The 72,089-nt window shown below is 43.5% G+C and overlaps 2 protein-coding genes across 9 annotated transcripts in view; one reads left to right on the top strand and one right to left on the bottom strand.

The window, feature by feature from the left end:
- The window catches only part of DAAM2 (dishevelled associated activator of morphogenesis 2), a 224,822-nt gene extending 219,450 nt beyond the window's left edge, over positions 1-5,372 (top strand). For all 7 annotated transcript variants that reach the window (XM_082214804.1, XM_082214805.1, XM_082214799.1 and 4 more), the window contains one exon: positions 1-5,372. This exon is cut by the window's left edge and continues 210 nt beyond it. In XM_082214804.1, coding sequence (XP_082070930.1) covers positions 1-9 — 9 coding nt within the window. In that variant the 3' untranslated portion in view covers positions 10-5,372.
- A 10,415-nt stretch (positions 5,373-15,787) lies between these two features.
- Positions 15,788-48,337, bottom strand: MOCS1 (molybdenum cofactor synthesis 1). 2 transcript variants are annotated; one of them, XM_082214836.1, is made up of 11 exons: positions 48,057-48,337; positions 36,397-36,529; positions 34,799-34,966; positions 32,900-33,064; positions 28,664-28,725; positions 28,266-28,377; positions 27,850-27,965; positions 25,489-25,599; positions 24,498-24,618; positions 23,395-23,442; positions 15,788-17,583 (listed from the first exon to the last, which is right to left on the bottom strand). In XM_082214836.1, exons 1-11 carry the CDS (start codon positions 48,222-48,224, stop codon positions 16,703-16,705), a joined length of 2,085 nt encoding a protein of 694 aa, XP_082070962.1. In that variant the 5' UTR covers positions 48,225-48,337; the 3' UTR covers positions 15,788-16,702. The 2 variants fall into 2 exon arrangements, with proteins under 2 accessions (XP_082070962.1, XP_082070963.1); XM_082214837.1 differs by having other exon boundaries at positions 17,449-17,583; positions 23,380-23,442; positions 48,057-48,336.
- Between the last annotated feature and the right edge of the window lie 23,752 nt (positions 48,338-72,089).

The raw sequence follows: 72,089 nt of genomic DNA, 5'->3' as shown, positions 1-72,089 counted from the left end.
AATTATTAGAGGAGGAGGAGGAAGCACAAAGGAAAGGAAAGGACAAAACAAAGACTTATTGCCGCAACAAAGAGTCAAACAAGATGGCGGAGGCTGGCCAATATCCTTCCCCGGGAGACTTGTCTATCTGGTGGCTTTGTTTACTGTTTCCAGGATGAACGGGCCTTCCCATCTTGCTCTCTTCCATAGCCATATAATCTGGAATGGTTATAAAAGTGCCTCTCTACAGCCCAAGGGATTTGTCACCAAGACGTTGCTGTTTGGTAGACGAGTTTGCTTCTTGACATTTCCCCTCACAAGTTCAGCCAGGTCCCAGTGGCGGAACACAAACCATTGGGCCTTCTGTGCCGATTAGTTATGGGGAGAGAGACTATGGTTTACTCTGTGCCAAAGTGTACACTTTAATAAAAGTTCTCCATCTATCTGAGAAAATTAACAAGACATTTTCAGTTTGGTTTGCTGAACCCTCCTGCCCATCCTTCAGGCATCTGTTGTGGAGTGGTTCTACAGCGTTGCAGCTCCGCTCTTCCCTTGGATTTACAAAAGGCCTTTGGTTGAAGCCTGAATGATGTTTTTCGATCTAGAGAAATGTTACTTAGTGGCCTATATCATATAAAGCAAAGCAAGTGATGCTGCGTCAGCGGAAGTAGATGGGACTGCTCAGCCGAAGAAGACAGACAGACTGTTTGTGACACTCCTTGTTTTTTTCAGGAATCATGGATATTGAATCTTCAGGGATGTGCCCAGCCATGAGAAAGAATGAGGGAAGGATGAACCACACTCGGAAGAGCGACCGCAATGGGTTTCGAGCCAGTTCAGTTGTCATTGCTGAGCAATGTGGTAGGGAAAGGGTGGCAAATAAGAATGTTCACAGGTGTAAATCTACATCATTTTGTTAGCACAATAAAAATGGTTATTGGGACTGGCAGAGGTAGGATATTTTTTTTTCTTTTTTAAACCCAGACAAATGGAGTTTGTCTGGTGGTTGGAAATGGGAATCCTTTTTTGTGTCTGCAGCCATAACTCTACTGGGATGAACTGGAGCTTACACTTTAACAGGCTGGCCTTCTCGGAAGCCCCAGGACTCCCAGAAAGGGCTGCACGATTTTAATAGTAGTAGTAATAATAATAGCACGCTGCATCGGTAAATAGCTGGGGTGTTCGAGGACTTTTCCATCTGGAAGGGAGTGTTGGTAGACTCAAAGGTGGCTTACCCCAGTGGACTTTGATAAGAGCTCCAGAGAGCACAGGTAATTAATCCGAAAATAATTAGTTGTTCCACAGTGGAAACTATCTAACATGCACAGCCGGAACAGCGAGAGGGAGCATACTAATATCTTCCTGTTTCATTGTACCTATATGGCTGTATGGCAATAGAAGCATATAGTGTTAGAGTCCTTATTTATCATAAAGAGGTGAACAGACTGTTGCCTTCCTTCAAGTGAGCATAGGAAAAAGAGGCGAGAAAGATCTGGGTGCTAAGTGTAGTGACAGATGGTCGTGCCCATTTCTGGAAATGAACATGTCATCTGTGAGTGAGAAGTCCTTGGGACTCTGAGGAATCCCAAAGAGGCTCAAATCGTCACTTTACAGAGCAATCCTATGACCTCTTTGTGGGTGGGAGAAGCTGTGGCAGAACCACCACATCTGGCACGGCAGGCTCACTGCAGCCGGGGTGGAAAGTGTGGGGCAGCTTTCCTCCCTGCCTTTTGACCTTCCCCACTTCCAAACTGCAAACCTCTCCCATAACGCCCTCCTCTTGTCCCCACTACCAGTGGGGAGCCATTATGCAATTTCTGTGGCCACACAGTAGACCTCCGTCTCTGCCAATCCGTGGGCCTCAGCCACCCTCCCAAGCAGCATAGGATTGCTCCCCCCTTATCACCTGCTTTTTGTTTGTATCAAAGTGTTATTTAATTTCAAGCTTAACCTTGAGTTTGTAGAGCAGACGACATCTGCATCTTGAGCACTGCCTGATCAGTATTCTATGCAAAGCACGTTAGAAAATTGTAGAGGGAGGTTGTTGGTCAGAACATCAGGAACACTAAATCAGGTATCTAGGAACATGCAGGGGAGAGAGAGAGAGAGAGAGAGAGAGAGAGAGAGAAGACAGAAGCTGCCTTATTTTAATGTAGTGGAGTCTGAGCCTCCCATTTCTGAATTTCTCTGTTCATGACATTCCAGAATCCAGCACTTCTGCTTTGACACAGACCGTGAAGAGCCGGTTACCTTGCAAGGGCTGGATGCAATGTGCTCTCTCCTTTACTCCTCCTCCCTGTTTTGAAGGGCCTCTTTTTTTGAAACAAACCCACTGCAAATAGACCCAAGCACTTTTTAAAAAAGTTCTTTCTAAAAGCTTTTCTTGTGGGGTGGGGGAATTTTACAAACTCATACTTTGGGAGGGGGGTATTCTCCCCACCTCCAAAGATGATGAACTAGACACTTTTACAAGAAAATGTAATTGCTATCTCAAGCTTCTTGCTGAGCTCTGTAGTGGAGATGTAGTACTGTGATAATATGTATTGTGGACACAATGCGAGACTGAAACAATATGTGCCATAAAGGTAAAGGTACCCCTGACCATTAGGTCCAGTTGCGGACGACTCTGGGGTTGTGCGCTCATCTCGCTCTATAGGCCAAGGGAGCCGGCGTACAGCTTCCGGGTCATGTGGCCAGCATGACTAAGCTGCTTCTGGCAAACCAGAGCAGCGCACAGAAACGCCGTTTATGTGCCATAGGGGGAGACAAATGAATTTAGTATGCAGAAAAGCCCGAGATAACATTTCCCCCACAGAATATAAACATTTGTTTTCTTTCAGCACCGTCTTTCCCCTTTTGCTTAGTTTCTAAAGACTTAAGGCCTGCAGAGGGATTAATTACAAAGGATAGATCCTAGTTCACCAGCTTAGATTCATCTGTGACCCTCTTCCTGAATGTGAAAAAGAGAATAATCTGATCTATGTTTCTGTTAATGTGGTTTAGTCTTATGCTGATGCCATTACCATAACCCCCATTCTTTCTGGTTATGAATCGGAGGAGGGCCAGGCTGGAGCCTGCTGGTGGCTCTCCCTGTCAGTGTCCCATTTCAGAGGGGCACCCCCTCCATTTTGGGTGGCAAGGAAGCTTACCTGGTGACAAGCAGCAGCAGGTGGCATGCAGCAATCACTTAAAAATGAATAAAATAAAAGCAAAAGCATTAGATCTGAATCAGCTTAAATCCAAAGCATTTTTCCCTCTGAAAAATAAGTTGCAAACTCTTTAGTCGGGCTGCAGGACCAGTGCTCAGGGATGATGATAGTTGTAGTCCAACAGCACCTGGAGACTATAACTCCCTTTAGACTGTAATTCCCAGCAGCTACAGCCAGTGCTGGCTGCGTCTCCTGCATGTTGTAATATAAAACAATGGGGAGGCACCAGTTTGGGGAAGTCTGATCAAGAGAATGCTTGAAAACACAAAATCCCGGAGTGTTTTAATGACTGCAGCCGGACTTCGTATCTTCGCAAATCTAGCTCTTCAACTTTTCCTAATACTTATGCATCATCACTATTGTGGTTGACAACAAATAGAAAATTTACAACAACATACCTTCTGCTGTGGACTTTGGTTGCAAAGTGTGTCAGTGATGTTAGGACTGGGCTATGTGTTCCTAACCCAGGTGGGCGTGCTAATCCAAATCCATCGCCAGTTAACAGCGATGGCAATACAGTAACAGTTCAGGTTTAGAAGTCTCCTCTGTTGGTTAGATCCAAATGGTTCATCTCCTTCCAGCCAATGGAGCATTTCCCAGGGAAAAAGCATTCCAAGTTTTGCAAGGGGTAATGAAAACCAAAGTTTGAGTCCGCTCATCCCAGAAACTGGGGGGGGGGGGACATGGCAAGGGCTTAATGAGATATTTCTCATTTGGAAGACATGTTTGCAGGTCTTTTAGAAGTATTACGTCTAACAAAGTGAAGGAGAGCAAAGCACTTGTCCTACAGAAGAGCTGTGGTTCTCCATGCCCACCTCAACTTCTTTGGGCAGACCTTTTTCTTTCTGCCACCCCCCACCCCAAGTTATAGCCCAGTAGTCATTGAAATAGGTTTATATCTTATAAGTTTCCATGAAGGGAAAGGAGATCAGTTGTACAGTTCTGTTATGTACATGATGTATGCAGTTCTGTTTTTTTTAATGTTCTAATAATTAAAAAAAATACAATTTTAGGAATGTTTTTAGGGGAACCCTGTAAATGCCACACCTCTATTTATTTTGCCTTATTTTAGTTTGCTATTTTTGTGTATACACCGCATTGCAGCCATGACTATTGAGACTGCACCAGTATATTCGGAGCAAGCAGAGTTCCATACTTGACACTGCTCAGGCAGGATAGGTCAGTAGGCTGGGCTTCCATTGAAGGAAAGATTTAATGCTCAGGAAGCCCTCCCTGCACCACACACACACATTGATGTGTTGCAGAAGGATGAGGAACATGTGGCCTTCCAGTCTTAGCCAGCATGGCCAGTGGTCAGGGACAAAGGGACTTGTGGTCCAATAACAGTTGGAGGACCACAGGTTCCCCATCCCAACAACAAACAACCTTTTTGGGCAACCATAACACAAATCAAAGTATATGCCATTGCTGGCCCAGCACACACAGAGACAGTTTTTCAGTGCCCTTGTGTGTGTTTTCATCACAAAGCTGAGCTGTAGAATGGGCAGCAGTGTTAAACAAGAGAAGCAGGTGCCTCCAGGTGTATCTGCACCTGGTCTTTGCATCTGGTCCCCCCTCCCCAGTAGAATGAAGATGTGCACCTTCTGTTTTCCTTATCTTCTATGCAACAATGTCACTGGCTCAAGGGCTAGTTCCATGAACACAGCCAGCTACATCAAGGGCGAGGGAGCTGTGACCATCCAGATGTTGTTAGACTACAATTACCATTATCCTTGACCCCTGGGCCATGCTGGCTGGGGCTTATGGAAGTCCAACATCATCTGGAGGGCTACTTGTTCCCCACTACTGAAATATGTTATTCTGGCTTGACTAATCAAGACCAGTAATATAGGCTAGGTTGCCACCACAATTCTAGCTCAGATTTTTCATGTATAAAGGGAGGAATTCTACCATTTTAAGAGGTAACTAATCTGCCTTACACCATCTTGTATATGAACCTGGCAAGTGTCCCTGCCCAAGAACTGCTAAGAAAACCTGTGCGTGTGCGTGTGCTTGCATGTTTTCATCTTGCTCCTCTAATGCTTTGGTGTCTCCTCATTTGTTGGTCAATTTAAGATTATAAATGAAATTAAATGTACAAAACCTGTAGCATCCTTTTTATCTGCACCTTTTTATAAGAATATAATGTAATACTAAAAAAAAATTAAAGATATATTGCCCCTATTTTATTCCACTGAGTTATTTTGTTCGGTGAGCCAAACAAATTTAAGCAATAAACTCTATTAATGTTCACTAAAACAAGCATTATTTTATTCTTCATTTCACAGCAACACCTTAAGATTGGATTAATTCAGTCTCTACCTGTGCTAAAGTCTACATCATCAATGCAGCAAGTAGGATAGTGCTATAATTAACAACAACAACAACAACAACAATAATAATTGTGCACATCTCATCTGGCTGGGCAGCTTGTGTAAAAACATAATAAAACATTAAACACCTCACGCCAAAAGAATTACATATGAAAAAGTATGACACGAACCATCGAAGAATGCTGTTTCGCAACTTCAACACTAATTGTATCATCATCCTCATTAATTTCTATTTCACATTTTATAATACAGCTTACAAAATTGAATGCCATGCATGTTGATTTCGACTCACAGAGTGGAACACTCCCTTGCTTTCCTCCTTTAAGTTCTCCAACTAGCTCTGGGGGATCCCCAATCTTGCAGAGCAGATTCTGGGGGCATGTGAAGGACATAAGGAATGAGGGGAAAATGAGAGGCCCACGGTGTCCGTTCTGTTGTTAGATCAGTAATAAATCAGCAAATATTGCTGATTTATTACTGATTTCACCCAAAAGCTATACAAACCAAATGAAATCAAAGCACCACTCAAACCAGCCCCACCACAAATCCACCTGGAAAATCATGTCAACACAACTTTGTTGTTTAGTCGTGTCTGACTCTTCGTGACCCCATGGACCAGAGTCAACACAACTACATCACAACTAATCATAAAAGGCTTGCTCTGTTTTCCATAGTTTGAAGAGTTTCTCCTCCTGCCCCCTGTGCTTCATATGTCTTGAACAGCCACATTTATACACAAAGCAAGTAAGACCACTGCAGTTAATGACCATGTCCACGGGCAAGTAGAACATTTTTCTTCTAAAGCACTTCCCAACCGACAAGCTACTGGGCAAAGCCAACAGCTGCCAGTGTAGAAAAGAGTTTTCTTGACAGTAAGAAAAGGATGTCAGTAGGTATTTGTTCAAGATGCAATGGCTGGCTGCTGCTTGATGACAGTTGAGGGAGGAGCCTTAGGTCTCAGGTTCTTTCAGACAACCTATGAATGTCCGACCATTTCTCTCTGCCCTCACCCATTCTCTTCACTATTGTCATGTTCTACAATACCACAACTGGCTCTGGAAACCACTCAGAAAGTTCACAAAATGTCTACTCAAAGAATGTCCCTAGCAAGCTGGAACAGCATCTAATTCCTTATGGATTTTCCAGCTCCTTAACAATCATATCTTGAGTCTGGAGCAACATATCCTGGTCTCGTTCCTGCCCTTCAGCAGAAACAAAAATGAAACTTCTCAATAAGCACCAGCTCACCACAAGTACTGCTCTCCAAATGGAGCAGTCTGGGGTTTCAACCACAGCTGACTGCATTCCCCTTGGCAAGTCCAATCATTTATTGCCAACTGCCAAGTCTGGGTAGTGGGAGTCAGACAAAGCACGTCCCAGCATTGCTATGGGGTGAAAAGGAGAAACTCCAAACCGGCAATCTTAATCTCATTCATAAACAAGCTTATTTCTGGGTGCGGATGCTGCCAACTCCTATCTGTTCTCCATTAATCTCCCCCCCCCCCATCCTGCAAGAGAAAAGGGATGGGAGTATAGCAGGAGAAGCTGGGGAATTGAATCTGGCACAGAAACCATTTGAGCCGTCTAGGTTTTATCCCAAACCAGAAACACCTAGATCCAAATTGTGCAAAGGGAAGGGAGGCAATCAAACAAGCTTCATAGTGTAAAAGTGAGATGGGCCAGGGTTTACTCATGAGAGAAAAGGCAGACGAAACATACATATGGTGAACATTCATTCCAGCCCTGTTAGAACCCCAGAAGGAGAGATTATCTAAAAATAATAGCGTCTGAATCACAGATTGATAGACCTGAAAGGAATTTGTCAGTGATCTCATCCAAACCTCTACTGTTCATAACCAAATTTGTTTATTACATTCACATTCCACCTTCCCCAGAGGTCTCCTATCCAATGCTATCCCTGCTTAGCTTCTGGAAGATGGTGGCCTTGGATGTCTGCAGACAACACCCTCTTCCTTCCAGACTAGCCAAGGGCTGGGGGAACCTGTGCCCACCAGTTGTTATTGGACTTCAGCTCCCATCAGCCCTAACCATTGACCATGGCTGGTTGGGGCTGATGGGATGTGAAGCCCAGAAACATCTGGACAACTACAGGTTCCTCATTCCTGGACTAGTCCATCATCATACAGACTATGCTATATCAGAAGGAATGAGGCAGATCAAACCAGATGTTCCGTCAAGACAAATGAGAGGTTCTGAAGAAAACTTAAGTTTGCTTCTCAACGAAAATTCGCTCTTCCGACTGGAAGATTTCTTTATAAGCCCCTTTGCCCGATTTTTGTTTTTAAGCAACTTACTTATCAACCACAGAAATAAATATTGTTTCCCTGCTGTTTAAAGCTTCACATGAAAATATTACGGAGGACCAGATTCTCCATTCCAAGCCCTTCTAGAGCGTTGATGCTGCATTTCAGACAAGCAAAATTCCCCAAACACCTTTTGAAAACACACATCACAATACTTCAGTGGAAAGGTGAGTATAGCTTGCATGTGTCAGTGCAACTGGTTCCTTGTTCTCCTGTGAATTTCTCAGTGTGCACAGCATGCAAGATGGAGAACAGACCACAGGTGGGTACAGGAATGCTCCCAAGCAGTGCTTTTTTCTGGGGGGCTGCAGGGGTACACATACCCCTAAACATTTTTTGAATCTAAATTTGGCCTCATTGAGGGGCAGTATTTCAATATGAGTAGGAAAATGAGAGTACCCCTAAATGTTTTTTTAAGAAAAAAGCACTGCCCCCAAGTAACAACCTTTGACTTCTGAGGTGTATTGTACACCCATTCCCAACACATCCATTATATCTGCATTGAGCTTCAGTCTGACAGCATTCATCCAACCAATCACAGATTTCAGACAATCACTCATGTCTCTTCAGTGAAGTCCCTGAATGGGCTTCATTAGAATATAGATGGCACCTATCTCCCAAACGGTGAATGATGTCTCTTCACCATCATTTGTAAAAGGACATTTTAGCCTATCATTTCCTTCAAGGAAGCCGTGGGGTAACAGGTAGTTCTACCCCTCCCCATTATCCCCACAACAAACCTGTGGGGTAAATTAAGCAGGGATATAGCAACCTTCAGCCAGTCATTCAAGGAGCTTCAGGTCTGACTGGAATTTGAACTTGGGGTCCTAGTCTGCCGCTACCCACTCTTCTACGGTGTCTCTCATACAGATGTTAAACAGCATTTCTCATCTGCCACACTAAAATACAGCAACCAGAATCAGTTGCGCAAATAAAGCAGATCCCCCAAATTTGCATTATGAACTCCATGCACGGGATTTGAGCTTCTGTCATACAGAATTTGGATCTTCATTCTATTCTGTGGCCAAGAGAGTGATTTGGCACAACATTTCATCTGGAAGAGAGGAGAGAGGAAGCTTGCAGTCATTAGGATGCTGTTTTTATTTTGTAGCAGTGATAAATCTGCCATCATCTGAGAGATGCTAATCAGGTCTTTGTTTATTGAGAAGGGGAGATGGGAGGGAAGGGCCACGGTTCAGTGGCAAAGCATATGTTTTGCATCTGCAAGTCCCAGGTTTTAAATACCTGGCAACTTTGGATTTAAAAAAATTAATCTCAAGAAGAAGGATCACACCCTAAAGTACTGCAAGGATAGCTTTCTACAGTACGACAGACTGTACCAAGACAAGTCCTTGAAATTCTAGGGTTATGCAAAGGGCAAGAGATGATTCTACCAAATTTGGAGCAGGGAAATTTTCCAGAAGCAATGGTGGGGTTTTTTGTGCTTTTTTGCCAAAGCTTGTTCTCTTCACCAAAGGGATCTCTCCCCACTCCCTCCCTACCTTCCACACTTCTGCCAGCTGCATTTAATTTTAGCCATCTCACTATCTTGGAGCATCTTCTTCCATGGAATGCAAGTTCTAAAGTAAATAAATAACAGTTTGTTGAGGTAAAACCGCTGCCCAGAACCACACGGCAATGAATACAGCAGCCAGTTAGGCCCTGGTTCGATCCACGTGGAACCACTTTACACAGCTGCTACAGCAGCGATGCAATGTGCCGCCTCCTTCCATTCCTACTTTCTGGCTCCACTTTTGCCAGAGGCTCCAGGAAAAGAAACACAATAATGAGAAAAAGAAGAAGAGTTTGGATTTGATATCCAGCTTTACCACAACCCTAAGGAGTCTCAAAGTGGCTAACATTCTCCTTTCCCTTCCTCCCCCACAACAAACACTCTGTGAGGTGAGTGGGGCTGAGAGACTTCAAGGAAGTGTGACTAGCCCAAGGTCACCAAGCAGCTGCATGTGGAGGAGCGGAGACGCGAACCCGGTTCCCCAGCTTACGAGACTACCACTCTTAACCACTGCACCACACTGGCTCTCACAATCTATCCCATTCCTTTTTAGCTGGTTTTCCAGTACTACCCTTATTGGCTAGGTGCAATTAATGTTTCTACTCATTTTGCACTGGCAACAATTATGGTACTGTTACTTTCGCTGCTCAGTTGAAACATCTCTTGTGTTTTTGTACATCACATCGAGTCTTTCTGAGAAAGGAGTCTTAAGAATTTTAATTTTAAAAAGCCGAGGGTCAAAGAAGCAGTGGCTCTCCTGTTGTTGCTGGGCTCCAATCCCATCAGCCCTACTCCTGCACAGCCAATGGTCAGAGCTGATGGCATATCTAGTCCAAAAAAAACATGTGGAAGGCCACAGATTCCTTAGCCTTGTCTTAGAAGGATGAACTCTAGAGGCACTGCCAGGACCACCCTGGGAGATTTTGGATGTTGAGAGCCAGTGTGGTGTAGTGGTTAAGAGCGGTAGATTCGTAATCTGGGGAACCGGGTTCGCGTCTCCGCTCTCCACATGCAGCTGCTGGGTGACCTTGGGCTAGTCACACTTCTTTGAAGTCTCTCAGCCCCACTCACCTCACAGAGTGTTTGTTGTGGGGGAGGAAGGGAAAGGAGAATGTTCGCCGCTTTGAGACTCCTTAAAGGGAGTGAAAGGGGGGATATCAAATCCAAACTCTCTAGAAACTCTACTGTAAGCCTATAGTAAAGCAATTGCCAACATTCCTCTTCCCCACTATATTGGGAATGGGCCAAATCACAAACAAACAAAGCATAAAAGTTCATAGTGGAAGGGTGGCAGGATCTCTTTCTCTCTCCCCCCCCCCATACTGATCTGGCCCAGTGCTTAGACCAACTTCAACCACTGCATCTAGAACAACAGGTAAGGAATGGCAGGAAGACAATATATTCAATAAGGACTCTTCGTCTCCTCTCTCAACAGAACTCGGCTCCTAATTTTATTTGAAATAGTTCTCTCAGGTAGCCCCACATTGGTCACATCACAACTCACCCACTGAAGACCAATGATTGGTTACCTCAGAGGCTACACAATTACAGCTCCACGGGCAATAAAATGTGCCCCTTATCCAAACCCAAATCCAATATTCTCACCACCAACACAAGGTATTTGTGTAGTCCTTCGTGTCTTTTACTCGTTGCTGTGGGGTGGTTCTTCGCGTATCCCATTACTGTGCAAGTACGATACTTTTGGCTGCGTGTCAAGAACATTTCTGAACCACTGGAAGGTTTGTCTTGCACTTGCCTTCTGTGCCAGCAGGACTCTTACAGCTTTGCCTGAATTCTCTGTGAACTCAAAAGCACAGAGGCTCTGGCAGCATTCTGCCTTTTCCATTGACCACAACTGGGAGTAGACTTGGGCAGAACGGAGTCTCTCAAATTGCCAGCCAGAATAGGAGACACGAGACTTTGTGGGTAGCAAGAGTTATCACCTCTCCACAGTCATGTTCATTCGGTGAAACTCTGCGGACACCCTCCCCTTTCCCCTCCCCGAGTCGATCTGTGCCAACAACCAATGCCACACACAGTTACAACTTCTAATATTTCTGTTGAGTACCATGACTTGGCTCCAGAGCCACAGATTATTGAAGCTTAAATCTTGAGGGAAAGCGGGCTTGTTTGCTTTCCTGCAGTAAAGGACATTGGCCTGGAGGTCTGTAAAAGGAAACCAGGGCACTCTGTCCAAAACATTAGCAAAAACAGCACATACTTTCAGGATAAAAATGTGCCATTCATGTAAAATACTCAAGGAATAATCTGGCCATTTACCTAAGTCTGGTTTTACTCAGCCGTACTACCAGAGAGCTCAGAAAAACACAACAGCTGCCTTGTTAATTAATCAACAATGCTAAAATTAATCTGTAATTTTGTTTACCTCGTGGTGTCAGCAGCTGCCCTTGGAACCTTGACGTCCTTAATCCAACCGTCCTTAACCCCTGAAAAATGAGGAGAAAGCTACTTCAGAATCAAACAAGAATAACTGTCATAGATATTGGAACATTAGTATATAGATCATTTCACCCCTTTTGTGTCTTGATCTATTCCTCTTGCTACAATTAGCAAAACACAAATATTACCAGTCCTTTTCTTATTCCCTAGAACTAGTAACACATTGCTTAGAGAAGTGTGCAGAAATCTGAGGCATAAGCACTTTTCAAATTACATTTTCTGCCCTCACCATCTCTTCTTAACCCTGTTATACTCTTGTGCTTTTCTATGCATCCCATAAATTTAATTACTGGTATCTTATCAAATCCCAAGTTTTTGAAGTCAACTCTCCAAGCTCACCCATTTGAAAACCTATTGTTAATTAACCCTCCCCTTACGTCATCAATCCCCCTTTCATGTTTATTTTGCCTGGTTTTAGACATCAAGCCTAATGGACAAGAAGATAGTTCTGGTTTATTGTTGACATGGTGTAAAACATTTTGAAACAATGAAATTAGGCATGGTGTGAAGAAAGCACATAGGGAGAGGTTTCCCACCCTTTCTCATAATCCTAGGATCCAATGATGCTGAATGGTGGGAGATTCAGGCTAGACAAAAAGAAAGTACTTCCATAGCTCAGATATGGAACTTGACATCACAAGATGTAGTGAGCCCCACCAACAATGAATAGAACAGTGTTTCCCAACCACTGTTCCGCGGCACACTAGTGTGCCGCGAGATGTTGCCTGGTGTGCCGCGGGAAAAATTAAAAAATTCGAAAGATTTTTTTTTTAAGTCAAATTTTCGATTGGGGCGCCATCACTAGATGACCCCTGGGGTTCCCTCCCGCTCTGCGCCTCCCTCCTCCTCCTCCTCCGGAGAGGCCCTTCCTGGCTCTCGGCCAAGGCTTGGCGGCTGCCACTCACTCACTCGCTCGCCCACCCGTCCCTCCATCCCTGCACCCGGCCTCTCCCCCTCCGTCCCCGGCGCGGGGGCTGCCAGGATTCGTAGTCCCCTCGCCCTTGGGCTCCCCGCCCGCGCGGGGTGCGCGAACTACGTTTCCCAGCGTGGCCTGGCGGGCCGGGCGTTTTGTTTGAAGCGCTCTTCTCCCGGCCATGGAATGAGTGCAGCGGCGGCGGCCGGCGGGCAGGGGCTCTTCCGCGCAGACCCCGCGCAGCCTGCCTGCGCCCCCGCGGAGATCGGGCGGCAGGATGGAGCCCGGGGATCCCCGCGGAGGTGGAGCGGCGGAGGCGGAGGCTGCCCCCCAGGTAGGGCTGCGTTGGGGGGGTTTTATTTTTGCAATGCATCCGCGCTGGAGGGGATGCATCGGACCGCGGGGAGACCCCTTGGCGGGCGTGCAAGGCAATGCATGCGTGCAGGCGTTGCATGGAGTGCAGTGCAATGCAATGGCAACGCGGAGCCCTGCATGCATGCATGCAACTTCCACCGGCGCTCCGGACTTGGCAGGTGAGGGGGGTCCCCAGTGGGCGGCAGAGAGAGCCGGGAGGGCGAAGGGGAGCCGGGGGGGAGCAGCGCTGCTCCCCGAGCCGAGCCCGGGGGAAAACTTCGGCGTCGTTGCGCCGGGTGTTGGAAGCGGAGGCTGGTGGGGGCCCCTCACCTGCAAAACCTGGTCACCTCTCATATATTTCGTGCATTGCATTCATCGCCCGCTTTCTCCTCCAAGGAGCTCCCGGGGGCGCGCGTGGTTCTCCCCGTGTTATCCTCGCAACAACAGCCCTGCGAGGTGGGTCAGGCGAGTGGCCCAAGGGAGCACCCAGGGATTGTCCTGGCCAGGTGGGGTGATTTGAACCCTGCTCTCTGCCCGGTCTTCGTCCTCACTTAGCCCCCACATGTGCATGACTGCATGACTGAGGTTTCCCCCCCTCGTCTTGGCTATGGTGTGAGTCTGTGCTGTTAATTAATGGGGTTCTGCCTTCGGAGAAGATGAGCCAGCCCTCAAGGAGGTGATTATGTAATTTGCTAGCAATTCATGTCCCTCCCGGCGTGACGCTGCGCGCTGACGTCACGGGGCTGTAATGGTGGTGTGCCTCGAGATTTTTTTCATGAAACAAGTGTGCCTTTGCCCAAAAAAGGTTGGGAAACACTGGAATAGAATATTAATAGCTAGCAATCATGATGGCTATATGGTACCTTCTGTAACAGAGGCAGCGTGTTCCTGAATACCAGTTGCTCGGAAGTAACAGAAGAACGCCATTGCTCACAGTACGCTTGTGAGCTTCCCCCAGGCACATTTGGCTGGCCACTGAATTAGATGGACTTTCGGTTGAATCCAACAGAGCTGTTTGCATAAAAAAGTGGTTGTAAGTTTAAACTTTCTTGTTTCTAGTGAAAGTTCCCGTTCATTCCTAATGACTCCCCTCTCAATGTTCAACATTTTATCCGTAAAGAAAGTAGACAGATATCTGAATAATGTAGACCACATACTCTCATTTTTTGCAATTGTTATTTATTAAAAGTGCAGTAGAGCAATAAAATCAAATCTCAGTGCTTCAGTAAATCTGTGCGTAAATCATTATATCCCAAGTACACCATTATCTAGAAAACATACCAAACTTGTACATAGATCCAAGAATCGTATAGTGCTTGATTATGGCACACCAGAAAATGTGCTTAACAACTCACTTTAAATATAAAATGACCTCCTTTAAAAATGGATCAAAAGGCCATTTTGCCAAACCAGTAAGCATGAAGCCCCATCTTTTCCCCTGCAGACAAGCTTCAGGGGCAACTGTAACAAAACCACATCTGGGTACCCTGTTTTCAATTATTGGACCGTTTTTCAGAAAGTAACACAAATGTATTCAGAACCAGCATTTGTAGCAAGTTTTCCGTTCGTGAGATAAAGTTAATTTCCAAGCCCTTTTAAAAGAAATCACGCCTATGCGTTTACAACCCCCCCCCCCAAATGTACACTTTATATAGTTCAATTTTTAAAAAGAAAGGAAGAAAGGAACTCAATCACATTTGGTAAGTGGGAGCTGTATTATTGTCTCCATGTTGAGTGTACAACTGGGTTTACTGTGTTATCTACATTAGCTTGCATGCCAAATATTGCTGAAGGTGCAAAAGTCACAGAAACACGCACATGGGAAACTTCTCTTTTGTTACCGACTTTAACTAGATTGGAGCAGTTTCCTAACATCCCTAGGCCAATGCCTTCCTGCAATGCCTGGTATATCAGAAGATCCATTGGAAAACATCTTATTTTACACAAGTCCCAGCTGTACTCCTGTGCTTCTTATTCTTTTCATGGGGATATGTATAGGAGGCATTTACGGCGGACATGGCGGATTTTTGATATTGTAAGACCCCATCCAAGAAAGGTATATATTTTATGGTGTGGCAAGCTTAGGTCAAAGAACGCAATTTAAAATTTCGAATGAGATCCCTGACACAATCTGAAAACGAAAAGCAGGTAAATTGCAGGACTGAAACAAATGTTCATATATCCTCAGAACAACCATGAAAGAAAGAAAGAAAGAAAGAAAGAAAGAAAGAAAGAGCAGCAGAAGTATTAAAAATGCAAAGTCAAGCTTTTAATCTGTAAGTTTTAAAAATTTCACTTCTGAAGTTTAATTGTGAAGGAGTTTGCAAAAAATAATAATAAACAGAATGATCATTGCTTTCCTAAAGACAAAAATGTGCACACACTGCTCTGCACACATGAGAGGGGGGCATGTGGTGAAGTTGGGGGTCAGTATGTGTAAGAAGGATGCATTTAAACATTAAGTCCTGCTGATAAAATTGTATGGCCAATAATGCCCAGAATGAGCTTTCCCAATTCCAGACACTTGGGTTTGCATTAAAATCCTTACATCCTAACACCATCATCAACTGTATGTGGGGGAATTGGAAGACACTGTTTCCCTATATTTGTTGCCATTTTAGTGTGCTACTCACAGAGGATTCCATCATCTTGAATGCTACCTTGAAGAGCCTGGGGGATTTGGGGATCCAGCAGGTTCTATAGAAACAGGATGGAAATGTTTTGGAGTGGTGACAGAAATGTAGCCCAGTGACTGGTTTTGGCACAAAGGAGTGTGTAGCCCGAAACTGTATTCCTTCCAGTATCTTGCAGAAAAGAAACAAGCCTATAGCTTTTTTAAAAAAAAAAAATTGATGAAGGGAGACCTATTTCCAGAACATTTAACGACTGGAAGATAAATGGTAGCCGTGTTCAGCACAATTCTGTTGTGAGAATTAAAATGCCCCATTAACATTCAACACCACTGGAAGCAAGAGTCTCACAGCATTACTGGGACTAATTTGAGTATTTAGCATCAGTTTTCTCAGTTGACAAACACCTGTTTTCCATTTTCAAGGATGAAATGTAGCCTATTCTCACCGTACTGAAGTGTTATTTGGCCGAAGTGGTAAAAAATAGTATATATTTTCCAGTGTTAGGCCCAAGTATTAAAAATCATTGTTCACTTGCTTGAAAATTGAAATCACTTTTTTGTGAGTCTCTGCCTGAATTCCTAGTTCTGGATCATATTATTCTACACCAGTGGAAATCTTATTATGCATATGTTTTTAGTGCAGGTGCCAAAAGATGGACAGCCATGAATAGTGGGGACTGTAGCCTTGTACACTGAGAATAGTTAAGGTGCTCAGTACAGCTACACTTCAGGAAGCCAAAGAAACCCTAGGAAGATGAGAACTTCAACACTACTGCCAAGGAGGCCATTTACTACAGGCAAATGAGATGAACGATGTCTGTTTCATACAGGAAAGTCAAGTCATTTAAAACAGCTGCCAAGATGATCGACAACTCAAGTTGTGCTTTGTAATTCCCAGCAGCTAGATCTCCACTTCCTAGTATGTGATGGTGCTGCCTTTGATGACCGGCAAGTGATGCCTTGGTTCGGAAACTTTAGACCTACGTTAGCCTCTCTGGAAGTCTCCTCTTTGCCCTCCTTTCTTGCTGAGCAGTTTCACCTCCTCAATGACCATGTCGTGAGTAACTGCTTTGCACATATCATAGACGGTCAAGGCAGCTAGGCTGGCAGCAGTCAAGGCTTCCATTTCCACACCGGTTTTCCCATAGGTGCGGCACAGAGCCTGAATCACCACTGCATGCCTCCTCTCATCTAGACTCAGGGAGACGTCCACCAGACTCAGTGGGACGTTGTGGCACAGTGGAATCAACTGGCTGGTCAGCTTGGCTCCCTGAATCCCAGCTATCTGGGCAACTGCTAGCACATCCCCCTTTTTCATTTGGTTCTGTTGCACCAAGGAAAATGCTTTCTCGCCCAGACGGACCACAGCACTGGCCACTGCAGTCCGTTCAGAATCCAGCTTCCTGCCCACATCCACCATGGAGGCACGACCCTCCTGGTCAATGTGGGTTAGACGATCTGAGGCACTAAGAAATTGGCCGCTGGGAAGAGGTCCCTGGTTCTTCTCCTCTGCTTCGCTCCTGGTCACCCCAGAGTGAATGCCTCTAATCACGTGAAAAGCCTGCTGAGGGATAGAAGTTCCTGTCCTAAGGCACTTTGCTGCCAAAGTTGAGCTCAAGTTCTTTTGGCAAATGCAATGGCTGCGGAGCTGAGCTTGCAAAATTCCTACTGCAAGCTGTCCTGTTGAACAAGTTCCTGGCAAAGCATGATGTCCTATAAAGACATTTTTCTGGAATGTCTTCCCCATCTGTTTGGATAAACTTGCTCTTGGAGTCAGCCAGTGGCCAGTTCTGTGGCTCCCGTCATTTAAACAAGCTTGGTCCTGCAGGGCATCTTGGAGCAGTGGGAACGACCATGATGCTGCCTCTAGGGAAATAAAAAACACAGGGTTGTTAAGTTTGTTGGATGAGAGAAGCTACTAGGAATTTTACACAGAGTTCTATAACCCCCCCCACAAACCAAAAAGCGAGAGAGAAGAAAAAAATAAATTCATATCCTTCTAGATAATGCAATTTACTTCATTTGCCAGGCCAGTTATTAAAAAGCAGCTGCTTTCAGGTGCATGGAACTGAATAGGTGTGTGCTGGCTTGCAGGCCAAGCTGAGGCTCAAATCGAAGAAATCCACCAATCCAGAAAGCCAAATTCTTTCACAGAGCAGAATCATACTCCATGAGTGTTCTGCTCCAACATGGTATCATTGTGCAGAAACCTGTTGGATTTCTCAGAAGTTTTCTTCGCCCAAAATGGGCTTCCATTTTAATGCCTCGTTTGATGGCTGCTTTAGAGTTGTGAGTGCAGGGTTGAGCAGACTTTATTGTTGTGAGGTGGCTGAAGGAGCTGTGTTTTTCTTTCCATTACTCCAGCACCCTGCAGTCTCCCTGGCTGCCAGCGCTTCCTAATCTGAAAAAGCTCCATGGTAGAAGTGACCTCCTTGGGCTTTTGCTGAAGTGCAGGCAGCTGGACAGGCTGGTGTTTGTTGCTTCTGAAAAGCTACTAGTTTATTCCACATTCTAGAATCATCTAACTGAACACAAGAAGTGTGGAAAGAAATGCTGACTCATGGAATACTAGTGAGAATCTGCAGTGCAGTAATGAACAGGAACTAAATGGGTCTGTGGGGAAGATGAGAAATTAAGAAAGAGGGAATTTTTGTTTTTTGTTACTATATGTGTTTTTATCTCTTTTTTCTTTTTCTTTTGATGTGTTTAATGTTTGTATTTTTGTATTGTACTGTTTTTTGTGATGTTGTATTTTCTTTGTTTTTGTATGTTTTTTATTGTGAAAACCTAATAAAATATTTTTAAAAAATAAAAATAAATGGGTCTCTGGGGAAGGATGGAGAATGCAGAATGACATGCTCCCGTTTCTGTCTCTAAAAAGCTCCACATATATCAACTCTCAAGCAGATAATGGTGCCATTTTAAAACAATTTTCTTCATGGTCAAAAGGGCTATCAACATATTTAAAAAAGAATAAGTATGAGGATCCATGAGGAATCTAAAGGATGCACTGGACTGTGAATAAGAGGCCAGCTTCTAATTTGTGCATGAACTCATGCACAAAACTAAGACTCCACTACTAAGCTTCAGCACACTGCAATTGAAAGGCACAGAGCACCTTTCCTTGTACCCAGCCATTTGAATGTACCCAAAGATGCTTTTGACTTTGTCTGAATAGCAATTGCAGCCCTCGAGAAACAAACAGGAGGGCAACCAGATGACAAGAGGTCTAGAACATAGATGTCAACGTTTCCCTTTTTTAAAAGAGAAAATCCCTTATTCTGAATAGGATTCCTTGCAAGAAAAGGGAAAAGTTGACAGCTATGGTCTAGAAACCAAGGCCCATGAGGAATGACTGAAATAGCTGGGTATGTTTAGTCTGGAGGAGAGAAGGCTAACAGGAAACATGATAGCATGCACTCAAATGTCCGGAGGACTTGCCACTTAAAAGACGGAGCAGACTTGTTCTCTATTTCACACATCCAGAGGGAAATTCTGGAACTGGCAGATGAAAATTGCAGGGAAGGGATCTCCTTCTAAACATTAGGGGATGCTTCCCAATGGCAAGAACCTAGAGAGGTGATGGGCTCCCCGCTGGACATACTCCAGCAGAGGCTCTGTGTCTGGCAGAGATTCTGTAGTTGCAGGATTCCTGCCCTGAGCAAGGGCGCTTCACCCAATAACTTCAAATATCCCTTCTAAAATTGTTTGAGAAGCAGCTTGCTTGATGGCTAGAAGGCTGGTGGCCTGGGGTGGGAAAGCTATCTGTGTAGCCCTCTATACTGTAGCCCACATAAATATATTCACCTACAAGATCACCCATGAGGCTGCTGGCTTCGTGGTCATGCATATATTTAGGAACATAGGAAGCTGCCTCATGTCCACTCAATTGGTCCATCAAGTTCAATACTCTCTACACTGAGTGGCAGCAGCTATCCAGGTTTTCGGGCAGGGGACATTAGCAGCTGTACCTGGAGATGCCAGGGAACCAGGGATCTTCTGCAAGCAAAACTGATATCTATCCCAAAGCTACAGCCCTACCCCCAAACACACTCTGTCAAGCTCAAAGCAGTGTCTCATTAAACTGAGCTAAGAGTAAGTACGATGAATTGTGGTGCCGTCTTAGGCTTTTTACAGTACGCTACTCCTGATGCAAAGCCGTTGCCTGCTCCTTCTTCCAAGTCCCGAGAATGGGAAAGGAAGCTGCAACGTAGACTTACTCCTTTTGGAGCAGTAGCCCCAACTTTAAGCGACTACAATAAAAAGGAGTCACTTGCTGTTGCCAGCTCTCGCTGTGTTAACAACAGACACGTCATGTTTGGAGCTTTGCTGCGGCAAGCTCAGATTCCCTCGCTGACACGCGTTACCTTTGCTCTGGCTGGGAGCTTTGCCAGGTTCAGTTCCAAGTCCACTGGGAACCAGCCCTCTCTGCCCTTCTCATTAATCCCTTGGCTGTGGCAATTCCAGTGTCCAGTGCCAAGGACCAAGTCAAAAGGAGCCTGTTAAACATAATGGCAGCAATTCTCTTTATGAGCAAGGGAGGGAGAAGGGCGGGGGGAGATGTAAAGCAGTAGCCAAAGCTCTTTTTAATGATGTGTACCTTTAAGAAGTCTCAGCACACGCTTTTTTCCTGCTTCCCTGGGAAGCTTCTGTTCCCCCAGCAGTCCTATTTCATTTCCAGAAGCAGAGAGATGAGGCAAGGCTTGGTGCAGTTCAGCTCACAGACCAGCTATGTCTTTAAGATGAATCCTTACAAAGGATTCAAGGTCTTTTCATATAAGAGAATGTGTCCCTTCTTTTAGAAATGCTGGAGCACTCAGAGGCTCTAATTTTGGGGAGCAAAAACTCTCAATATCAGAAGAGCACTCCTGCAGCACAGCTGCCTTCCACCAGGAAAGCTCGTATCGCAAGGAATGCACCACTTTTTAACATGTTTGGTCCAACAGTACAGGGCTTGACCAGGAGTATAAAAAAGTAAAGGGACCCCTGACCGTTAGGTCCAGTCGTGGCCGACTCTGGGGTTGCAGCGCTCATCTCGCTTTATTGGCTGAGGGAGCTGGCATACAGCTTCCGGGTCATGTGGCCAGCATGACTAAGCAGCTTCTGGCGAACCAGAGCAGCGCACGGAAACACCGTTTACCTTCCCACCGGAGCGGTACCTATTTATCTACTTGCACTTTGACGTGCTTTTGAACTGCTAGGTTGGCAGGAGCAGGGACCGAGTAACGGGAGCTCACCCCGTCGCGGCGATTCGAACCACAGACCTCCTGATCAGCAAGTCCTAGGCTCTGTGGTTTAACCCACAGCTTCAAAAAGATTGGAGAAGTGTATTTAGCAAGCACCATTTTCCTCACCGAGGATTTACAGCCAGTTGCCCCACAAATAAATAACGATGGATGTATTCATAGCTGGTTCCCCTGGACTGCAAATCCTCTGGAAGATTTTAAATATCACTTCCTCCTCTCCCAACACAGACAAAGTAATTCAGAAGAAGAGGTTCCAAATACATTTTGGAATGTTGCCAGCCAAAGAGGTTGAGGGTTAAAATTCCATCATGCTTGCCAGGGACCAAGAATGCTGAAAAAGTGATGGAAGATGCCTGCCACATGCTCAAATGATCTGTGGGAATTTCCTATAGGTGATGTGAGTAGGCGGAGCATTAGGAGTGGGGAAGTGGTTTTCAGCCAAGGGCTGCATCCCTTCATAGGCAGCTCACTGGGGAGGGCATGCCAGGGGGCGGGGAAGGTGCAGAGGCAAAAGGTGGGTGGGGCTATGGATGTGATGCTTGCTTTTCTACAGTCGGCTACATTCTGGCCATGAAGAGCCAGAGGTGTCTCTCTCTATCTCTCTCTCTCTCTCTCTCTCTCACACACACACACACACACACCCCTCTTTCCATCCAGATAAATAAGAGGCATCCTCACATTTCAAGGACACATTAAAGGAGATTGCAGGGCAGGGACCATGAGTGGGGAATGACTTGAGGAGAGTCCCAAGGGCCAGACAAAGAGATCTGGGGTCCACACCCCTGCAGTCCAGGATGCTCATTAACAAGCAGGGGGGAAATGGGGAAATATTACTTAGGTGCCACCTGCAACCAAATACCAGATGGAATTTGAAAGGGGAAAGCCTGCCCTTCTCCATAGGTCTGGGATTAAATGTGAGGTTAAGCAAGCAATAGAGCCAGGCCTCCAACTAAACTGGACTCTCTCCTGTTCACTTGCCAGCAAACCTATGCTATATGTGCACCAATATTCTGCTTTTTCCCCCCAGATGGCCTCTTTAAGTTTCAGACAGCTTGAAATATAGCGGCTAGCTTTCCATTTTATGTGACGGGAGAGGAGCTAGCCACAATGGCCATCCTAGCAGTGGAAGGGGAGAAAGCATCGCCCTAGTACTTTGCAAGGGATAAGGCACAGTGAATATACATTCTATCATGGGCTGGGGAGTGTGCTTCCAGGTCTGCCTGGTTACAACTGCATATACATGCAGGAAGAGGAAGGAGCACAACATACAGATTAGGGAAATGAGGGGCTTAAAAAGACAATGTCTATGCTCTAGAATCCAACTCACAGTTCTCATTGATGTCTATGCTATATAGATCTTATACTTCGCTTTTTGCAATTGTCAAACTCTCCCCCCCCCCGGCACTCTCCTGCCAATGAGCCTATGTGAAGCAAGATGTCAAAGGGAAACAATGAGATCACTTTTTTAAAATCCCCATAAAGCAGTGAAGGGAAGCGTGGAAATATGCTAAGGCAGCAGAGCAGCACAACTAATTCTTTGCACAGCACTCAGTGGCAGTGGAGCCTACATTCCCTCAACACCTCCTTGGTGTGTTCTCCAACCGCTTCCTTCTGCCTGTTTACATGCTAGCTGACTTCGGGGGAACCATGCAATCAGCCTGAAGTCCAAATTAGGAGGCCCTTCTAGCCATTCTCCATATGCCTCGGCTAGCCTGCGTGTCACTCTGGTCGCAGAAACCAGACTGTTTGTACAGAGAATGCCAGTGGTTAGTTTTCCCGAGATGCTGAATGCACGCTTGTCAGACTCAATCCAGCTCTTAGCTGCGTAAACAGACTGTAGGCAGCCTGCCTGCCATTCCAAAGCCAGCTAGAGGGGTCCCATCTTTGCATCGAGCTTCCTTCGCTCTCCCCAAATGTCTTGTTGAATTACGGGCAAGTCCCCAAACCTATCTCAATAGAGCGCCAGTGGGATGAGTACTGGCTCACCACATAGTTTTCCCATGCTGTGGAAGTGCTAGTAGCTAATTGTTCCCGTTCCCAAGTTATCTGAATCCCAACTATGTAATTCTGGCAATGCGCCCAATTTTAAAGCAGCTGAGAAGAACACAGAGAGAATGAGATACCCCTTCACTATAAACTGCTTGCCTACATGCTATAGAGAGAAAAAGACAGGCAGCTCATAAACTCCCATGAGAATGAATAAACAAGTTGTACACTCAACAAAAGGTGGAAGTGAATGGCCAAAGAGATCACAAGAGTTTTTGCCAAGTAACATGCAATTTCTCCTTGTGAGCTGTTTTTAAAAGCTGTTTGTACACCTCTTTAAAAATTCAAACACACTTAGCCTAGGAAAAGACTGACTCTTTCCCCAAGGGGCAAATGTAAATACAGCATTGTGATATGGTTTATTACGTACTGCTTGGTCACCCACCAATGAGGATCATTGGTCTGTTCTTCATCTGGGAAATGTTGAACATGCCTGGGAATAAATAAAGAATAGATAGACAAGAATTAGAGGATGCTGAGGATTTTAAGTCATATTGGCTTTGTATTGTAAATGGAAACATTACTTGAAAAGTGCAAGGAATAGCATAGACATCTAGTTAGTCAGTCCCGATAAGGAAAAAGTATTCGGAAGCACAGATATGAAGAATTCATCCCAATAAATGGGCTTCTTTAACACCCCCCTCAAGCGAAAAAGGAAACAGATTGAACCTCCTGAAGCAGAACTGATGTTAAACAGTTTGCATGGGAAATGGGCAGCCAGGTTCCTGTAGCAAACTAGTGGAGAAGGATTGGGTTAGAAGGTAGAATGGCACAACAGGACCTGAAATGGCAGGGCTCTAGCGAACCCAGACATGTGCCTCGGAATTATCAATGTTTCCCTACAGAGGTTCACCTTTGACCTCAGAAACAACTATAATAAGGTTTGGGTCTTCTGGCGGCAGAATTCTGGATGATTCCTAGGGCTCTGGTGTCATCTCATTGACAATAAGACAATAAAAGGCATGAAGGCGTAAAAACCTTAGCTAAGAACGGAAAATGGACCCCCTATTCCTGGTTAAATAGAGGCCACCTATTGTTTCTTTTGACTCTGCCTGTCTACCACTCCAGGCTTCCAGATCCCTGGGTCAACAGCAGCTTTTATTTGCCACCTACTAGGCAAATCGAGCAACTACTAAAACACAGGAAAATTCATGAATACAAATTTGCAACAACTGAAACTTTCACACTGTCACAACGTAACCAGCTGTATTTGTGTTGCTATGTGGGACTAAAAATTAGGCGGAAAATGTGTGACCGGGTAAATAATGTGACCAGCAGCCGCTTAAGTTGCACTTAACACTTTCAGCATAAAACAGGATCCTCTCATGCTAAAAAAAAAATAGCAGGACTGCAGGACAGACAGAAATAGATGGAGAGATAGATAAAGTCCTATGGTCATATATTTTATTAGGCACTATGGCAATGCAATCGCTCTTAAATGAAGTGCACAATGCAGCCTATACAACTTGGAATCGTAAAACAAAATACCTGCATGTTGTTTCTTTTTCCTACCAACAGCTGCCCCAATGATTTGAACCAATTCTTCTTCTGAGGCATTAGATCGCAAGTGATCTCGCAAGGACACTTCTGCATTTCCAAAAAGGCACACCTGTAAAAAAAAGGAGGAGAGGAGAGAGAATCATATAATCCTGCTTGCCTGGATGCATCAACTCTGATGGCATGAAAACATCCTCAAAAGGTTTTTATCTCCAGATCCGTCTTTAATTATACTCTGCCCAAAAGTGAATCAGCTGTCCATTCCAACACTAAAACCCATGTGGGGATTGGCAGTCAAAGGGACATTTGAAGGCAATAGCCATCACTTTCTCAACTGCAGAAAATTTTGGAGGGCGGAGATCAAGAAGCAAGGGTGTCACTGCTGGGTGGGAAGTGCCAATATTTAATTGAAAGCTAATTTTAAAAACACAACATAGAAACATAACGTGGCAGGAAGCGTTCTTCCTCCTAGCCCCACCCCCACCCTGGCCCCCAATTCAGCCTGTGCAACATATGTCTGATTTGACAGATCAGGCAGAGTTCTGCAATGAAAGTGGATACTGGCAAAGAAGAAAACCCACACCCTCCCAGTCACATTACCGAGAGTAGCATTCCTGCTGCCAATTTAAGAGGATTTAACATAAAAAAGCTACACAATGTGTTTATCTTCAGAGACTTCTCACCAATTAGTTTAACAGCTCAAATATGCTGCATTATGAAAACAAGGCAGTTTCTGCAACACTGAGAGCCAAGGAAAAAGACACAGTTGTTCTTTCCAACAGCAAAACAAAAATCTACAGTAGGATCCAACAGGGACTGTTATTTGATTTACCACTTGAGTCTAACTAGGCAGCCATCATCCAATGACTTCTGGCCCATTTTGGATGCCGTGACAACTTTGTGCACACTTGATGCAGGTTATATAATCATGTAAGCACTCTAACGGCCCAGAAGAAGCTGGCGAATAACATCATGCTCCTACCTTCAAGTTTCCATCAGCTGTGATCCTCAGTCGATTACAGGATCCACAGAAGTGTTCAGACATTGAGGTGATGAAGCTGACTTGTCCCTGAAAATGCGGCACCTTATATGCCTGTTGTGACCCAGGCATGGATTGAGAAAGAGAAAACAGAGAGAAAAGGTGAAGCACATCTTCGTTAATATCTTACTTAACTGGCTTCAGCATCGTTCTATTCCAGTTAATGAAAACTGGAGTAAGAGACGCAGCGGCGTAGCTAGCCACTCGGGTGCCGGGTGCGAGTCCTGCATTTGGGGGGTGGGGCGCAATGCATGGAGCCTCTCTTCTGCCTCCCCCTCAGCTGTAGGGCAGATGAGGAAGAGGTATAGGGCAGACGCAAATCCCACGCTGCCATTTTAGGCAGCGTGGCGCCTGCAGGCGGCAAGCCACCATGTCACTCCCAGGAGAGACGCGTGGCTTGGGCACACTGCAGGCCCCGCAGTAAGTGCCAGCTGCGTTTCATTATGTTTGTTGACTGAAATAAAAGGTTTCATGAGCCCATTTTTTAAAAAAAACCCTCATATTTTTGTCATTTTCTCACACACCCTCCCCAGTGATGACACCCGGGGTGGCCTGCAGCCCCCGCACTCCCCTTCCTCCACCACTGAAGAGGTGAAGATACTGCACAGGCTAAATCCAAGATAAGTTGCCAGAAGGAAATCTAACTACGAACTGAAAAATTGTTCAGTACATATGTGTAAAACCAATGCTGAAAAATGAACAGTTCACTCTTCATGGCTGTATTACTCTTTCACGATGTATGGCCACATCTGATTAAGAGTAGCTGCCAGAATTATGGAGCTTCTTATCTTCATACCAAAATTTTCCTGCAAAATCTGGTTGTGCGAGTTTTGCTCCAATATGTATGCAAACGGAAGATTCCACAACAGATCGTTGGCGGCATTTCAGCAAAATGTGACGAGATGATGTTTACTTTAAAACTTGTTCAAAGGGACAAAGTTTGGTGTGGAAAGTAACCATCTGTAGATCATGTATAACAACTGGGCTTGGTCAAGTGTATAAATTCTGAAAAATCAGTTTCCATAATCTATTCCATAAAGGCAACAAAATACATGCATAAAATTCGCAATGTGTAATGGACATCAACAACAAAATGTTGATTTCCCAGCAAACCTACAAAGATTCCTGTGTGAAATCCCTTCCTGGAAATCCTTGAGGTTCATACTTTATGAATTGCAGCCTATGAAGCACTATTGCTATTAATAATTCTGATAGGATTTCTATTTTCTTCATGCTTGATTTCCACGTCTTAAAAAACATTTCACTTTTCTTCACTGCTACCTGGTTTTTCTTTTTCTTTGTAAATAATTTCTTATTAATTTTTCATTAATAATATTCCAATTAACAACAAATCAAATCATACCAAATCATAAATCAGAACTCAAATAATAAATCCAATTATACATTTCAAATGAAAAGCCAATTAAACATTCCAAATCACATAATTTAAATGTGAGGTTTAGTAAGCAATAGAGCCAGGCCTCCAACTAAACTGGACTCTCTCCTGTTCACTTGCCAGCAAGCCTATGCTATATGTGCACCAATGTTTTGGGTTTTTTCAGATGGCCTCTTTAAATTTCAGACAGATGAAATATAGTGGCTAGCTTTCCATTTTATGTGACAGGAGAGGAGTTAGCCACAATGGCCATCCTAGAAGTGGAAGGGAGGAAAGCATTGCTACCTGGTTTTAAGTATTTGGAAAAAAAGGAAGCTGGTAACAAACCCCAAATACATTAAAAAATATAAAGACATAAACAGAATATGAGCATATGCAATTATCACAGGATGATCTAAAAACAACTCACAAGTAATTTCCTTCATTGAAGTCATTGCCCTGGAAGACGTTTGTCACACATGAAGCAATCTTGAGGACGGCTTCACACATGGCTTTCCCAGACAGTTTCAAAATATGAGTTACATGTGGCAAGAATAGGCTCTTGCTATAGGTACACCATATGAACATGGTAGACTCACATGTACGCAGCTGCATCTATTCCTAAAACTTTTATAACTTTACAGGAAAAACATTATATTTACATATCCAAAGGAAAGAGTTAAGTCATTCTATATCCTCCCACAGTCAGTTTCATTTTGGCGGGCAGACTCTCTTATATATCATAATCCTTTAATCATGACTGTCACAACTGTTGAAAGTATGTGGGCAGGCATCTACCAGGACCATCGCAGCCATTTCAATTTTCCCTTCAAGAGCTGATTGCATTGGTGTTGACATAGCAGGCTTATAAGCAAGCCCTGAACTTTGCAAAACTTCTGGGCTCCCTTTGATCCTACTGCATTAATCACCTTAGCAGTGCTAGAGGCTTCTTCACAAGGCACTTTTTCCAGTTCTGGCCATCTCTGCTTGATCGTATCGAGCATCTCCTTATAGCTCACCATTTTCCTGAAGTTCCACTTGTTGCCTAGAATGAGAGGAGAACCAATATTGCTGTGCAACATGCGCGGCAGTGAGAGTGCAACAGAAGGCTTATTTTCTGACGTGTTATTTTTTGTCTAGGATCACACAGAAAGATACAAAATAAAGCATTCCCCAGAATTTCATTTATCTCCTTTCCAAACAAGAAAGCTCTCAAGGCCACAGAAGCTGTAGACCCATCCTCAGTCAACATCCCATCACCAACTTCGGGAAAAGTGGGAATTGCTCAATTCAGCATCATCCATTTTCTCAGCCAAAGTACAGCCAGGGATGCCTAAATGCTCACCATCAAAGGGCATGTATTCTATGAAGCGCACATCCAGGGGCTGCTTCTCGGTCATAGCCACGAAATCTACCAGCTCATCTTCATTAAGACCTCTCATAACTACACAGTTCACCTAGGAGGAAGGAAAAGCCAGCTAACTAAACTGAATATGTCAACATCATGCACATCACAGAATAAGTGGTGATCAATATAAAAGCTCAGAAGGATTATCACTGCAAAAGAACCATTTTTTCCCATTACTTGTTTCTTTAAAGAAAACCCTAAAGTTGGGTATTAAGAATTTATTTCAGAACTCAATTATCTGGATGGAACCTCCACACTCAGTTGTGTTTCCCATTTTTTATTCAGCAATAGTGATACCAGCCAAAAACCTGTATCAAGAAGATAATAATTCTCACCTTAACAGGATCATACCCAAGTTCAAGGGCTTTTTGGATCCCTTCCATTACCTTATGGAAACCTAAAATATAAACAAAAATAAGCTCTGACACAGGACATATAAAAGTATTTTTTTCTAAATATAAACACACATGCAATGCACACATTCATATACATATACTATACACGTAAGATACACACTCACACACACATATATATGGGGTTGTTTCTTAAAATATAAACTGAATTCAATAAAAAAATCAGTTAGAGTCAAACACATAACGTCTGTCTTCTGACATTAAAAACCCAATATTGGGAAACTATATGACTTTGATGTGAAGGGTAGCATAAAACTTCCTAACAGTTCACAATCTGTATTTTTGTGGCAGATTATGGTTGTTATCAAACAGCCAAATCAGTTACAGTGGTACCTCGGGTTAAGTACTTAATTTGTTCCGGAGGTCCATTCTTAACCTGAAACTGTTCTTAACCTGAAGCACCACTTTAGCTAATTGGGCCTCCTGCTGCTGCTGCGCCGCCAGAGCACGATTTCTGTTCTCATCCTGAAGCAAAGGTCTTAACCTGAAGCACTATTTCTGGGTTAGCGGAGTCTGTAACCTGAAGCGTATGTAACCCGAGGTACCACTGTACTTTCCATCTGATAGGGAAAGGCTGCTCTGCTCAGGTAATCAGCAGCTATCACTTCTGGCAAGTCTGGACACTGACCACACAAGTTATTTATGTTTGTTGAACAGATGCCCCTACTCACCCAGACATTTCCCAAACTGCTTTTGAAATTTTCCCGAGTTTTAAAAGCAGTTGTCACATGCGATGGATCTTTCCTACCCTGAGCTCCTTTGGGAGAAAAGCTGGGATAAATACATGGGCTGCTATTTGAAAATATAAGCTAAGCCCACACTGAGACCACAAAACATATCTCCCAGGGCTGGTCAGGGGGACTGAGAGATGCTGTTCTCCCAAGAGATGAGAGCAATAGCACAGTGAAATGGCAAAGAAGCCTGGCAAAATGTATACTAGCCTTTGCCAACCAGCTGCCCTCCAGATATTTTGGACTACAACTCCCATTAGCATATCTGATAGGAATTGTAGTCCAAAAACATATGGAGGGCACCAGGTTGGCAAAGACTGAGGTATAAGGTTCAAATAAACAAACTGGAATATCACATCAGTTGCCTGATGCCAAAACTGGTTTGTTGCTTCTGCTTCCTGTGACTAAGAAAACCTACGACATCGAATGTAAGGTTTATTTTGATAAAATAAGACTGCAAAAATAACATGGCGTCTGAAAGTATAACATATGGTGATAAACACTGAGGAGCTACTCTCAGGAACAAGACCCTTACGGAAAGGCTTAGAAAAAGATCAGGAAAGAAAGGGGCCATTTGTATGACTTTAGGAAAGTCATAAGACAATTCAGAACCAAGTAATTGGAACACAAGCGATCAAGCGTTAAGGCAATCACAAACTAACATCTAGGAAATTCATACCAGCTCACTTGTTTTCCTAATGGGCATGTCAGGGATGATCTGCAAAGAGATAGCCTGACATCTGGACAGATCATTCCTCTGCAGAGAATAAGCTCAGTCAAGCTTCAATCTTCCTTCCCAGACATTCCACTGAGAGTGAGACGAAGGACCTAAGAGCAGTCCATCTGATCAGACCAGAGACCCATCAAGCCAAGCATCTTGTTCCTCACAGGAATCAAAACCTGATGCCTTTTGGGAAGCCCACAAGCATGGCATGGGGAAGCAGCCCTCTCCCACTGCTGTCCCCCCAGTGATTGGTATGTAGAGGCAAACCGCTTCTGATCCTGGAAGTAGCATATAGCCATTCTGGCTATCTGCCATAAAGAGACTTTTCTGTTTCAACTGAATGTGCTTAAAGCCTCTTTCAGAGTTTGTGGCCATCACTACATCTTGTTCATTTACTAAATGCTTGGAAGAGGTTTGTCTCTGAGCTCAGCAGCCCCCATCATCTTAATGCCTTGCATGTTCACAGAGGGCATCGTTGCTGACCGAATCGGGTTACATGACCAAACTATGAATCTCTGTCCAAAGCATTGGTTAAGTCACAACTGCCCTGGCCATTACACCAAATAGGATGTACTGCACTGGATTTGCAGATTTCCATGTTGGTTTTAGCAGACCTACGCAACTGTGCAATAAGATTTCTATAATTTGATACGTTATCATATGTAGGTAAAGGTCAGTCTCTCACATCTCTGCAGAGATTCCCAAAAATAGCACAATCCATATTTAGAAATGAAAAGGAAATGTACTAACATCTTGAACCTATTAAAGACACTTTTTATTGGATTTTTTTTTAAAGTGTACGTTTGATTAAAACGATATCGGGGCACCATCTAGTGGCTATGGAAGCACATTTCATCTCTAAAGAACAGGCTGAAAACTGGAACAAGCTTGCCATTCAAAGTCTGGCTTCAGAGTTGTTGTGCATGTGACAGGCTCTGTTGAAGCAATATTATTCCTGTTTCCTGCCACTACTGCCAAATGGCTCAAACTTTGTTTCTCTCCCCCCCCCCCAAGTTAAACCTTCCAAACTTATATCTGAAAAATCTGCTGTAATCACCCCACAGGAAAGTATGCGAACATTACTTCTAGGCTTCTATCCCAATTTTGCAGGACCATTTAAGCCTCACAAAAAGGAGCACATTCTTGGCACCTTTGGGGGCAGGCGGGGGAATGTATTCATTTTCATTCAGTGCTGAGGCCCTACCATTATAATATGGGGGACAGAGGGTTTCTCACTTCTGTGAAGTAGCCCTAGAAAATAAGCCAACTGTATGATTTCTTGGCAAGGGTATTTTTGGGCCACGTGTGTGTTAGATTCTAGAACAGCCGTCACCAAGTTTATAACCAGCTAAAGTATTTTTGTCCAGAATAATTTAGTTTTATCGGCTAATAATAAAACACCCTGATATTCAACGATGGCATTTTATTATTTTATCAACGATGGCCTTGAACATCCAATTGATTGATTTAGGTTTGAGCAGAGAACAGCTGTTGACATTTCAACAAGTGGCTTTCCCCCCATTAGCAGTATTATAATGAGCCTTTTAATTTAAGATACTGCATCTGCATTGAGGAAGCAATGGAAGGCATTCCACACTCCATGTTCTGTGGACCCATTATGAAAACGTGCAGAATATGTTCCTTGGTGCTTTATTCCTACAAGCATGAACACTGGTCAATTTCAGCAAAAGCACCTGAATTACGGCTAAGGCTGCTTCAAGATGCCAAGAAACATATTTAATGCATTTGTAGTTGATTGTAAATTGTATATTTGACATGTCATTAACTGATACCCCATACTAATGGGACTTGATTTTAATACTGGTTTTGGTTTCAGCTGCTATACTGTTACTGTTATGAACTACAGATGAAGCAACTGAACTGAACATCCTTATCTCAGTCTAGAACGCTTTTGTTTACAACCCATCCTTTTTTCACCTCTTACTAAGACAACAACACACCTTGCCTTAGGTCTCTATGTGTTCTCTTGACTTTCCACATCAATTCCATGTTTCCTGCTATTGGCATTTAAGGCAGCCTTCTCCAACCTAGGCAGCCTCACGATGTTTTGGACTAAAAGGGCTGATGGGATCTGTAGCACGAAAAACCTTGATGGCACTGAATATGCAAAGTCATTTATGGTTCTCTTTGTTCTCTGCTCTTTGTAGGACTTTGCTTTACTGTGAGTTCCTTGGGGTCTTCTTTGCCATTCCTTCTTTTAGATGGAACTATTTGTCAGACTTTAGCCAACTATTTATCAAGCTACCTGCCATAACCCCACTTTTCTTAAAATAAAAATCAGCAGAGTCTTTCTGAAACCACCAGTGTTCAACATTAAGCAATGCCAATTAACTACTTTTTACTATTCTTTTATAAAGCTCTTTCCTTTTTCCGTTTATTTCAATTTGCCCTGTCTAATGTAAATTGCAAGCCTTCTCAGTTCTAGCATGCTGTCTCTGCTAAATAAGTAAAGTCTGAGTCACACAAACAGCAAGCAATCTGATGATTAATTCCTGAATATTCATCTCTATACAGTGGGCTGCAATAAAAAGGGAGTTCTGACTGTGAAAGAGATGGCAGAGGTGGTCAACCTTCGTTCCCCATTTGACATCATCTTGTAATCAGACAAACGCTATGCAGGATATAAGAATGGAAATGCTAAAAAACATTATAGTGGAAATCACAGCAAGCTTCTAGTTGTACCTTTTCGACGGACAATGAATTCAAATTTTGCTGGGACCAAGGTGTCCAAACTGATGTTAATGGCATTCAGGCCGGCCTCCTTTAACCGGGGCAACAATCTGGCCAAGTTAATACCATTGGTCGTGACAGCAATGGTTTGCAGCCCTTCTAGTTTGCGCATCTGAGCTGGGAAAACATAGTAAAGAAAATGAATATTAACAAAAATAAGTAAAAATAAGTAACAACAGGTCAACGGGTATAAGACAAAACAAGGAACCCGGGGGGGGGGGGGTGAAAACAACTGTCAAATGCTTGCACCACACATATATTATTATTGTTGTATTTACTTTTATATTTATATTTATATGTTTATACCCCACCCCACTCTGTGTGTCTTGCAAATGTAGCACTTGCAAAAAATAAATACAATAAGACTTTCAGACATTGGTTCTTATCATGCACTCTTAAATAAATATTTGTAAGTCAATTTCTGTACCCTAGTCTCCTGGAAAGACAGCAACAATTTACCACCCGCATCCTGCTTATCACCCATGATTTTGGATGACACATAGGAAACTCAGTATTCCACATTGGATTATTACTCCCATACTGCCTACCCTGACCAGCTGCAAACCTCTAGGGCCAAACCTGGCCCTCCAGCTGTTTTGGGACTACAATTCCCATCATCCCTGACCACTTATCCTGTTAGCTAGGGATGATGGGAGTTGTAGTCCAACTGCTGGAGGGCAAGTATGGCCACCACTGCTCTAGGGCAGTGTTTCCCAAACGTTTTTGGGCAACGGCACACCTGTTTACTGAAAAAAAATCTCGCGGCACACCACCATTAAAGCCCCGCCCCGTGACGTCAGCGCGCAGCGTCACGCCGGGAGGGACGCACAAAAGTGAAAGTTTTTTCCCTCGGCAGCTCCTCTCAGCTGCGCTCAATCCGCCTCGGAGAGCAGGAGCGATGCCTCTCTCTGGCTCTCCCTCCGCGCAGGCTGAGGGAGGGAGGGAGGGGTGCGTGTGACCCGTCTCTGCTGGGAGACCAAACCCAGCGAGGCAGAGTCGCGCGGAGGCGCCCAGGCAGCGCTGCCGGCTGCGAGGAGGAGCGCCAGGCAGCAGCAGGAGGCGCGGCCTCTCCTCGCCGCCGCCGCCCCGCCTCTCGCCGCCCGACTCGCCCGCCTCCCTCCAGGTATCTCGCGGCACACCAGCCGATGTCTCACGGCACACTCGTGTGCCGCGGAACACCGGTTGGGAAACACTGCTCTAGGGTCACAGGCAGTCTGCTCTCTGGTTCTTTAAAGTGGAGATACTGGAGGGACTTAACCTGGGGCCTTCTGCATGCAAAGCTCAACCACCTTAGCCCCATCAGCCAAGGACATTTTAACTGTGGAGGAAAAGCACACATTAAGTAACACACAAACTGTGATGTAGGGTTTCAGTGCCTGTAATTACATTGGTGGGACAACCACTGCACTGAAGAAAGTGGCTTGCACTTGACACTGCCATTGTACACACTTCTCCTATGCAGAAGTTGTATATATTAAGGATTAATATAACATGCGAAGTAAAACTAACAAAGGGTAAAATGGAGTGTGTGCAAAAGATTTTGAAAGATGCTGTTTTCTTAGGAAGCAGGAGACCTATTCTTGCATACTCGGGTATTTCTTAATAGTCATACACTGCTAACTTTCAGAAATGTCTGAAGATGAGAAAAAGAAATTGACTGAGATACAAAAGAACAGGACAAAGCTGACAGAACAGCTTTAATTCCATCCTTTTGTATACAGCAAAGCTCCTACAGATCTGCCTTATTTTTCAAAGCACTGCGGTTAGCATCTTCCACACTGTTCTAAACCATGCTTTGTAAACGAGAGGATCCCATGAACATCACATAACAAAACTATAGGAGGAGCCTACCTATGATGTCAATCACATCAGGCCGAATTAGAGGCTCTCCTCCGGTCAATCGGATCTTGTCCACACCTTCCATCACAAAGAGCCTAGCAAGGGTGATTATCTCCTGGGTGCTCAGCAGTTCAGATTTTGGAGTGAGCTGAACTCCCTCCTCTGGCATACAGTACTGACCTGAAACATGCAGCAAATAAACAAAAAGCAAAAAAAAACAAAACAAAACAAAACACAAAAAACAGACAAAGGTAACTATTGTTAAATAAACAGGAAGAATAAAATAGAACTGAAAGAAAGAAAAGTGTTTCGTGAAGCAATGCTTCACAGGAGATCCCTATTCCATGACCCAAGCTGCCCATTGTGGTTGCCACTTACATGTATGAACTGCCGCAAAATAATAGTCAGCAAAATCGAAAGCAACATGATGGCCAGAAACAATTACAGTACAGTAGTACCTCAGGTTACATACGCTTCAGGTTGCAGACTCTGCTAACCCAGAAATAGTGCTTTAGGTTAAGAACTTTGCTTCAGGGTGACAACAGAAATCGTGCTCCAGCGGTGCGGCAGCAGCAGGAGGCCCCATTAGCTAAAGTGGTGCTTCAGGTTAAGAACAGTTTCAGGTTAAGAACGGACCTCCAGAACGAATTAAGTACTTAACCCGAGGTACCACTGTATATTATTATGACCTTATTTTTATGGTCCATTAATGGCCTGACAGCTAGGACTAGTATGGATCTTCGGAACGAATTAAGTACTTAACCCGAGGTACCACTGTATAGAAAACTTTATGGAAAAATGCAAAACATCAAAACTATCAAACTAAAGTCTCTGAGAGTCCTTGAATAAGTCACTGTGCCAGACTTTACCCGGTGGAGATCAAGCTTGTAAAGCTTTGTATAATCGGCAAATGTCCAATTCTGATGTCCAACTCTGAACTCTGCTGAACAGTGTTTCCGGATAGCAACTAATGTTTCGTTCCGTTCTTCATCAGCCAAATAGTTCAACAAAAACTCATAAGTAGAAAGATGTGTAATTTCTTCATTAACCAATCTTTTTTCGAATTGATATAATAACCATGAGAATGAAAAATACTCTGGAACAGTGCTCATGCGATTGTGTAGTCACTGTTGAACAGTGACTACATAATCACATGAGATTATAGAGAGACTTTATAGAGACTTTAGTTTGATAGTTTTGATGTTTTGCATTATTCCAAAAAGTTTTCTATACTGTAATTGTTTCTGGCCATCGTGTTGCTTTCGATTTTGCTGAGTCATGTTTTGCAACACAGGGGTTTGTTTATGCAAAATAATAGTCAACAACACTAAAGCGGTTCTGGGGTGGCAACCCTGCCGCTATAAGTAATGTATGTAAGAAGAGTCCAACTATGCTGAAGACATGCCCGGTAAAACTACCTCATGAAAACACATCTTTAGGCTTCAGGAACATGATCCTATTCCAGGGAAGGGGAACCTGCAGCTCTCCAGAACTTGCTGGAATACAACTCCCATCATGCCTGAGCAGAAGCCGTGCTGGCTGGGGTTGATGGGAGCTGGAGTCAAACAATATTGCCCCATTCCTATCCTATTCAAACTTAAGGGACTTACACCTGAGGTTGCATTTCTCAGTCAAGGAGATCCTTAAGTAGTTATGCTGGCGACCAAAGCCATCCGTCAAGAATGCAGAGAATGGGGCAGCGTGTTCAGCTAGGAATCCTTTTCTTCTTGCACTTGTAATTTCCTGAGTTACAAACAAAATTACTTCCACATTTAATATAGAAACAAATTGACAATTCTGACTCTTAAGGGTGAGAGAGTGAAGTCAGGTACTTTTCTGTCCAGACTGCTTAAGGTAGCTGCATTTTAAGAGTCAGGCTGTCTATGTGATTGTACACACCAAAGATAAAAGATCTAAACAAGACGCAGTTGATAATATAGCAAACTGTGCAGCCAGAGGAGATTGTTCTTGCTTCGAAAGGAACAATATATGCCCTCACTCTTTTCAAAATGACTGTGCTCAGCCAACAATATTAATATATTGAACATGCCTGTACTTGAAAAAGCAAACTGAATTCAAGGTGCAAACAGTCCTCAAAACCAACTAAGGGACAATGAAAGAATGTGAGTGTGTCTTAGGCTGTAATAAATACCACACACACCTACCCATAAGTAAGCCTTACTGACACAGTTATGGGGGAAACCCTAAAGACATCCTAAGAAGGACTTGGTATGCTCAGCAGCTCCAGAATGCTGAATTTCTTGATTTTGGGGAGAAGGTCTGACAGAAAACAAAGGGCAAAGGTTGGATGGCCACCTGTCATTGATGCTTTAGTTGAGATTCCTGCATTGCAGGTGATTTGACTAGATGACCCTTGGGGCTCCTTCCAACTCTATGATTCTATGACTAACTGGAACACTTAACAAGAACACTGAACACTTCATTAAATTAGGTCCCACATGCTACACTGGGTACCAATCACCACCATCCATCACTCCCGTGTTAGACAAGATCATAACATTGCTGGATTTATAAATACTTAAAATATTTTTGCTTATCTAGATAAAGGCAGAAGAAACTGGGAATATAAAACCCTCTATGCTCTTCATAACAAGGAACAGTTATCCTCTGTTCAAAGGGTATCTGTATTCAGAAAGGAAACATTTCAGCTCTGACACCATGAGAAGCAAGAGGGGAAAGCAAGGAATTAATTCATTAATGTGGCCATTTTGATTTAGTGGCAGCTGTTAGGTTTACTACAACATGCTTAGCAAAGCAATTAAAAACAACCCAAATTTAACCGTTATATAATCTCCCACTCAACTATTGGGCAATCAGCTTTAGCTTTTTTACTAGCACAGGTTATTAAAGACAAACATCTTCCAGAGAACAGCAGACTGAAAAGAGAGGCTGTTTTAAATGAGGCAAACGTTTTGGAAACCTAGCAACAGACTTAAAATCCTAGGTACATACACAACTATTTGGGTTAATCCAAGTGTGTTTGTTTGAATTTCCAAATACATCTGTGTTTGAATTTATTTTTAAAAAATCTTCTATAAACGCATATGCTTTAAAACCTCCAATGCTACAGAAGTGAAAAAGAGATAAATGAATAAAAATGTTTATGTCATTATTATTAAATTATATTAATATGTAATCTGCATTCATTACTTGCAGCCCAAGCTCTCTGTTCATATACTACTCAACCAGCTTCCAACTGTCCAGTCATTATACTTTCCGTGTTTCCTTAACCTTACCGTTGATGTAGCAATTGCCTCATTCCCTGAATTTTCCTTTCAATTGCTATATTCCAAATAATGGGAGTCATTCCACCAAGTCTCAGCTAGACATACCAGCTGAAATGATCTTCCTCTACTAACAGTTCATCTCATGGAATCCCCAGACCCCACACATTAGTGCTAAATGTTCCTCCCAAAAGAATTCAGCACAGCTCCTTGGCAATTGTTCTGTCAGAATAAGCTTTTCAACTTCCCAGACACAACAATGCCCCCTTCCCTCCGAGCACTATTTTGGGGGTTCTCCTGACAACTCCAAGCCAATTTTAAGGGGCACGGTGGGAATGGAGAAGTCCATTGCGCAAGTGGAAGTCCTTACACAGGTTTCACTAGCTGAATCTTGTACAATGAGACCACATCAACACGTAACCTGTGAACTGTACCCTAGGAAATGTTAAATATTCAAACTCCATCTCATTTAGGAACTGCAGAGCATTATCCTCTTCAAATTGAAATTATAGAAGCATTTTTTAAATAATAGGCTAGTACCAGAAAACATGTTAGCCCTTGAACTGCAAAGTGCTGTGTTTTCTCGGCATTGTCCCTTTGAAAAGTTCCTCCAAGTTCTAAAACCTTTATCCCAAGTGAAATAAGTGTTTTCATGTTACCAATTGAAATTTGCGAAGGAGGTAATTACAAGCTCAATTTGTCTCCCATTAATGCAGTATTCTGGACTGGCATTTAATAGCATCCTACAATTAAAAAACCCCTGTTATTGCCACATGCTCTGCAAATAATTTCTTGCTTTGAACTGAAACCTATTCAGGAAAGATGGCACACTACTTTTCCATACCTCTCCCTCCACTAACACACCTCAGTGGCGAGAAAAAAACCTTCTTATTTCTCAGCTGTCATTCAGCGAATCAGTATTACTTTTCTTCAGAATATCTACAGTTATGCCTGATTTTCAGTGACAGGTATTACGTTCCTATCCATCAAACACTTTTCTTTCCGAAATCTTGAATTATTGTCCTCAAACTGCCAATTCTACAATGGCTACTAACCTTGGCCAAAACATTTGGAGTGATTAAGTGATGGCAAGAGTGTGAGTGTTTGTGTGTTCCCATGGGATACATCGTGTTACAGATTACACAATATGGAGAACACAATGTCAAAGGTCTGAATGAATGGCCACAGTGACCTCTTGAATCATTTATTAACGATGTTTCTCATGCCGTTGCTTTTTAGATGGAAATTGGATGTAGCACAAGGAAAATGGCAAACCACACAGGACAGGCTTCAGAACAGAGGGCTGCTTCTCCAGTTTCAGTTTAAATAAACAAAGAGCAAGTCTGTATATCTACGTTTTATTCAATTTCATGGCATCCCCCTTCTAAATGTTAAACAGTACTCCTGTTTCATCCCAATCATCTAGACATTCCTCTTTCAACAAGACTTCCAGAACCTTCATGCCAGTTGTTATCTGATTTGGGGTTTTAGTAGATGTTATGAATATGCCATTGTTTTAAGCAGTTTATATATATATATAAAACTGTCTTATATGTTTTAGTAGATTGTAAAGTGTTTCAACATGCTTCATGGGAAGTGATTTGGAAATGCAGTAAATAATAATAAAAATAAATAGTTGCTAGGTTTTTTGACAGCCAAGAAGCAAATGAGGATGGATTGCTGCCATTGCGCCAGAAGCGGTTGAGTCATGCTGGCCACATGACCCAGAAAGCTGTCTGTGGACAAACGCCGGCTCCCTTGGCCTGAAAACGAGATGAGCACCGCAACCCCATAGTCACCTTTGACTGGACTTAACTGTTCAGGGTTTACCTTTTTTACAGTGTGGGATCCAATGTCAGATAAGCATACCTTTGCTCACAACACAATGAATTTCTGCTACAACACCATGCTCCTGCAGACCCCTCCAGAGCAGATTTTTTTTGGAGGGGGGAATGACAACGGGAGGAAAGGGAACTCCACTGTAGAGGTCTGTTAATTCAATTCAACTCAGTTCGTTCAGGCACAGAAAAGAAAGTCATCTAAATCACCAGTACCCCAAAAGGAAGGGGCTGTGTATCCACACAAACCCCTGGTGAAGGTGGAACCCCCTCCACCTACCACACAGGGAGTCCTCTTTATCATCCGGTCATCTGCATGGGGTGGGAGTTTCCTCTCCACCCAAGATTTCTTTTGGGGGGGGTACAGATTCATTACAACACAAGGGAAGACACCCTGATATGTGACATTTACCCCAGAGATTCTGAAATAAGAGGGCCAAGACTGAACCACATTCATCTGCAAAGCTCTTTCTCCTGGCAATTCCCCTACAACACCCTCTTGCCTTTCTGTGGTGTCATGACTGTCTCGGAGGCAGTGATAGTGACAGAATGCCTAATGGATGCTATATAATATATAATATGGTCACATCCACGCTCTACCTTTAAAGCATGATTATACCGCTTCAGCAATAATGAAGAATCCCAGCATATTGTTATGGGCGTTGGGAACTGTAGCTCTGTGAGGTCAGCACCCTTAAACTACAATTCCCAGAATTCTCTATGAATTCAGTTAAATCAGAATTAAGGGTAAAGGGACCCCTGACCATTAGGTTCAGTAGTAGCTGACTCTGGGGTTGCGGCGCTCATCTCGCTTTATTGGCTGAGGGAGCCGGCGTACAGCTTCGGGGTCATGTGGCCAGCATGACTAAGCCACTTCTGGTGAGCCAGAGCAGTGCACAGTAACGCTGTTTACCTTCCCGCCAGAGTGGTACCTATTTATCTACTTGCACTTGACGTGCTTTCAAACTGCTAGGTTGGAAGGAGCTGGGACCGAGCAATGGGAGCTCACCCCGTTGTGGGGATTCAAACCACTGACCTTCTGATCGGCAAGCTCTAGGCTCTGTGGTTTAACCCACAGCACCACCCGTGTCCCTTTAAATCAGAATTACAGTACTTTAAATGAATAGTGTAGATGTGACAAGTTATTATACTTTGATTTCGCTAGACAAAGTATACAAGTGCAATGAAATTAACAGTCTGCTTCCACAATCCTCCCAGCAGAATAGCTCAGCAGACAGGTACATTCTGTATGTTTATCAGATTATTTTATTTCTCTTAACACCCATGCCGGATGGAAAACCTTGCTTTGAGGATTTACTATCTCAGTGATTCTGTTACTGAGTAATACTAAATAAAGGAATATGCTATTCCCTGTTGCTCTCTCCCATTGTCTGTCATATTTTGTTCTCCTGAAAGCTGAGGGTCATGCCCACAAAAGCTTAAGCCCGCATACAAGAAACCTGAAAATCTACCTTAAAATACTGCCTACCTTCAAACAACCTCAGGCAAGAGCATTTTAAAAAAGTGAACCAGCCACTCTAAAGCAGCTTATCTGTAGACTCTGAAGGTTCACATGGATATACTATTTCAGCTTTAAGCTCTGGTGGTTCTTTACTTGACTGTGTGACAGCTGTCAGCTTGCCAGATTCTAGTAAATCTTGTTAACTTGAGCGCTGACAGCCCTAAACTGAATGACAAAATCACTGAATCGTAGAGGTGGAAGGGATCCTGAGGATCATCTAGTCCAACTCCCTGAAATGCAGGGACATGCAGCTGTCATTCTTGACTTCACCCTCCAAATAATATAACGATTATTTATTGATCATTCCATCAAAAAGTGCAACAACAAAAAACACACTTAGGCAGAACCTCAAAGGGGGTAATTAAATCAATAGGCCATGCTGTTCAAATCATAACAAGTGTAATGGATTTATACTGTGGGATGGTAGACTTTGATGTTAAAAGAACATGGGTCAAATGAGAAGTTTGGTTTGCTGCTTGAGCTTTGGATTTACATGCTCCCCCCCCCCCACCTCTGGCCTCAAGGAAGAAACAAGGTTTTGCTGATACGACAGAACTAAGGAAACTGGTTTAGTATCAGTTTCTTATAACAAGCTGGGATCATACCCCAGATTCAAATACAGTACTACACTGAACTGAAAACACCATTTAAGAAAACCACAGTTCTTCAAGTTCAGATGTAATGGGGAACTGTGGTTTGTTCAAGAGCTGAAATAAAAGCTTACAGCCACATAAGATAAAGGGCACAAAAGGTGAGGAAGTGTGACAGATAATAAATTAACCTGTAACAGAAATAAAGATGTTTGCTGATTAAGATATTTTGTTGTCAGGAAAGTGATATCTATGTGCCTGCCAGAAATCTATAACCTATCACAAGCCTGGTTGACTTATAATTCCCAGTTTCAGGAGGAGGGGGGGTTAAGATGTCTCATGTGACAGGATGAATTCAATAATTTTGTGCCATTTCTGAATAGTCTCAACACTTTCCATTTTTACAGCTATGAAGAAGTGCTAACTCTATTCTTCAGCAGAGGCCGCGAGGAGCTAGAATTCAGTTTTAAGCAGTTACAAGCCAGCTACTCTGCAACTCCGAACACAGAAGCTTTTTGATCAATAAGGCAACACTGCCTCGCTAATCAATTGGCTCATTTAAAGAAATCTCAACATTTACAGATTACCAAACTTTAAAGACTACCGAACCATTAAAAAAGTAACATCACATATTCTTAGATACAGAGCTAAGTTCTCTGGATTTTTAAAAAAGTTTGCACCCACAAAGCTAAAGTGTGAATATGACAAAGAGATGTTGGAAAACACTTGGTAACAAATCCTGGTTTGTTGCTGCAGCATGTGTGAAACAGAGCCAAAGCAAATTATTAGGATCAGTAAACGCAGCTGTTATGTAACGGACATGAATTCCACAATACCATGTGGAACTCTTTTGAGGTTTCCAAGCCATTAGGATTTCACAACTCTTAACACTTTACTTACATTGACAGTAATAAGAAATAGGGAAGTTTAAATATACTCTTGCTTTATATATGTGTGAATATGTACTTGTCTCTCTGTTTTGACACACCGGCATCATTGCAACCTTTCTTTTCATAACCATGTTTTCCAAAAATAATGTGTTTCTCTCTCCCTTCCTCTCCCTCTCTGGCATCCTGAAGACACTAAATGTTTTCAGTTGGGGGAACCCCCCCCCCAGATAGATAACATTGTGAGTAAGAGGAAGGAAGAATGTGTCTGTATCCTGGAGGCAGACATAAAAGCACAAATGGTACCCTGGACAGGTCCCACTTGTGATTTTGATATTTTTAATGCCCTGAAACTCTTTAAGGATATTTAGAGAGGCACACATCTCATTAACAATTCAAGGATTGAATTGAACTTCTACCTATGCTAAAAACTCCGGTATTATCAAGGTGCCAAGACACAGAGAACAGATGTTGTTTAACACTAGGCCCCAGTGTGTGCATGTGCACACACCATTTCATGGTAAGTTGTATTATGTATAGAAAAGTAACAAAACATTACATTCCAAGTTGCGTATAATTCTGAGAGTTAGCACGCTAAACCACTAAAGAGTGTTAAGTGGAAAGTCTCCAGTTCACCTCATCCATAAACTATGGTTTGGTACAGATGCAACTCTGCCATGGTTAAGGAACTGGATGCATCTCATGAGTTTGTGTGTTCTCCCATTATGCCTCCATTTCTGTTTTAGAGCTAACTATGGCTGGTAATACACCTGCACTAACATTTTTGTTAATTATAGTAAGAAGCAGATTTGCAGACTGTGGCTTGGGCTCAATATGGCTAGCAAAAACACCAGGGCAGATGTAACACCCACAAAATTCAGTTTAAAACTTGAAGGCATAGTGACTTATGGGGAAAAGTGCTCCCTCAAATACCTTATTTACAATCTTGAATCCAATGTGTTAATGTCACCTTGGACTCTTGAGCAGTAAAGACTGCAACCTATCACATGAATGGAAGGGATACAACAGACACAGAGAAAGACAGGATGTTTACTTCTCATTACTTTGTGATGTACAGACATTCTGCCACTGTAACGTTATGTCATCTCTTTCTTAGCCTGAGGCTCTTTGCTTTTAAACTACTTTCAATGTGATTTACAAGTTGATCGTGAAAAACAGGTCTGACATCGAGCTGAAACAATACAGTAGTTTCTGCAGAAATAGCAAAATGCCCACCATTACTACTGGCACAGAAAGGTACTGCATAACACACAGTCTGATGGTCCAACTATTACTTTTTAGTTTCTTACCAAGGCCAACATTTTTGGGCACCACTGATCCTGCCCCTCTCCTAATTCAGAGGAGAGGCGAGATCTTGTTTGGAAGCAAGCATTATTGAAAGGGCAAGAACCCACTCATCTCTCATCCAAACAAAAGATGTGCTTACCACTGAGAAGTGCACATGTGGAGTCCTAGAAGCGTTCTCTATAAAAGTCAGTGAGGAGGGCAGTGGATCTCTGTATAATCTGCTGTAGAGGTGGAACCACCCAGAGCAAGGGGTGGGTTTGGCTCCCTAACCTTAAAAACATTCCTGAGGTTAGGGAGCCAAACCTGGCACTTAAATGTGCAGAACCAAATGTGATCCTGCTGACTGGAGGCAAATCCTGTCTCCCACCCTAAGTTGGGTGGGTGGGGAAGGGCATATTTTCCATCCTACAATAGTTTACATTGCTGTATTTTGTTTTACTTTGACCCACACAGGTAGTGGTGACAACTTAAAACAAATTCTGATCCTCGCAGCATAGCTCTGCTCCTTCATGTAAAAAGTTTTCTGATAATGCCAACATGTGGAAGAAGTCTGAGAATAAGAATTAAATTATCTCCTTTATTTTCCTACATATTTAAAACTACTGTAGATTGGTTAGAACTATCAACACATGTCCCATTCCTTCTGGACATGTGAAATGAAACCATAAGCTTTCCGTATAAATAATAAGTTACTAGAGAAAGTCAGTTTCCGAGAACAACCTACTCAGCTTTCTGAGGGAGATAAATTTAGTGCTTTTCCAACCTGCTGCCAGGAGATATCTCAGCAGCTTCATACTTGTGTTTATACACACAGAGCATAGGAATGATTGCTGTAGTGGCATTTCTTGGAAGGATTAGAAGTTGTCAAAGTTGTCAAAAACAAACAAAAGTTGGATTAAAGTTATCTAAACAATTATTAAAGTTAACAAAAATTAAACATAGCATATATTCAAAGTGACAAAATTTAGCTGAGTTATCTCTCTGCCTGATTCTCTGAACAGCTGTTTGGTAACTTTCAGTGGTAAGTTTTTTCATGCCACAAGTGGATGGCTCCAATAGCTAATCATTATACACATACATACCACCCCCCTCTCTGTCTGACACACACACACACAGAGAGAGAGAGAGAGAGAGAGAGAGAGAAAGAGAGAGAGAGTGTGTGTTTTATGGTGCATATTGTTGAAAAGACTACCTAATGGCTTTTAGCATGACAGTCAATATAGACCCTGGTATTTTTAATAACATATAGCTTTGTCTATTTTAGTTGTTATTATTAAGTGAATCTATGATTAAGTGAATCTATGATTTTTTAATTTGTAGAGCCTATATATGATTGATAGAACAACATCTACTCAAAAATAAGTCCCAGGTTCATGGGAAAGTAGAGCATCTATTTCTTATTGAATGATATACAGTAGTCCCATATACAATCAATAAAGGTAAAGGTAAAGGTACCCCTGCCCGAACGGGCCAGTCTTGACAGACTCTGGGGTTTGTGCGCCCATCTCACATCTATTGGCCGGGGGCCAGCGCTGTCCGAAGACACTTCCGGGTCACGTGGCCAGCGTGACAACGCTGCTCTGGCGAGCCAGAGCCGCACACGGAACGCCGTTTACCTTCCCGCTGGTAAGCGGTACCTATTTATCTACTTGCCCCCGGGGGTGCTTTCGAACTGCTAGGTGGGCAGGCGCTGGGACCGAGCAGCGGGAGCGCACCCCGCCGCGGGGATTCGAACCGCCGACCTTTCGATCGGCAAGCCCTAGTACATACGTTTTATTGCAGGAACATTTTGATCCTATTATAAGACCAATAATATTACATTATCACTATGTTTACATTGATTAATGTTTAACTCATTCATAGATAGGTCATTTATATGGTATGATAACCTACTGTAATAGCTAATTAAACTTAACATTTTCAGTACTGAAAAAGAGAAGAAAAAAGTCACTCTAAATCTAATGCAGCTCACTTCCACGTAAGTGGAAGCTCCATTGAAGATGCTGTGGGTGATGTACTGTAAAAGATTGTCTTGCCTTGACTATTAGGAGTATATAAATAACCAAACATTTTTCTGCATTAACTTGTTTTTCTTTTCTGCACTTCAACCTAGACAACTCTAAGCTAGAAATGTGTGCTTTGCACTTTTTATAGAACATTTGGTTAAGTGCTGACAAAGTAAAAGATAATATAGTATAACATGTAACCACTTGCTTTTAATAATCCCCAAGTTCTTTCTTCTCATCTGTACTGTACATGCAATCCAGATACTGTTGGAGTTAATTTTGTTCTGTCTCCAAACATATTCTGAATGGCAAAACTTAACTTCTCAGGTAGAACAGTGGAATGGTGTCCCTCAGAAGGTGGTGGTCTATCCTTCATTGGATATTTTCAAGCAGAGGTTGGATTGCCAAGAGTCCTGAATGTTTTAGCCGAGATTCATGCAATGCAGGGGGTTGGACTAGATGACCCTTGAGGTGCCTTCCACCTCTACAATTCTGTGATTGTTAGCAATAAACAAGTAAAGGTAGCAAGGAGATGGGGTTTAAAAAAACTGGCATGAGGGTGACAGAAATTGAGTGTGAAATAGGAGAAGAAATTACAGGAGATGGGTAGAATTTACTTGGAGATGTATGGGTGGGAAGAGAAAAATATATAAGAGAAAGTGTTTCTACTTAACAGCCTCTGGATGAGCATACTCTGCCTTCAAAGAGGAGGCTGTCAGTACTTCCAGAGCAAGTATCTGTACTTCGAGGAAAGCTGAGCTATGGAACTCCTTGCTGCAAGGAAAATGTTGTGGCAGAGAATTTTGCGATTCCCAAATATGGATTAGATATCAATAGAAAGTGATGCCACTAATTATCAGTGGATTGTCACAACCTATCTCCTTCTGCCACCGTTTTGTGATTGACTCTGCCACTGCACCACCATTTTGTGACTGGTGGGTAATTTTCATCTATTTCCAGAGGGCCTGGGGAGGGTGTGTGTGTGTGAAGTTTAAAGACCCTTGTTCCAGAATAGTTACGCAATATTTCACTGTGCCATAAATTATACACAGAAATAATCCAGGGGCTTTTTAACTGCACACTTCTCTTATCCAGCATACATTGGTGGAATTACAGTTGGAAGGGACCTCAAAGTGAATCCCCCAATAAGGCAAAAAATGTTCTGCTACAGAATTGCTGATAGGACGCCATCTGGCCTCTGATTAAAAATGAGGAACTTCATCCTAGGAAAGGGTTTATTGCATTTGGAACCTGTGGTTTCGGGTCTGACCCCTTTGCTGCCCCCTTCCCAAAAGACAACATTTATTCCTTGCCTCTGTGTTCTCATGCTGCATCTTAACCCTGTCCTCGCCAGACTCAGCATAACCCAACTCCTTCACCCTTTCATTCAAAAAATCACTTCCCACCACGCCATCCATGCACGCTTGGCTGGAACTGGGCGCTTGCAAGACAACCTGTTTCAGTTGAACATTCATCGCGCCGCGTCGCCCTGCCTTTCCTTCTATTTATTGCAACAGTAACAAAAAAAAAAGTCCGATCCGTGGGGCTTGCTGCCAACAGACCTCTCCAACACCGACTTGAAATTACGCAACTTGAAATTGCGCGTGCCAGGCTCCCACTTGCCCGCAGCCTGGAAGCGCCATGGTGAGGAAAACCTCACACAGGGACAATTGACTGAAGGGGAAAGAAACTCCCCTCGACCTACTCCCGAGTAAACACGCTTAGCGCCGCAGTCACCCCCCACTTACCTGGGAGGCAGAGAGGCCCGCAATGAATGCAGCAGGGCTTATTTCTGAAGGAGACCCTGCTAGGGCTGAGCTATGCATAGCCCCTTCCATCCACCCACCTGCCCCGGCCCCCTCCGCTCTCCTCACCTCCGCAGAGGCTGAAGGCACCGCGAGCGCCTGCTGCTGCTGCTGCCGCGCCGGCACCCCAGAGCGGCAGCCTCGGCCAAGCGGAGCTCGGAAGGCCCCTGGCAGCTGCTGCAGCAGCAGACACCGGCGCGCTCGCTGAGCCCTGGCGACGCCTAAGGCAGCTGCCATGGCTCCTGCCAAGCCGAACTCGCAGCAGCAGCCGCTGTTTTCCCCGCTTGCTCCGGCCCCAAACTCAGAAAGATACACACACAGCTGCGCCGACCGACCGGCCGGCCCGGGCACAGGGAGGAACGGGAGGTCGGAGCTTGCAGCCAATAGCGACCCAGGACGCCTCGATAGGCATGCTGGGATTTGTAGTTGGTTCGATGCGTGCTGCCTCAAACTCTCCCCCGTTGACGCGGAAGTGGTGAGCCCGGCTGAGAGTCTAAAAGTAGCAAGAGACGCTATAAGGGAGAGCGTTCTGCAGAGGCGGACTGCTGGTTTCTGAAAGGGAGAGGAAGGGCCTTCGTGAACTTACCTGATTTGTGTCTGGGTTTTTTAAGTGCTCTCCGTATGTTTATTCGAGGGTGGGGCGCGTCAGAGGCATAAATCCAAGGCTCTGCTGAGCAGAATGAGCAAGGAATAATAATATCGTTGCACGCCATCCCTGTCTCTGAGCGGTGTGAGATTCCAGGGCTCCAGGCACTTGCCCAGGGTTCGTGTTTCCTTTTGGAAACGAGGCCCAACGGATACACAGTGGTGTCTTTGTGATATTCCTGAGCCTCTGATGGAGGGGTTTCCATCATTACACCCCAAGAGGCTCCTTAGATTCGAACTGCCAGCCCATATTGCTCTCACCCCCCACCCCTTCTCCAACTTGCAAACTGCTTGGAAATACAACTATTTTTTCCTCTTGCTTACATCAGGTGAATGGCAATACTGCAATTCTGACTACCCAACTTTCTGGCTTCTTGCTGATGGGCTTTCTTAATGGGTCATTGCCCCTCCATTTGTTCTCTTTTGGTAGCCCATCTCTCTAAGTGATTATGGCATCAGAAAACCAGCCCATCTTATATTTCAACATGGTTTATATTTTAACATGCTAATTTCAGCACCTGGCACCCAGGAATTAGAAGGGGGTGGTGGTGCAGAAATTAGAAGGGGAGCCCAGACATGCAACAAACATAATACATTTTACAGTCTAAAAAAGTTGGGGGGGTCACTCTCGTTAACCACAGACTCTGGGCATTTTCTAATAGCACCACTTATCAGCCATCTGAAGAGCATTTTTATTTTGAGGCTTCAGCTTCCAGGGATTATGAGCTCACATCAAAGGCACTGAAGCTTTCGCTGTCCCCGGAAAGAGAAAAGTTTCACTTGGTAAATTTCCCCCTGTTTGGCAGCTTTATAGAGCGGCCAGCCTTATTTTTTAACATTTTGATGATGTGGGCAGAGCCAAGGGTGCTCCTGCAGGAACGGAAGCAATTGAAAACAAAACTAAACAAAACAAGATTTGTGTTTGCTTCTGTGCCCGGTGCGGGCAGATGAGGGCTGAGTTCCAGTGTGGGATGATGGAGTTGTGCAAGGCAATGGGTGGGAAAGCAATGCCAACAGATGTTGCTGATAAATTTCCACATTGCTTTACTTTCTCCCCCCTCTCACTCACACTGAGCTGAACAGAGCTTCCAGGTGGGGGCAGAGGCTGCTGCCCATTGGAACTAGTGGAACAGAGGCAAGGCAGTTAACATTAGACACAGCTGCTGCCTCTACATCAGGTGGTTTGGCTGAACACATGCTCCTACTTTCCTTATTCACCTGACACAGTCCCTGTATTTTGTCCTCCGTCCTTTATATATATGTACTTAGCACATGCATGAGCCCAACCACCTGCTGTGTATTAGGATCTGAAATCATGGGTAATTTGTGCCTACATTCAACCATATAGTTCCCTTTGGATATGTCAAAGTATAGGTTGCCGGTGTGTGTGTGTGTTGCTTTTCAGTCTGTGGGCCTCATGCCTTTCTAGAAAAGCTTCACTGAGCCACATGCCACATGGAGGAACCAGAGACAAAAGTGGGCAGAGCAATGGAAAGAAAGAAAGCAGAAAAATAATATATTCTTCACTATTTTTTGGTGGGAGCTGCTACCCTTCCATAATTCCTCAGAGAACAGACATGAAGTTTCCACAATTAAGTGCTGGATGTCTGATACACTTTCTATTCTTAAAGCAGTTATAAATTTTGTTTTAGCATTCATAGCTTGCTAAAACGTTTAAGCCGTGCGTAGCCTAGTCTACAATCCAGTTTAACACAGTACTGTTGATTCCGTGTCTGAAAAACCAGCTTACCTTCAAATGAATGGAATTTGATGAATTGTTAAGTGAGTTCCAAACACCATTCAAAATATTTGCCTTGAAAATTCAATTAATGAATTTCTGCAACAGACTTCAGTTAAGTAGTCACCTTAGTAGTGGGCTGGATTGTATTTAAATACAGTGGTACCTCGGGTTAAGAACTTAATTCGTTCTGGAGGTCTGTTCTTAACCTGAAACTGTTCTTAACCTGAAGCACCACTTCAGCTAATGGGGCCTCCTGCTGCCGCTGCGCCGCCGCTGCACGATTTCTGTTCTTATCCTGAAGCAAAGTTCTTAACACGAGGTAATATTTCTGGGTTAGCAGAGTCTGTAACCTGAAGCGTATGTAACCTGAAGCATATATAACCCGAGGTACCACTGTATTGGATTTACAGTGCAAGCATATACACATCAAATCAAAAGTAAGTTTCATCAAGTTCAGTAGTGCTTACTCCCCCAGTATGGTTGCAACTTAAATTACTTTGCACAGCCTATTCAAGCTCTTTCATGATAGCCAAAAGGGCTAATATGAAAGCATCAGTGGCAGACCCCTCTCCCTCTCTGATAGATGCACATTCGTTAGACCATGTGTAGAGTCTCTTACATCAGAAGGATTTGAGAAAAGCTGCAGTCCATAAAACATTTTGACCTTATATACAGTGGTGCCCCGCAAGACGAATGCCTCGCAAGATGAAAAACCCGCTAGACGAAAGGGTTTTCCGTTTTTCGGTGTGCTTCGCAAGACGAATTTCCCCATGGGCTTGCTTCGCAAGACAAAAACATCTTGCGAGTCTTGCGATTTTTTTTGCTCCCCCCCCCCTTTTTCTAAGCTGCTAAGCCTTTAATAGCCGCTAAACTGCTAAACCGCTAATAGCGGTAATCCGCTAAGCCGCTAATAGGGTTGCTTCACAAGACGAAAAAACCGCTAGACGAAGAGACTCGCGGAACGGATTATTTTCGTCTTGCGAGGCACCACTGTATGTAGAAGTGCCAATGGTCATACTGTGCAATATTTAAGAAAGATGAGACTGTAACAAACATCTGTGGGCCAAAGAAGCCCCTGGCCAGATTCTGCAATGATTCTGCAATGAATAAATAATCCAACTAAGATTCACATTTTATTAAATTCAAATTTAAATTTGTGTCTGGGGAACCTGGAAATCCAGCCTGTGCTCCCTCCCCATTTCCATTTTTGAAATTAAAGAAACATTAACTATGCTTAAAGGCTGCTTAAAAATTTAGTACTAATATTTAGAATGCTGTGATTTCAACATCTTGTTGTAATGTAAGATTTGTATTGAAGTGGGATTCAAAAGTTGATTTCCAGCTGTGGAAACGATGCTGTATTTCCTCTGTGTTTCCAACCAGCAGAAAGAACATAAGAACAAAACCACCCAGCTCTTGACAAGAGCCTCTTGTGTTTTGGTAGCCATAGAGCTGTCTTACTAAATTTCCCTTTAATAACATGTCTTTCACGTGACATTGAATGCACTTCATGTGGAAGGAAAGCTTCAGAGCACTGCTGACATGTCATTTGAGGAAAGGAGGCAAAAGGAGAAAACTGACTAGAACAGAATACATTGATTTTGCTCTCGGATCGTCATGTACTTAATCCAACCACTCCTGACAACAATGAAAGCAACTCAAGAGCCTCAGATCTGTTGTCCTTTGGATATAAACTGGTTAACTTCTGCTTAACTCTAATTTAAATCAGGGATGGAGCACCTGTGGCCTTCCACATGTTATAGACTCCAGTTCTCATCAGCCCCAGCCAGCATGGCCAATGGCAGAGCCAGCCTGGGTGAAATGCTGCCTCAAGTGGCAGAAGTGCAAGAGGTGGCGCTCTGCATCCCCCGCCCCCTCCGTTACCGAGCGGGCAGCATTCTGGCACAGAGAAGCCAACTGAGCAGCAACACTTGGAGGAGCACCCCAGCTCCCACCGAGTTTGGTACAAACCAGGGGGATGGCAGTCGCAGCGGCAGAAGTAGGTCGTGGCACACAGGGCCAGGAGTCGCCAATTCCCATTTCACCACAGATTGGCAACCCCTTGTGTAAGCAGGCAAGCAAGCAAGCAAGCAAGCAAACAAACAAACAAACAAACAAACAAACAGGGTTCTGCACCAGTCAGGTTCAGCATTCTTTATTTAATTATCCAAATCAGTTCCGGGTCAGATACTGGCTTCAAAATATGGTTTGGCAATCAGTTTGGCCACTCTGAACTTGTTTTGAACTAGTTTTGAATATGTCATATAGGATCTAGATGAATTCAAGGACCCCACTATAAACAAATGTCAATATTATTGTTGTTTGCAGTTGCAATGCATTTCCAGTTAAATAACTATTATGAGAAATAAGTAACTTATGAAAAATTTTATTTTGATATGCTAGTTCAGCCTTTGCCAACTTGGTGCTCTCTAGATGGTTTGGACTGTAGCATCATCCCCAGAGAGTACAGCTATCGGTGAAGGGTGTGCTAGTTCCATGTATGCCTAACACTACATCCTGCAGAGTTTTGTCAATTATATGGCAAACAGAATGAGTGCTGAGTGTCCAAATATCTTTCCCACACTGGCTTGCATAGCAGAACCGGAAAATATAATTTGAGCTCATTTCAGGGATTTTTGTTTGTTTGCATGACTCCCAGCACTGAAGAACAGCAATCATGAGGCTATTTGATAAATCTGTGACACGATGATCCCATTTACAATTCTGTGTATAGTTTTGCTCATCCCATTTAAAAGTACGATGGAGTTAGGAAAGGGAGAGAATTTTTTATTTATCTAATATCGGATCAAGCGATAACCAACAACCAAAGATAGAAAAGGCATGTTTAATACATTGAGGAGGGAAGGAATGTTGAGTAGGATAGTGAAGCTTGGTTCTTTGACAGTGACTTATTCCTCTATCCCAGCCTTTGAGATTTCACACTGCATTCCTTATATGCCTCTGAAATTTCACAATGCATTTCTTGTGTACCTTTAATTCTCTTTTAGCAGCTGCAAATTGCAGAAAAGAAAGCTGAATAATGAGCCCAATATTTTATCCTTTGCTTACCAGAGGTTGCCAACCTTTTTGAGCCAAAAAGTGTTGTGGGTACTGGTCACAAAATGACTGCTGTGGGGGCATAGCACAACATAATGGCTGCAGTGGGTGCATGACGTAACAACAACCACGTCTTAAAGAGAGGGGGGAAACCAGGGACTCATTTATACTGCTGCAAATAAAATGTTTTAGGTGTGTTTTAAGTGCAATATACAACATGACACTAGATGGGGATGGTGAGCCTTCTAGAAATTTCAATTTCAATGGATAACCAGCCTAATTTTTTTTAAAAAAGCATTTTTCAGAATGGTTTTTATATGTGTGTAGATTCCAGGACCACAAAATGGTATGGTCATGCACTCCACCCAAGGGAGCAGCTTCATCTCCCACCTTCAGAACAAATAGAGGGGTGGGCATACCATCCTGGGAACCAATGAAATGTGGGCATGTTCAAGGGGTGTCTTCAATGCAGGGGTTGCCGAGGGAGTGCAAACTGGAACTGAGCAGGAAGAGCAAATAATCTCTTTTTTGTACGCCACATTGTCAACCCCTGATTTATGCAGAGTCACAAAATAAACAGTCTTCGTATAACATAATTTGTATAGTCCATAACATAAAACATAGGCTTTATTTATAAAATAAATAACAAGTAACTGTTTCATGGGAGTAAAGAAGCTATCAACTTCTTTTATTAGCTTCTTTTTATTAGCTTCCTAAAGCAGGAGAGTTCAGGGGGCCTGGCTGTCTTTTCTCACTTTCTCTTGCCGTTGCTTTGAATTTGTACAGTGAAACAAACACCATGTCCCACAGTGGCAGAGGTGTGTGACAGGGCCGGTTACACAATGGGAAAGCACATTTCTAACTCTGTGTGAGCTGTCATTCCAACCTTTCTGTTGTGGCCATGACAGTAACGTGAGGAGAAAAGGTCCTATTGTTCGCAGGCCTCCCTTGAAGCGATTTCGTGTGGTGACTGAAGTGACGCTTATACCACTGTCTATGGGAGGTGATGGAAATGACATGCCCCAAATGTCACCTCTGCAGCAGTTAGACTGGGAAGCCTAATGCGGTTTTATCTGTCTGTCTATCCTCACACACACACACAGAGTGTCCTTTATCTCAGAGCCCTTAGTCGGGCCTAGCACTTTGTTTTACATTGCGTACAATATTACACAATACGACTTGTAGTCATTCTGCTTCAGCAATAGTAAAAATACATACAAGTGAGCAAAATTTTACTGCATGTGTTTTATGACTGCTGTATGGAAAAGCACATGAATCTGACCATTCAATAGTTTGTAAGTAATTTTTTACTTGTCAAATGTGCTCTTTTTCTATGCTACCGGGAAAAGGGGAACTCTGGAAGGAATTTAAAAGGGCATATTTTAAGGTCTAATAGCCCATATTTCCACATTTTACTTTGCTGCATATTCTGTGATTTTTAAATCTCTGCTGTGGTTGTCTCACCCAAGAGAAGTTGCCCCAATCTTGGAACACAGGAATTATCCTTTTGTACCTATTTTTTCCCCCTTGCCACCAACAGAACCATCATTTTAACACAACATTTTATACTTCCCTCTGTCTCGATGCTCATTGATCAAAAGGAGCAACCATTTTGTAAAGAGTGTATATCACTCAGATGTGGCCAGTGTGGTTCTTTAGCCCACACAGGGCTCCCCGTCAGTTGAATGCTTTGTCTTATTTCTGGGAAATGTACTGAGTGGAACCGAAGATCTGCTTTTATTTATTGATTGCCCTGTTTCCAGAGCAATCAGCTGCTAATCTCACTCTCTCTTTTTCTGGAACATGAGCTGTATTTTTGTCTTATGATGGGAAATATACATAATTACTTTCTGCCAAATGTAAGTACTTAAGGTTGCATACCTCACCCCACTCAGGTTGCTACTGCCTGCTCATACAGCCCCCAAACAGGACATTCAGGCATGGAGGGGTTAGAAGGGGCTGAGCCAGCCCAGGATCCCCTGGAGCCTGAGTGAGCCCTACTGCAGATGCCATCCGGCCTGAGTGTGGTGCTAGTGCATAAATATGTCTCCCCCCCCCCACCTTCTTTCCTGGCTGGCAGGACTGCAGTGGTACTTCTGCTTCTCCATTAAGCCCCACTGCTGTAAACACGTCGATGATTGCTTTTCTCAGCAAAGCAACACAAATAAATCCTTTATTCTCTAGAGGCTTGAGCACCATGTAAACACGTTGCTTTTTTTAATCCAGTCGTTCCCTACGGACATGTAAATTATATTGTACATTTTTTTCTGAGAGGTATGACTGCCTTCAATTAAGGGAGATGCTTTGCATGTGTGAAGGGAGACGCACGGAAAGCTGCTGAATGAAGTCTGCATGGGAGTTTGGTGTGTCCGACGAAGTTCACACAGGGTATAGACTGATAGGACAGGATGCAATATCCCAAAGACCTTTCGTTTGCAAGGCTCCAAACCTGTAGCTATTTCCAATGCCATGTGGCACATGAGAGTAAAATAAAGCTGCAGTTTATTACTGTAACCCACTTTCTCTCCCAGAAATTCCCTGTTAGCTAGAGAATAGTGGGGTTGATGACAGGGAAGAATGCCACGGCTCCTAAAATAATGTGAAATGCCTTCACTTTCCCCATTCTGTGTTTTCCAAAAGGAGGTGCAAAGGAGGGAGAATGGGCAAAGGCCAGAATTTATTTGACAGAAAAGAGGGAAGCAAGCAAGAGGAACAACTGAGGAAGGCGCCGTATTTTTCGCTCTATAAGACGCACCAGACCATAAGACGCACCCAGTTTTTGGAGGAGGAAAACAAGAAAAAAAATATTCTGAATCTCAGAAGCCAGAACAACAAGAGGGATCACTGCGCAGCGAAAGCAGCAATCCCTCTCGCTGTTCTGGCTTCTGGGATAGCTGCACAGCCTGCATTCGCTCCATAAGACGCACACATATTTCCTCTTACTTTTTAGGAGGGAAAAAGTGAGTCTTATAGAGCAAAAAATACGGTATGTACTTGCAGGTAAGTTGGTAAGTCACAAAACAGAATCTGGAGTCCAATGCCTAAGTAAGCCATAGGTGAGCAATTAATTTCTTAGGTCTGTCTCACTACAGTTGTACCTTGGAAGTCGAATGGAATCTGTTCCGGAAGTCCGTTCTACTTCCAAAGCACGGCTTCTGATTGGCTGCAGGAAGCTCCTGCAGCCAATCAGAAGCCATGGAAGCCCCGTCGGACGTTCGACTTCCAAAAGAACATTCAAAAACTGGAACACACACTTCTGGTTTTTGATTGTTCAGGAGTTGAAACATACGAGTTCTGGGGCGTTCGAGAACCAAGGTACGACTGCACACACTTCTGTACTGAGGTGTAACTCTAGGTGTCTCTATCACTTCAGCAGCTGTGGAACTTCTGTTGGATAATCGCTGCATGAGGGTAGAAGACAGCAGCTGTTTTCTCCTCCATCAACTTCTGTGGCTATTTTTTTATTTTTATTTACTTTCTCTCTGTAGTTGCCTTCAGTCTTTCTTTCCTCTCTTGCTCTCTTGAGAACGATCCCCTCATTTCCTTGGATCAAACTATTCTACCCCCTCCTAAGGTTCAGACAGGGTTTGCTCCAGTCACCCCACATTGGGGGGGGGGGGCTAAAGGATGGAAGGTCAAGAGAGATGAGCCCAAAAAGATTTCCCGTGACAAGAAGTTCCACAATCTAGGTGCAACCACAGCAAAGGCCCTCTCCCATATTCCTATCTCCTTTCTTTCCACCATGGTGATTTATGAAGTCACTCCCATCCCATTTAATCTACGCAAAGTAGGTGACTGGTCCAAGGTCAGTATAATTTGTGAAGATTTTAAAGTAGGTATCCTCAGTCCTAGTCCAACACCGTAACCAGTACCACACAATGCTTGTGTGTGACTTCAAGTTCTCTGGGTGAATTTGTTTAGTCAAAATGTACATGAGGGATATTTCCTGGAAAGTTTCACAAGATGTGCAAGATTTCCATATAGTATCCGTTCCTGAACCGGCTCGAATACAGCTATTGTCCTGGTGTTCCAAAGCAGCAAAAAGCTGTTTAGCAGCTAGATGGAGTCATTGGCTTGTAAATCGCCTCCGAGCCTTATTGTTTTTCCTTCAATTTACACATACTGAGAAAATTCAAATGATGCCTTAAGTAGGTATTTAATCAGTGGCTCAATTATACATTATTAAGAATTTATATATCTCCATGGATATCACTGGAAAAGGGTAAAAGGGTCAAGATAGAATAGCTATGTGATTTTATTCTGAAGACTCCTGAGGGAGTTGTGAACTGTGGTTGCTTCCTCAGTATATTAGAGGTCTCAGAAATGAGGTGAGGCCCAGAATGATGCAGGGATGACACCTTGTTCTATGGTGTGAGTTCTCTGATATGTAAAGGGAGAGGTGGCATTACTGTCCCTTAGGTGCACTGGAAATGGAATCTAGGGATGCCCTAGGACTGGTGTGGGGAATCTGTGACCCTCCCAATGTTGTGGAGGGTATACAGTGTACCTCAGGTTATGTACTTAATTTGTTCCGGAGGTCCGTACTTAACCTGAAACTGTTCTTAACCTGAAGCACCACTTTAGCTAATGGGGCCTCCTGCTGCTTCTGCGCTGCCGGAGCATGATTTCTGTTCTCATCCTGAAGCAAAGTTCTTAACCTGAAGCACTATTTCTGGGTTAGCGGAGTCTGTAACCTGAAGCGTATGTAACCTGAAGCGTATGTAACCCGAGGTACCACTGTAACTTCCATCATTCCTGATCACTTGGCTGGGGCTGATGGGAGATGGAGTCCAACATCTCAAGAGCTACAGGCTTTAAGTGTGTTTCTTTTTTATTTTAATTTTATTTATTTTGTTTAAATAAGTAGTACAGACAAAAAACAACAGCAAAAAATAAAGAAAATTGGATTGAATACAATCCAAAAATATTGAAAGCAAATATTACATACTTATCATACAATACTCTCCCTCCCACCTGCAGCTTTCTTCCACCACAATTCGACTCCTTTGAATCTCTATTTCCAACCTTTATCTTTGCATTCTCCAAATGTATCATTCTTTGTATTTCTTTTATCTCTTCTCTTTTCCAAATCATAGATATACTTTACATTTTTATTCTAGGCATATTAGTATATCTTTCTTAGAATAATATTTTAATAATATAATTTTAAAAACATTTCCATTCCCTTTTAAATTTTGACTGATTTGACTGATATCTTATGATTGAGGTTAGCTTTGCCAGTTCTAAATATTCATTTAATTTGCAAATCCACTCCTCTTTTGAGGGCAAGATTTGAGATTTCCATTTAGAAGCAATCACTACCCTGGCTGCCGTAGTTGCCTATAGATAAATTCTTTTTTCCACTTGCGGTATACCTTTTCCTATCAAGCCTAGGAGAGATGCCTCTGGTTTTTTAACAACTGGGATTTTCAACATTTTCTTTAACTCCTCATGTATTATTTCCCAAAATTTCTTAATCTCCTCACAACCCCACCACATCTGTATTGTTGTTCCTGCTTCTTTGTCACATTTCCAACAGAGGTTGGATTTCAATTTATAGATTTTGGCCAGCTTAACTGGTGTTAAATACCACCTGTGGAGCATTTTAACAAAATTTTCTTTAATCGTTTAAGAGGCGGTAAATTTTATATCCTCTCGCCAGAATTTCTCCTGTTGCTCTAAGTTTAAGTGTGTTTCAAGGTCAGGTAGACACTTCAAGAAAGACCACCTAACTTCAACGGCAGGAACATCTGGAGTGGAACAGTTCCATGTAGGAGGAGGGTTCTTTAGATACCTGGGTCCTATGCTCTTGACTGCCTTTCTGGACCAATACCAAATTTCTGGTTACTTGGCACTGTTTTATCAGCTTGGTCAGGACAATGCAGCATGTTGGCAGTCTCAAGGTTGTCCTATTGAGACATCAGCCATCCCTTCCTATTGCTGCATCCAAATTAGTCTGCTCTCTCATACTAAGGTCAACAACTCACACATTTCTCCTTATGCCCTTTGTCCCCAATGCTGATTAGCTATTACTACCCATCTTGGTTATACATGACTCCTCGCCTGCCCTCTCTCATTGCTGCTGTTAACCCCTGCTTTTTTGCCTGGCTATCTCTTTCTTTCCAGTAGCACCAGATGCTTCATGATTTCTTTGTCCTCTGTTGTTTGCAAGCTGTAGAACCGCATGCTCCGTCGGGGCGATGGTGAGGAGAGAGAAAAGAAAGAGCCTGCATCTGTTATAAATGGCAATCGTCTAGGGATGCCTAGTGGTATAACCAGCCATGAAAGAGAATGTTTATCAAGATTAAAAGCTCCATTATCCTTATCACACAGAACCCAAGAAGGTCAACCAGATTACAAGCTGAAGGAGGTGATGATGATTCCTTTAGAATCTGAACCCGCTGCTAAGATAAACCTTTTAAAGATATATGTGATACAATACTGCAAGCACATCATTCAAAACAGATTTTGCATTCCTTACTATGGCAAAAACCCTCCAGCACAACTGGGAATGCTGGAGAAGAATGTAAATGTCCAAAAGGAATATTGGGCCCCTTTTGGAATGATTTCTCCCCAATACTAGTAAGACAATGACTGGGCATTGCTCTTTATGTCATGGGAGGGGCTGTAGCTCAGTGGTGAAGCATTTGCCTTGCATCCAGAAGGTCTCACGTTCAACCCCCAACATTTCCTGGTGGGGCTGGAAGAAACAATGGCCTGAAACCCAGGAGAGCTGCTGGCAGTCAGTGTAGATAATATTGAGCAAGATTGAGCAATGGAGCTTATACATGTTCCTATATCATTCTCATCTCATAGCAACTGTTCTTTGATATCAATACCAGCTTGATTGCAGAGTTGTGTGTTCATATCTCCATAAATAAAGTGTTTTTAAAGGCAGAAAATAAAATAACCCAAATGTCATCTTTTAAAAACACTTTTGTGGATTTATTTTGCTTGAGCATTCTCTCTCTCTGTTGTGTACTAAGCTTGGATCCTAGAACAATAGGCAGGTAGGATCCTAGAATGCAGCAAGTGATTGGCTTGCAGGAGAAGACCAATCAGGCTCCAGGAGGAAGTTAATCAGCCTATTAGGCTGCTAGGATCGTAGAATGCAGCAACTGATTGGCCTGCAGGAGAAGACCAATCAGGCTCCAGGACGGAAGCAAAATCAGCCAATCAGACGGGACTCATTGTGTAAATAATATATATAAAAGCCTGAGGTTTTTTTTTGGGGGGGGGATTCAACTACTGTTTTACAAGCTGCAATAAAGAGCATGAAATCACTGCAGGACTCTGAGTATATTTCACTTTCTCAAGCATGCTCTCATCACCTACCTCATTTTCTGTGTATGATAATCTACTACTTTTAGTGCTCCAAACTGTTCAGATTTCCATTTCATAGCAGTATCATAGCATTCCACTGACTGTCCTTCACATCTGGGTTAAATACAGCTTTCCCCCCCTCCCATTTGGCATGAAGTCTTCCCCCTGTAAGACTGTTAAGGCCTGCTTTGGAAGAGTGCCCAGTCACCTTAAGACTATTTGCATTGTCTCGCATTTATTTATCAACCTGCACACACACAAAAACCTTACTTGGGTATGTATTATTGTGTTCTTGCCTTTTCAAAAACAAACAAACAAACAAAAGCCCATGCCTTTTCAGTGAGAAAAAAAGACTGGCCTTTTAAAATGCCCAATGTGAAACAAGGCACTTCAAATAACTACAGTTGCATGTTTCTGTTCCATGAGCTGAAAATGCACCATTTGTTGATGAGAGCATCACTTGCCATCGTCCCATTGTGTTCTGGTTAGTGGAATAATGAACAGTAGACATCAAATTCCAAAGCCTAAGAGTGAAGGCAACGAATGAAGATTTTTCTTCTCTTGCTGTATTTTGAAACCTCAATGATCCTCCGCTTAGGTTAGCCAATATGGCACCCCCTTCCCAATGTTTTGTACTACAACTCCTGTCAGTCCCATGCAGCAGGGCCAATTGTCAGATATGTTAGTAGTTGAAATCTGAAACAGCAAGAGGGCACCACATTGGCTACCCCTACTCCCTGGGAGAAGCCCCTGGCTCAGTGGTAAACATCTGTTTTGCATGCAGAAGGTCCTAAATTCAATCCATGGCATCTCCAGGAAGGGCTGTAAAAGACCTTTGACTGAAATCTTGGAGAGCAGCTGCCAGGTAGTGTAAGCAATATGGAGCTAGATGCACCAATGGTATGACTCAGTACAACTGGATAGCTCAGCTGGTTAGAGCATGGTGCTGATGACGCCAAGGTTGCCAGTTTGATCCCCATATGGGACAGCTGCATATTCCTGCTTGCAGGGGATTGGACTAGATTATAGTCAGGGTCCCTTCCAATTCTATGATTCTAGGATCCTTCAGCCTATGATCTATGTGCTGTGCTTTGATTTTCAGAAACAAAGGTTGCCATGGCTTATTTCTGGCTTTTTGGCTTTCTTTTTAGCAACTATTTTTCAGTGTTACCGATCTCATCTATCTATCTTATTATGTTGTGTTCCAAGGCCTCTTCACACCCTGTGAATGCAATTACAATCCCATGCTTTATTTATAAGCAAGACAAAGAACACTTCCCTCTATATTATCTCAGCTGGACTCACTTTGCTTCAACCTCTGGTTTCTATTTCACTTTGAATGCTCATCTTTGCTTTTTGTCTCTCCTTCTGGAAGCTACTCCTGATCATGTTAGCTTATTAGGCCTTAATCCTTGCAAAACAGCAGAAGAGTCTTTATTAGGCTTATTATATGTATGTGTGTGTGTGTGTGTGTGTGTGTGTGTGTGTGTGTGTATTCTTAGCATCCATTGCGAAAAGTGTTTTCTGCTTCTTCAGCTTTGTAATTTCAGAGCTTGTTCGAAAATGAGGGGACCACTTACCGTGGCTTGAATTTTGCACAAAGCAGAGGGAGTGATGTTATTTCCCCTCTTCTTAAACTAGCATTTCTATAGTTAGCCATTGCTTTTAACACCCTCCACATCTCCAGTTGTGAGCCACAGGTTCCCTGTTGCAGAAGTTAAAGGCTGTTGCACTTTTAACCCGACCAGAGTTTGAGCACATCAAATTATTTAAAAAGCAGGGCCCAGCTCCCAAAATGTACAAAGTAATCAGGGCTGGATGAAGACATTTTATTGTTAAAGTGAGAGACAGGATGTTGCCTTGCCACACTGTATATCTAAGCTAACCAGATTGGCAGTTGCTTACTTAAGAAGATCAGAAGACTGCTGAATCTGGCCAAGGATCCATCTGCTCCAACAACCTGTTTTCATCTGATCAACCAAATGCCCATGGGAAGTCTACCTGTCAGGGACTGGACTGAGGAAGAATGGTGGGACCCCCCCCCCTCTCCTGAACCTTCCCAAGGACAGGAGGACAGTATTGATTTAGAACAGTGGTTTGCAGAGGGGCATAGTTCAGAAGGCAGAAGCTGGGAAATACTGGAGGGGAAACAGCTAGCAGAAGAAACACTGGAAGAGAGAGAGTTAACAGGTTCACTGTCTTTAGAAGGTATTCATGACCCCCTCCCCCTTTGCCTAAGACTAGATGGGCTTTGAGAGTGATAGAACAGAAAGTGCAGTGGCAACAAGCTCAGATTTCCTGACTTAGGAGTGACGTAGATTAATGGGAACGGAGGGGGTGAACCTTCATTGGGAACAACACCATTTTTTTAGGGAGAGAGATCTCTCACTGTGATTATTAAAGAAACTATCTAGTGAGAATGCTCCTTTCATTTGATCTGCTTATTTACTGCCACCTGGGGAGGGATCCAATTCTCCAAAGCCTGACACTACCTTTGTTTGAAACTCTGTCCTGCCATGTGGTAGCCCAAATCCTCCTGATCCAGTGTATGTGGAAGGCATTGAGACATCATTCCTGATGGGTGTAAGTTGCCCAGGGCTCACTTCCATAAAGTAGTGTGCTCAACACGTGAGCCTGGTAGACCTTCATCTTGGTATTGGACATTAACATCACATTCTCCCATACCCCTTGGTGTGGGGGAGGGGGAGCCATTGCAATAGCTCCTTTGTCAAATGCACTTGTCGAGCTCAGTATTACTGGTTATGGTGGAACCCAGGTAGACAAAATTGTTGACCACTTCAAGCATGTGGTCAGCACATATTGCTTGCATATGTTGTTGTTGTTGTTTAGTCATTTAGTTGTGTCCGACTCTTCGTGACCCCATGGACCAGAGCACGCCAGGCACTCCTGTCTTCCACTGCCTCCTGCAGTTTGGTCAAACTCATGCTGGTAGCTTCGAGAACACTATCCAACCATCTCGTCCTCTGTCGTCCCCTTCTCCTTGTGCCCTCCATCTTTCCCAACATCAGAGTCTTTTCCAGGGAGTCTTCTCTTCTCATGAGGTGGCCTAAATACTTGAGCCTCAGCTTCAGGATCTGTCCTTCCAGTGAGCACTCAGGGCTGATTTCCTTCAGGATAGGTTTGATCTTCTTGCAGTCCATGGGACTCTCAAGAGTCTCCTCCAGCACCATAATTCAAAAGCATCAATTCTTTGGCGATCAGCCTTCTTTATGGTCCAGCTCTCACTTCCATACATCACTACTGGGGAAACTATAGCTTGCATATGCTCTATGCTAAACACATGGAGGTCACACATAAGGCCTGCCACTGTGACCCCAATCCACTGGCCCCCCCTACTTTCAGAAGATTGTGTCTGGTCATGTGTGTTTCTGCCCCCCTTTCAGAAAATTGTTTCTGGTCACATGTGTTTGGCTTTACTCATACCAAGTTCTGTGAGACTTCCTAGTAAATGAAATGAGCACTGTAGCCAATGGTATTTAACTGCACATTGTAGTCCCATCAATTTGAATGTGACTCAGTCTTATCTAGGCACTAAACAGGTGTCAACAGAGTCCATGTGTTCAAGGAGCAGTACAGGCTTCCCTCCCCTTCTCTGCGCATCTAAAGTAGTGCATAATTCAGACATTTCCACACAGGCTTTAAATGCAGCCACCCCATTTTCAGGTCTCTGTTTTTCCTGTCGAAGAGGGCAGGAGAAAGATAATAGAAATTGGGCTTCTGCACATGTGAGCCTTGTGAGTCTATTGAGCTTACTATAGTGAGCCTATACTGCTTCTTCATCTCTCACACCAGATGACAACAAGGGACTGAATCAGGCTCAGCCATGCCTAGCTTTGCCGGTTTGCTCTCAAAACAGTTTTCACGGCACACTGAACTTTTTTATTTGTCTTAATAATACCCAATATCATTGCTACTCTGTGCAGGTGATGCGGTTTTATTATTCCAGTACCAACTCAGCAATGAAAGATTAATTCATTTTAGTTTCCATTTGACCTTTAATTATAGGGAAACAGAAATTACGGTATTTATTTCACATCTAAAGAAAGTCATCTGCTGAAATGCTAATAGGCAAGTTGAGAAATGATCTTAAATTGGCTCGCATCTTTCTCCCAGAGAGACATCTGATTCTCCTTTCAAATGAAGGCCACATTAACCAAATATCAAATATGTGGCTTTGTGTGTGTGTGTGTGTGTTTTCCATATTTTTAAACCAGAGGATTCCTGGCAGCAGTGTTAAACAATAACTCCATTGGCTGATAAGGAAATGGCACATGACACACAGCTATAATGTTAAATTAATTATAAGGCTTTTGGCGTGGTGCCATTAAAATTTCAGACGAGGTGTTTAGCTAATATCTCTGCAGGCTAGCCCTTAAAAGGGATTCAGTGGTGATTACCGTGCAGAAGAAAAGCAGGCTAACATAGACACATGGAATCAGGAGGGACCACAAGGGTCATCCAGTCCAATCCCCTGTAATGTAGGAATCGTTTACCCAACATGGGGCTCAAACCCATGACCCTGAGATTAAGAATATCATGATCTACCAGTCATTAACCAGATTGTTCATTTCCTTGTTTCCTCTCTCCCTCTCGTCCCCCTCTCTCTGTGTGTAGAATGTGCATCTGTGTATACCTAGCACTTTTCCCCCCAGCCGGAACTCATGGGGAGGACAGGAAGAAAACTAGCACTGCAACAGCTACTCTTCCATTGGTTGATGGATGAGGCTGGGTTAGTCTGCTCCTTGCCAGGTGATGCAGCCTTCTGGTGGGCCTTGGTGCCTGTTGGGATATTCCATTCCACCTTAAGGAACAGGCATGATTGTTGTGTGTCACATGCCTGTTTACACTCCAGCACAGCTTGCTGGGAACTTCCGTTTGTGTATAGCTTTTGCTTTAGCTGTCTCTCGAAGATAAGACATGTTTCCTTTTGTCCTGATGTACTCTGAATAAACTGCTTGTAAATATGCTCACACAGCCTCTCCTGCCACTTCTGTTGTGTAGCGTTTTCTCTGCTGTGTAGCATGCCCTAGCTTCTGAAGCTCAAGTTGCAGATTCATGCTGTACCAAGGACTGGAGTTCGCCTGGCACACCGGCTGGTGGGCTGGAGCCAGCTGGCGCCCTGCCAATTGCCCCCGTTTCCTTGGTTGCATGCCAACAGTGCCTTGCTTGGTAGCAGTGGCCAGAGTATCTCTCTTTTCAGATCTCTAGGGCAATTGGTGGTCAGAGCAGAGATAATTAATGATGATAACAACCACCACCACCTAATGAACCAAGGGATTTCTGGAACTCAATTCCATCACAGTTGAGTTTTTTCATCTCGTTCCCAGCTGGTGGTTTCCAATCCTTGCTGAGTTCTTGATGCATTTTAGCTATATTTTGGTAAGATTCTGCAAAGATGGGAATCAGCTAAACGGTTCTGCTTCTTTGAAGACAGGGCTATATGAGATCTGTCTGCATCCAGACTCTTTTCTAAGGATTTACTAATGGCACTGTGGAACTGAATGGAATGCAGGACCTATTCAAATTGCAGAGTGGGTCACTTTTACCACCAAGAAGTGTTCCATTTGCCGGCTCAGCAAAACTCTGTAACTTAGACAGCAGTTCTGCACCTGCTTATTAATTCATAAGTCCTATGAAAGTGTGCCCTTTTAAAGAACATGAGCATATTTATGAGAACTCTGTTTAAGGATCAAGCCCATTGAGGATTGGAGCCTCCTCCCATTCCAAAATTGGGGGGGGGGAGAGGATAGTGAAAACAGAGTACATTCAGTTGAGAAAGTACATGGATTTAAGTATCCTAAGAACATATGATCAACTTGCTGGATCAGGCTAATACTCCCTCTGTTCCCATAGTGGCCAACCAGATGATATCGAGTTCTGAAATCTCAAGCCAAGTGCCAAGACCGTGGAGTATAAGGAGTTGGAAACAGGGTGACTTTGGGCATGACTTCAGCATTGATAAAAAAGCAACTGAGTTTTGAGGGTGGCTATATTAAAATCTAAACTTACAATCCCACTGTTTTAAAATTGGCTCTTTTGAGCTGTTTTATAAAGTCCTGTGCCTTCAAGGTCAAAATACTATAGATATGTCACCCCAAATTGGGTGGGTGGGTGATCCTAGGGCTAGATCGAGATTCTTTGTTGTCTGACAGTCCTAGCTGTCAGGCCATTAATGGACCATAAAAATAAGGTCATAATAATATACAGTGGTACCTCGGGTTAAGTACTTAATTCATTCTGGAGGTCCGTTCTTAACCTGAAACTGTTCTTAACCTGAAGCACCACTTTAGCTAATGGGGCCTCCTGTTGCCGCTGCGCTGCTGGAGCACGATTTCTGTTCTCATCCTGAAGCAAAGTTCTTAACCTGAAGCACCATTTCTGGGTTAGCGGAATCTGTAACCTGAAGCGTATGTAACCTGAAGCGTATGTAACCCTAGGTACCACTGTAATATGACAATTTTCTGCCCATTAATAGCACACAAAATATGCTTCCTCACTTTTGTCAAATGCTTGAGGCCTGAATCTGGGTGATCCCTTGTAAGATGCAACAATCCTTGGGAGTTGACTGTGAGAAAAGTTTTAGGGGGTGGAAATGACACCTCCCCATCAAACCTATAACCCCATAGCCTTGGATGAAGGTGCATACATTATGAATGAATGAATGGAAGGCAATGAACCCGGATTAATATTGGCAGGTGGATAAAAAAGACAGCGGGCAACCACAATGAGTTTGATTCCTAGAAAATTGCAAAGAACATTATCATTTGCTTTGAAAAACAAGACTGAGAATTCTTTCCCCAGTTTAATTGCTGTCCCTAGGTACCTGCAGTGTTTTATTATTTCTATACTTGTTACATTCTTTTTATTATTATTAAATGCCTTTATGTTGTTTTCTTCTTCTTTAAATGAAAAGTTAGCAAAGCACAAAATGAAGAAGACATTTGGATGGTAAATTTCCCTTTTAAATGTCCAGCTGGTAATCAAAAAATGGGTTGGAAGAAGTCCCAACCATTTAACTTTTAAAATTAAAGCTATAAATGAATGCATGTACAGTGCCGCCTAAATTGCTTCAGCCCAGGGTAATATCACTTATAAGCCAAGCCTTTTTAAATATCAAGGAAAAGAAAATATATGGGCAGACTGCCTGGTCTTCAAATGATTCCATTGCATAAGAATTGGGGCCATTTGCAATGTTTATTTTAAAGACAAAGGTATTCACAGAAGACAAAGTGTAGCTAACTAAACCCATTTGCAAATTTTTGCCCTATAACTGTTGTCCCCTCTCCTCCTCCTCCTCTTTTTGGGGGGCATATATACCAAGACGATTCTCTTCTTCCTAGATTGGCACAATAGTGCACAACTGGGAATATGGCAAGTATGCTTAGATAATGACCAGGAGCCCTGACCATTAGGTTCAGTCGTGACCGACTCTGGGGTTGCAGTGCTCATCTCGCTTTACTGGCTAAGGGAGCCGGCGTACAGCTTCCGGGTCATGTGGCCAGCATGACTAAGCCACTTCTGGTGAACCAGAGCAGTGCACGGAAATGCCGTTTACCTATTTATCTACTTGCACTTTGTGCTTTCGAACTGCTAGGCTGGCAGGAGCTGGGACCGAGCAACGGGAGCTCACCCTGTTGCGGGGATTCAAACTACTGACCTTCTGATCAGCAAGTCCTAGGCTCTGTGGTTTAACCCACAGCGCCACCCACGTCCCTTGCTTAGATAATACTTCCCCATAAATGTCCCATCATGACTGGGGTGAGAAATCATCCAAAGACAACTGAGATATCCGTTGCGGGGGGGGGGGGGACCATTCATTCTTCTGGAAGTAGGAACAGGTTTTCTCCAGACCTTGGGTGCTCCGTATGGGACTTTGACAGAACCATCATTGTGACTGCACATTGGTTACAGACACAAATGTTTGTATACAAGGGGCTCACAGCAACATGGAATTTGTAGTGGTTGAGAACGAAGATCATTATGGCATAAGCATATTTGTTGTTTGCAAGAACGCAGCTAAAGTATGTTGCAAGTCACCTGGGCTCAGCAGGAGTGCACGAGATAAGGTGGCCAGGGTCTCAGGATCCTAGAAATAGCTCTTATCTACAACTTGTTCAAACCAAAAACTGGAGGTTGACCAGGTGCACCGGCTCGCCCCTGAAATTTCCCATTTTTGCATTTCCCCATTCTGCAACGGACACTCAGCATTCTGTAACTACTGAGCATGCTGGTTTCCTTGGGCTGTTTTGGGTGCGTTTTATTTTGCTTTCTCAGCCTCCCCTCCCCCAGTTTTTTTACTACTTCTGCAAGCCTTGTGGTTCTCCCAAGTATGGTTTGTGCATCTTCTTTTCCCAGAAGAGTCCTGCTTTGACTCCATAGCCCTCGTAACCCAGAAGCTGACTTCATTATAAGTATATAGGAGACATGGGGGGTGGGGGGGAGAGTCCAGAATTATATATATTTTCCTTTTGGTATCATTTATTCTGTTCTATGCTAATCACTCACTGCCTGGGTTCATTAAGTGACTCATTCTTAACTCGGTGTTGTTAAACTCATGCTGTTATGTGCCCTATTTGACCAAACACTAGCTTCTGTTAGTCACTGCGTCATGCTGTGAAAAAAGGCACGAGTTCAAAAGCAAGTTTTCCCCTTGGATAAACAAATGTTTAGCACCGGCCATCATACAAGATTACAAGCTTGATCCTGATCTTGTTTACTACAGAACTGGAAGGGAAGGAGCAACTCCAAACCTGGAGGACTGTGAAAGTATGGTAACGTAATATCAGAGTGAGATGGAGGAAGCCTTGCGGGTTGGGCCAGTCACCTTTCCGAACTAACATCATGACTTTTAGCTCCACTTTTCACTGAGGTAGCATTGCAGGCAGAGGTATACCTTGGGGGGGTTAGTGAAACCAGCCACCGCCTGGGGCACAGGACAAGGTGGGGTGCAAAAATCACCTATGTAGTGTATGGCCTATATGTGTGGGGCGTCTCAGCACTGTTGTCACAGCAAAATCAAATGCGGAAGAAGTTTACTGTTCTCCTTGCATTGTGGCACAAAAGTGTGCAGTAAAGTGATCATTGGGGGGGGGGATGGAGGAAGCACCAGTACAGCTCCTTGCCAAGGGCACAAGGGGCCCTAGATATGCCTTGGGTCACAGGTGCTGTGTTTCCAGGAAAAAAAAAAGTGTAACCACTCATTATAGTCCATCTTGGGTATTCTAAAATGGAAGAGGTTTGGTTTTGGGGGAAGGGTGTGGGAAAGGCTAGTTCAGGGGCAGAGCAATTGTGGGATGTAAAACTGCCGTCAAGTACAAAATTCCTACAGTGAACATGTTAGGGGATGCTTTGTACCACTCAGGAGAAGACTTCCTGTTTCCTCCTGGTCTGGGACAGACTTTCACGACATGTGACTTGAAGAGAGTGTGGTCTGTTGTACTAGCATGGAGGAGCACATGATGTCCATGTTCTGATCAGTGTGTGTTCTCCATTTTGTATGTTGCTGTGTGTTTGGAGAAGTGACTGCTTAGTCACAGTCACTTGGGACTAACTTCTTTATGGAATAGTTCTAGTTGTTATGTAACCTAAGCCTGCCTTCAGGGATATGTCTGTGAACCTGGATGAATCTGTGAGCACTTTTATATTAACCTTAATCAGATTTTTGTGTTTATTCTTTTTAAGAGGTATTAGAAGGGATTTTACCAGGAAGGAATCATTAATAGTAAGACTCAGATGAGTCAGCAACAAGCTGATCACTGCATAATTTAAAAAGGAGGATGTTTAGAACTCTGCTAGAATATGGAACTTGCTAGTGCAAGTTAGAAAGGATATCATTAAATAATTCAGTCATACCTCAGGTTACAGACGCTTCAGGTTGCATTTTTTTGGGTTATGGACACGCCGAAACCTGGAAGTACTGGAACAGGTTACTTCTGGGTTTCGGCGGTTGCACATGCACAGAAGCACTAAATCGCGCTTTGCGCATGTGCAGAAATGCCGAATCGAAACCCGCGTGTGTGCAGACGCGGCGCTGCTGCAGGTTGTGAATGTGCTTCCCGCACAGATCACGTTTGCAACCTGAGCGTCCACTGTATATCTTCTCCTGCCTTCCTAATCATCCCCACAACAATTGCTTTGCATGCAAAAGGTGATGGGTAACAACAACAACAATTTTATTATTTGCCCATATGACTGGGTTGTCTCATCCACCCTGGGTGGCTTCCAGCATATACAAAAACATAATAAAACATTACACATTAAAAAGCTTCCCTATACAGGGCTGCCTTGAGATGTCTTCTAAAGGTGGCATAGTCACTTATCTCCTTAACATCTGATGGGAGGGCGCTCCACAGGGCGGGCGCCACTACCGAGAAGGCCCTCTGCCTTGTTCCCTGTAACCTCGCTTCTCACAGTGAGGGAACCTGTCACCTCCAGTTATGACTGTGGAATGACTCCTGCCTGAAAGACTGCAGAGCTACTGCCAGTCACTGTAGATTCTGTTAAGGTAGAAGAACCTGAAAAAGCAGGTGTCTCCGCTAGCAGCCATTCATATACTGGATTCTTTGCTGATGTTTTTCACAAATTAAGATGTTTAGGGAGAATCCACACAGGCTGCTTCCCCAGGGCATATTCCAGGAATTACAGGGAGTGGCTGGTAAAGTCCTTCCCGGTAGTACCCTTGATTAGAATGCCTCCGGGTTTTGTAACTGAAGAAGTCAAAACACCATTACAGAGGTACAAATTTCCCTGTAATATGTATTGTGATGGCTGGGGAGATACTGTAGACACTCTATTCTATTTTTTTAAAAAAGAAACAAAAAGCATCCTAAGGAATTTACCTGAAGAACTTAGCTGTGCGTCCTCCAATTACTATGTCAATGAAATGTTGACATTTCTAGCTGTACAGCTAAACCAACAGATATTCATATGGTACTTGATTTAATCATTAATTACATTTCCAGGCTTTTAATCCTTTCTGAATTGAGCAATGGCAGTCTCAGGAGATAATTATTTGTTGTATGTGTGAGAATAGGGCAGGCATAGGCAAACTCGGCCCTCCAGATGTTTTGGGGCTACAACTCCCATCATCCCTTGCCACTGATCCTGTTACCTAGGGATGATGGGAGTTGTAGTCCCAAAACATCTGGAGGGCCAAGTTTGCCTATGCCTGGAATAGGGCTATGCATTTCTCTGGAGATCTGAAGCTCAGGACCTAGGAGAGGTTTACTGGTGTTAACCCACTTGCCCTGTGAACTTGACATTGTTTTCCTTCTTAGAGAGGAGAGGGGAGGCACAGAAATCTGAGGTTCCCTGGT

Source organism: Podarcis vaucheri (assembly GCF_965113315.1).
Source record: "Podarcis vaucheri genome assembly, chromosome: 3".
Classification (NCBI taxonomy): Eukaryota; Metazoa; Chordata; class Lepidosauria; order Squamata; family Lacertidae; genus Podarcis; species Podarcis vaucheri.
This window is presented reverse-complemented; position numbering and strand designations above follow the sequence as displayed.

Coding starts and splice junctions, on each gene's coding strand:
- MOCS1 (XM_082214836.1), bottom strand. CDS start 48,224: ATGGCAGCTGCCTTAGGCGTCGCCAGGGCTCAGCGAGCGCGCCGGTGT. Junction 34,967..36,396: donor TGAGAAATGCAACCTCAGGT/GTAAGTCCCTTA, acceptor TGCATGTTTCAG/GTCAGTACTGTATGCCAGAG. Junction 23,443..24,497: donor GAAAAAGAAACAACATGCAG/GTATTTTGTTTT, acceptor ATTTATTCCCAG/GCATGTTCAACATTTCCCAG.